This window comes from Macrobrachium rosenbergii, chromosome 11 (assembly GCF_040412425.1).
Source record: "Macrobrachium rosenbergii isolate ZJJX-2024 chromosome 11, ASM4041242v1, whole genome shotgun sequence".
NCBI classification, from domain to species: domain Eukaryota; kingdom Metazoa; phylum Arthropoda; class Malacostraca; order Decapoda; family Palaemonidae; genus Macrobrachium; species Macrobrachium rosenbergii.
In genome coordinates this window covers 31,997,883-32,069,971 of record NC_089751.1, presented here as the reverse complement: position 1 = coordinate 32,069,971, position 72,089 = coordinate 31,997,883, and the positions used below count along the sequence as shown (strand labels likewise).

The following is a 72,089-nucleotide window of genomic DNA, read 5'->3' as shown; positions in this document are numbered from 1 at the left end:
TAATGAGTTCCACTGGCCTCCAAAACGAAAAGTTTTCTAATCTTCGTCGCCGCTGCAGTTTTGTCCCGACCTTTGCAATGTATGGCTGATACATATTAATGAAGTCTTGGAATTTCCCTTTCCGTCGGGAACTCTTTCTTGGAACTGCTCTAATTAGAGTTACCCCAACCAACTTCAATACCAAGGCCTTCACAGAGTGGTCCATAAGAGATTGACTTGCTTTTTAACTCATCGTTCAGGCCTCTTTGGAAATGCCTGTCGTGGACTTCAATGGAGCAGTGTGTCCGCTTTATACATACATATTGTAAACGCATACATACATGCATACATACATACATACATACATACATACATACATACATACATACATACATACATACATACATACATACATACATACATACTTTTCCGCACAGTATCCTTCAGGTATATTTTTCAGATAGGAAGAAGTAACCGACCTTCACGTGCTAGACTTCTTCACTGAAGGTGTGTTATATTTACAATCGTTTGTATGCCGTCTTCGAACTCCAAAACAAGATACAAATTCTTCCGATTTCATTTCATAAAACATATTCCCGACATTATGCTTATTGATATTATTTAAACCTGTGGAAATACTCAAACAGGTCAAAGTCTGGGGGAAGATAAACTGAAAATTAAAACAAGATGAAAAATCAACCTGTGTGAAACAAAAAAATACACAACTGCCATAACGAAATATTCTAATAATTTTAGAAGTAAATATTTTCGGAATATTATTATATTATTAGTCCGAATGCTAAGAAATGCAAAACCCATTTAAGAAAATATTTTAAAAGTTCACTGTATTGTATTGTAAATGTGACAACATGTCTCCCAACAAAATACACTATTTTGATTAACTATTACTGTTGATCGACTTAATGGTTAATCCCGCTTTGTCCTTCGAATGTTATCCCCTTTTGGATAATGTTTTCACAAATGAACATCCGAGAAAAAACAGTTACAGCACTGGGCAGTATATCTGAGAGACCACCCAACAGGAGGAAGGTCTCGTTCCTGCTCGAAGTATATTGCCCGAAAAAAACGCGTGTAAAAATGGTTCTTTTCTGGACAGGAACTTCAGTTTTTTCTCAGTTTATGAGATTCTTTTGTCATTTACTCGTTTTTTTCTTCGTTTTCTTCCTTTTTCTTTGGTCATTTTATTTTATAATGGTTTATGTCTCAAAGCTTTCTCAGCAAATGTTCTTTTCGTTTTACTGAAGTTTTAATCAACATACATTTGTTTTTTATCCATTGCAGCCGTTTCATATGGAATAAGCTTTATTTCCTTTTTGATGGTGTGTCTACACTTTTTATTTTCTTTTAAACTATTATTTCATACAGATAATTCCTTTCATATATTGTGGTTATATATCTGAACATTAATAAATATGTACATAAGAAGCCATATGAAAAAAAAAAGAATTTTTAAACGTGGTCATTTCCATTGTGCATGAATTGACCAATTATAAATCTGATTCTTCATTCTCTCATTTGTTTGCCGTCAGCAATATCTCTCTCTCTCTCTCTCTCTCTCTCTCTCTCTCTCTCTCTCTCTCTCTCTCTCCCCCCATATCATGATAAAAAGATCTATGCCTTCTTCGGACCCATTACGAACAGCTGTTATTTTTGAGCATCCATCGACCATTCTAAAGAAGATTAATCTTTGTCAAAGATTATCCTTCATACGGCCATAGGGAAGTTCTTTCATTCACTTTCTTCTCCTTCTCCTCCTCCTCCTCCTCCTTCTTCTTCTTCTTCTTCTTCTTCTTCTTCTTCTTCTTCTGTTGAGACAAACAGGATTCCTATTCTTTATTTTCCAGAACCCTTCGGATTTTAGGCACTTAACCTTGTCAGACACCCCCCGAAGGAAATTGGTTCCATAAGGGAAAAAGAGAATTTCGGAAACGACTCAATCTTCCCTTTGAAGGAAGAAAATATTTTCGTAAAAACTTTACTCCTGAAATTTTTGCTCCTGCCAAAGAACTCTTTGAGAAATGAGTGTGCTATATAGAAGGTGATTCACCTGAACGGCAAATATGTTTTCATTAGATGAAGGGAACCGATGATAAAGTCCTTCTAAATAATATTAATCAGGTGGCTAGTAGGGTACTCTCATTAGTCCTTGTTACTTTGTTAATGAAGTGTGCAATGCCCGTGTTGTTATTGTGGATTTTAACATAAAATTACAAATCTAAATTTAGTGGTTCTGAACAGTAACGTTGATACGAAAACAATAGTTTCTTTTTTATTATATATATGTATTTATGTATGTATGTGAATATGTATGTAGGCATGTATGTGTGCATGCTTGCATATTCATCATCGGGCGAGAATATTTATGAATGCTTTAGCTGTCAGGTATTACGCTTGCTGTGATGCTAGGTTTTGTTATGCTCGCTCTAACTGCAGTTTTTTGTTATCAAATTAGTTACTCGGTCATTCTTAGGCAAAAGCATGACGGAGGCAGACATTGGTTTGTCTCTGTCATATGAGAACTAATTTACTGATAACTTGCAGTTTTAAAAAAAAAAAATTGCGTTAGGAAGAAGTGTGTTATCTTCTAGTAAAGTTTACTCTGTCATGAATTCTTCAGGCAAGAAGCACTGTTCTCGGTCGCCGGCCTCTTGGATGATAGTTAGATGCGTCTGTGTAGTAACTTACCTACTGTCATCGTAGATCTACTTTACTGCAATTATTGGTAACGAGAAGAGGGAGTAGAGAAGAACGTGACTGGAAAAGAAAGAGGCTGAGCTCTTCTCGGGTTCCTAGGGAAGAGAAGGCCAATTCTCTACGCTATACGCTCGCCGGACAGATAAAGAAGACTTTTTTTTTTTATTAGTGTGTGGTCATGAAACCATTCGAAATACTTTGTTTCTTTTTTAAATATGGGCTGAAAATTCACAACAACTGTGTCCATCATTTTCAAAATAAAGATAAATTTGGTGGAAGTTTCAAAAAATATAAAAAGAAAATACTTGAGTACCGTAAAGAAAATTACTTAACCTTAATGACTCATTAACTTTTATAGGGCATACGACTTCGCTTGTTCTTCTCTTAGTACTAATTAGGCTAAAGATCCGCTGAGGTCAAGGAGAAAATCCCTCGGCCTTTAATGTAACCTAGTAACACCAACAGGCCACCCTTTCCCACTCTAATACTGTTGACTCTGACAATTCTCGCATTGCCCCCTGCGGCCTTGTTTTCATTCCGTTTGGCGCCAAGCAATGGAATCGGCTCCCTCCCGCCTCTGTTATTTATGGCTTCATCGCTTTCCACGCGATTTGCCTTCTCTATTTGATTTTACTTTTATCTTCTACTTTTTTTGTGCTGCATATGGGCACTAAAATGTCAGCAAGTAGGATATATATATATATATATATATATATATATATATATATATATATATATATATATATATATATATATATATATATATATATATATGTATATATATACACACACACACATATATATATGTATGTACACACACACATATATACACACACACATATATATATATATATATATATATATATATATATATATATATATATATATATATATATATATATATATATATATATGTATGTATGTATGTATGTATGTATGTATGTATGTATTTATGTATACACGCACACACACATATATACATATATTTATATGCGCTTACATACATGCATTATATATATATATATATATATATATATATATATATATATATATATATATATATATATATATATGTATATATATATACTTGCTTACATTTTAATGCCCTTAGTTGCACAAAAAGTAAAAGATAAAAGTATATACATGCAGTATATACAGTATATACAGTATCAATATATATACATATATATATATATATATATATATATATATATATATATATATATATATATATGTGTGTGTGTGTGTGTGTATGTATATATGTGTATGTATGTATATATATACATAAATATTTATATATACTTTACATTATTGTCTGATAACAGTGCTGTTCAAGAGTTCAAGATGTCCACTGAGCTAATATTTCTAAGACAGCTATCTATTAAAAGTACTCATTCCTTTATTTCTATCCAGATAGCGTCTTTCACATCAGTCTACTGACCTGAAATGAATAAGCCATTTCAAACTTTTCAGTGTAATTCCCTTTATTCTCATTCTAAGCACAAAGGACATAATCATCAAATAAGTCCCAAATTCGAGGAAGGAACGACGTTGCCATGAAACAGTTTCAGAGCTTCAGAACACTCTATTTCCCTCTTTGTCCCTTTTTTTCTGCTAATTTTATTACGGAATTGAATTAATCTCTTGATAGTTTCCGCTGCCCTTGAGCCTCCCCTTTCCACGCCATCATTTAAATTCTCCCGCCAAGTCCAGTTGTTTTCTCTATGGTAGGAGCAAGGGATATCCCGGAGCCATTAGGTAACCTGTTGTTTCCAGATGGGGAATGTTTTAAAGAGTCTTTTCTCTTTTTGTTTTACCGTTGATGAACTACTTCCATTTTTCTCCAGGTTTGCAGTTCGATGATCATTGCGTTAAATATTGCAAACTGAAAAGTTATTCAACTTATCACCAATTTTAAAGTCGTCCCTCAGTCAAATCACCAAAATGAAAAACTGAATCCTGTTAACGTTAATGACTGATGGTAACTCATCTTACGTCATAATTGAAATGGCCATTGACTCTGAGTGCTGCCAGCTAATCCCGTTTTAGGTGCGAGGTATAATAACTATACCAACTTTCACTTTCCCTTTCTCTAATAAATTTCTCTTTCATCATATTCTCGGAGTTTTTACGTCTTCAGCGTTCCACTTAAGGTGAGGCTGCATAATTCATTTTGAAATCTTAATTAATGATACACCGTAACTTTAGAAATTTTTTATTCTACTCCCAGAATGGGTCCGTTTTCAATTAACTACTTCATTTTTTTCCTGTTTCCATCTCAAAAGTTTTCAAAATTTGAAACTCACCCAGTTTGAAAGAAAAAGCTAGAGATGTTAGGCGTCCAGTATTTGTCAGCTGTTATACATATGTGTATATGTGCATATTTATTATACAATAAATAAATAAGCATATATATATATATATATATATATATATATATATATATATATATATATATATAGTCTGTTTTTATCATTAAAATGTTTCATTTTATATATATATATATATATATATATATATATTTATATATATATATATATATATATATATATGTGTGTGTGTGTGTGTGTGTGTGTGTGTGTGTGTGTGTGTGTACCTAGTAAAAGGAGCCCATAAAAATGCCAAGATGTGGAAAGTTAATGCTATATTTCAGAGAGCAACTGTCTCTCTCTTCAGGCAGGTAATGAATGAGATGAGAGTTACAGAAAATCGGTATTTATACCAAGAGATCCAGACAATATTGCATAGTTATATATATATATATATATATATATATATATATATATATATATATATATATATATATATATATATATATATATATATATATATATATATATATATATATATATATATATATATATAAGTGCATGATCCTCAAGACACCTTCGAAAAAATCCATACATGCCGACGACAGAAACTCCGTCAGTAGGCAATTCAAATGACAAGCAGCAGTAATACCAAATAACCTTCGGCGCAGACAAGAGCATCAAGACTTCCATAAACCAGCGAGCGACCTGTTGCATTGCTTTTCAATTCCGTAATGGAAAGACGTAATCGTCTTTTAAGCACATGCCATCGTTGCTGAAAGAGGAAGTACACAAAAGGGGAGAGAGAGAGAGAGAGAGAGAGAGAGAGGGAGAGAGCTGTTGTAGAGATCCTTTCTCTGTCGCTATTGACGTTCCTGCCAGTGACTCTTCGTTCATTTGATTACTCTTTGCTTTTTGCCGGGCTTTTATTCGAGGACAATAACGGTGATGTCTGTGGAGTTCCTCCTTGCCGTCAATGCTGTTTCCCTAATGCCTTGCATAAGGGAATGTAACTGAAAAAGAATTTCCCACTTGCAACTGATCAAATGAAAGCGTGCATGTAAATAGCATAAAGCTGTCAATTCCGCATCTTTATGACAAACACAAATACGTGTATGATGGTCTGGTGAAAACTTTCCTTAATATTTGTAGAGACTTATGTGATAAAATCATTTCATACAGTTCCTATTTGTTTTCTTTCTCATTCTTCTTTTTTAACCCTTGTTATTACATTTATGGTTTAAACTGATTACCTATTTTATCGTATGTGGTACAAGGTTTGCTGCTCATAGTCGTATGTAGTAGATAAATTGGTTATGTTTTTCCTATGAGTGTTATAATTGCTATAACTAGCAAATCTTCATAACTGGCGAATGTCAGATTGTATTCAAGATGCCTCAAAAAAATTTCTAATAGGATATTTCATCTTTTCTAAGCTTGCTGTAAAAAAAATTTTTGGAAAATGTAATGTATTTTTCCTTATTCACTGACTATTTCATAACAATCCAGAATAAACTTATTTAGATGTACCAAACTTTCAGATGGCGTTTATGTATATTTACAATCAACCAACAACAATTTCAACCGTCGAGCTTTGCGTTTTTAAGTTATCGGTAGAAATGGCTATCTGTTGCAATAAATAGCCAGTAAGCTTGAATTCCAAAAGTCCAGGTTTCCTGGGATTATAAGATTTTCCAGTTAATTCGTATACAGAGAAGTAAGAACACTATTGACAGTTGATTACCATTTATCATACTAAACGTCAAACACTGAATTTCCATCACACATAAAACAGCGATCAATGAGTAGCATTTTAAATGGACCTCCCAGCCATTCTCGGTGAAACAAACTTCAAACAAAAACAGTAAAGGGAAATGTATTCATTAATGGTTTTCAAGATTACTAAGAAAAATATTTCGTATTCATCCTGTATTTTTATTAAACAAAAATTCAATCTAAAGTTTCTTACCTAAATTTTATACTTATATTTTGTTTGTTAATGTCAAATGCAAAAATCCTTGCCTTACTTTCTTTACGAGAGAATGATAAATTCATTCTGACCTGATGCAGACCAACTAAATTAGCTCATTTAAATGCAGGTACTGACTGGTTCAGTGGATGGCTACATAATTCATTAAACAATACGCGTGGAGCCCTTCCTGTTCAACAGACTAATCAATAGACACTACATGGTTATCTAAGGTCTAATTAGAGGGAGGTCATTTGCCTCTAAAAATGAGAATCCACGGAAGGATATTACACGAATTTCGCCCACATCAACAGTGCAGAGTAAAGATGAAGAGACTGGAATCATTAGAAGGAGGTAACTTGACTTCAAAGATATACGGCCAAAGGATAGTCAATGGAGTTTGCTCATTTGGGCAACGTTTTCTTAGTAAAGTACAACACTGCCTATATCTGAATCTGTAATTAAGGATGAGATGTCGCCCCTTGCCACGTAGGGAATCAAAGCTGGATCAATATCGAATTCTACAGGAGCATATTGTGCCAATATTAAATTAGGCTCCTGGTCCGTCAGCGTTTCGTATGGTATAATACAGAGGGCTGGTTCATTTCATTATCTCCCGTAAGTGAATTATCACAGATTAAGGGAAAAATTGGCTCCGAAGTAAATGCAACTATTCCGACGAAAGTTAACTCGTTCAGTGGTATTCCGTACACTTATACAGACGCATGATTAGAAATAGATAGCATCCCTTAAATGTAATAATATAAGAAAAATAAGTTAGTCAGAAACACAAGTGATAATATCAAAATTACTATATGAGCAGTTGCCCAACAGCGCTTCCATGGGAGAAAGGTCAGTTGTTCTAAAGTGAAGTATATACACAAGCAAAGGAATGAGAGGTACAGATCTTAAATTATGAAAACAAATGAAAGTATAGACTCATACACAGACTGAGTACTTTAATAAGAAGGATAAAGATTAGGCGGTAATTTTTGTAACATGTATTAACTTTCGGAAAAGTCGTGACATAATTCACTTTCATTCATCTGGCAAAAGGCTATTCAAAATGAACAAGTAAAAAATGCCTGTATTATTGCCGGACGCACGATTATGGCTAACTTTAACCTTAAATGGAATAAAAACTACAGAGGCTAGAGGGCTGCAATTTGGTATGTTTGATGATTGGAGGGTGGATGATCAACTGACCAGTTTACAGCCCTCTAGCATCAGTGGTTTTTAAGATCTGAGGGCGGACAGAAAAAGTAGGGACAGAAAAAAGTGCGGACGGACAGACAAAGCCGGAACGAAAGTTTTATTTTCAGAAAACTAATAAAAATGAAAACACGAACTGCCTAGAAAACTCTTTCACACATGGACGTCTTAGTTAATTTGTAATTAGATAGTATGTGTACTGAAGCAAACTAAATGATTCACAATCTTCTAAACCTATGTCACAAAGGCTATTATCCTTATTATTTATTCCTAGTTGATGGACTGCATCGGTGAGCGAGAAATCTGGAATACACAGCTTCTCAGTTTCCAGCATTCCCATAAACCGCTGGGATCTTTCCTAGATAATGGCCCCCACGGGTTTTAACCCAGTACGTACCCACCTTTGCGGCGTGTTTAGTACAAGGCCGTTGGGGATTACCGTAAAAACATAAACAAAAGACTGTGAATATCATAAAGATAATGACCCCCAAGAAATATTAGTCTTATATAACGACCACCGAGGTCCCTTGGGGGATCACTATCTGGGAAAGATCCATCGCTGGTAAAGTTAATATATTTTCAAAACCCATGGTAGGACTTGAAACAGGTTTTGAAGCATTTTAAATTAGATCAGAAATGAGGCACACTCTGCCTCAGTGTATCTATACTAGAATTTAATTACTAAAAGAGGTCTCTTTGAGAAACATTCTTTTCATAACTGTTCGTCGTTCCTTTCCGTCATGTATTTCAGATATTTAATCATTCAGTAGTTATAAATATCAAACATATATTTAACTCAGGTGCTTATCATGTAAACTGTACGTATGTTTACGTTCCCCTTGGCATCAGAAGAGTTGGAGGGCTCAGACCTACTAGGGTGAGAACTATGAGATCGAAGGTTGAAAATCAGAGGAGATTCGTAGAAGTGAAAGCGAAGGAAAGACATGATTCGCGGAATTTCACAAGCGCAATTTGCGTCGCACGGCGTTGGCATGGTGATATATATATATATATATATATATATATATATATATATATATATATATATATGTGTGTGTGTGTGTGTGTGTGTGTGTGTGTGTGTGTGTGTATGTATATATATGAGCGTATAATAGAGAAATATTATGATTCTTAGCTGGCATAGGCATAGAGGCCTAGTAATTAGTTTATATATATACACTATATATATATATATATATATATATATGTGTGTGTGTGTGTGTGTGTGTGTAATATATATGTGTGTGTGGTTGCTTGTTTGAGTATGTTTATTACATTAAGTTAAAATATATGACCTAGTTTCATTTGTTTTTAGAATTGTGCCCTGTTGAATGCTGAATTATTTGTATTCAATAACAACATATAGATAAACTTTGTGATATATAAGCGGAAAATTATTCCTTTTCATATTCAGAAAAGAAATATTCTAAATCGTATGCATGTCGTCCTCAGTTAACAAATATGTTTTACCATGTAGTTAAATTGTCCCGGGTAAGGGTCTCCCATTCTGTTCTACAAAATGGATCTCTTCTCCTTTAAGCCGGGGGAAGGGACCCATTCTGTAGAACAGTAAGTGGCCTCCGAGCTTCTAAGGGAAGCACCAGGAGAAGACCCCTTTGTCAAACCGGAATCCCGGAGGATTGTCTCTATTACAAAATTTGCGTGACTTTAATAGTGAAAGAAGGTACGTAACCCAGATCCTACTTCCTGCAATGCCTGTATCCATTAAACGCTCCGTCCTGAAGCCGGGGAATTTGGAATTGGTTCTAGTTTCAGACCCCGTTTCTAGGAGCTGGTGGAGCAGATCTAAAGTCTTCAAGGGATATAAGGAAATAGGAGCAGAGTTGGGTGTTTTTTCCCAATATCAAACAACATCAAAATGATCAAGAGATGCACTTCTCTGGGGATTCTTGGAGGAATCTAGGATCCCCAGTTCGGAAGGAGGTGCCTCTGGTGTCTCTCAATACAATCTGGAATGGTTAGGCTGGCTTGTATAAATGTTATTAGTGAATATAGTGCAAACTTCTTTAAGCATCCTACTATTTTAAAGTTTTTATATATCTTCTCCTGCTATGAATGTCATCAGCTTGTTGATTTGATTTATGAAAATTTAGCTTTAAAGCCGAGCACTGGGACTCTTCCAGCCATTCACCGTTTAAGATAGTGAAAAGAGTGAATTGGAGTGGTCGGACAGCAAGATGGAAGAAGTGTGGGAACGGAGGTAAAGAAAAACGTTAATAAGTGGGCGCAGCTAGGGCCCGAAGGGACATTGCAAACAGCCTTTAGTAATGCCTACAGTTAAGTTATCTTAGTTTAACCAGACCACTGAGCTGATTAACAGCTCTCCTAGGGCTGGCCCGAAGGATTAGATTTATTTTTACGTGGCTAAGAACCAATTGGTTACCTAGCAACGGGACCTACAGCTTATTGTGGAATCCGAACCACACTATAGCGAGAAATGAATTTCTATCACCAGAAACAAATTCCTCTTGTTCTTCACTGGCCGGTCGGAGATTCGAACTCGCGACCAACAGAGTGGTAGCTGAGAACGGAACCCGCTCACCCAGCGAGGAACTAATGCCTACAGTGCGCCACGTGAGGTGCACTGACGGCACTACTCCCTTACGGGGGTTCATCAACCTGTTAATCTATCTTTCGCAACGAGGTATCGACATTTAAGTTTCTAGAAGAATAAGCAGAAAAACATCATAATTATTCGATAAAGGTTCCCCAAGACCTCCCTGAAAGTTTGCCAAAAAAATCTCGGTTAAAAGTCAGTCGGAGTCATCAACACTTGAAGCTCCACTCAGGTTGTCAACAGGTCTGCTGAATCTCTAAGGTGTGAATTTTATCTTATTTTCAGTGACTGAGACAGTTAACTTGTTAGGCTAATAACAGCTCCCCTTGAATTACAAGGTAAACAGTTCTGTGAAAGCAAAAGGCTAAGAAAATATCAATATAATCCTGTTCGTTCTTCCACATTTACTTGTTTACAATTAAACATCACAGATACACATACACAATGTATATATATGTGTGTGTGTATATATGTGCAATATATGTATATATATGCATATATATATATATATATATATATATATATATATATATATATATATATATATATATATATATATATATATATATATATATATATATATATATATATATATATGTGTGCATTTATGTATATAAACACACACATATATATATATATATGTGTGTGTGTTTTATATACATAAATATATATATATATATATATATATATATATATATATATATATGTGTGTGTGTGTGTGTGTGTGTGTGTGTGTGTGTGTGTGTGTGTGTGTGTGTATAACAGTAGGATTAAAGCTTTCTCAGACAATGCTATAATTTTTGTGTTTATTCACTGCAGTTATGTCACGTAAAATAACAAATGCACTGAATACTTTTAACGTGAAAATTTCAGAAAAATTATCTCTCAACCATGAACCTTTTTAAATGACTAAGTTTTATAAGCTTCTTCACATAACATTTTTACAGCACTATAAATTATCAATTTAATTGATGCTGAGGTTTTCCTATGATATATGAATTTACGTTTCTACGAGGATGAGAGATATCGAATTCTCACCTGTACTTGGGCCGTAGATAGAGAAGGTAATAAACCGAGTCTAAAGCATCAGTAATAACCACTTGAACGTCACATTAATTATAGTTCTTGATAGCTCGAGGCTACTGTCGGTGATTTGCACTTTATGGGTCCATAGTTCAAGCCACGCTCAGGCCGTGGATGATTTCCACTGGCACCAGCCGTTCAACACTTGCGAGTTCAATATGAATTATTGTGTGGGAAAGAGTTTGGAACATAATGATGAGGAAAACGCTTTGTATTTCAGAAACGATCATATTTCAGTGTATTTACTCGTTGATCTTCTTTAAAATGAGAGAGAGAGAGAGAGAGAGAGAGAGAGAGAGAGAGAGAGAGAGAGAGAGAGAGAGAGAGAGAGAGAGAGAGAACTGAATAAACTATTGTTCAGCACAGACCCGGAAATGTGTGGTGCGTCTGTGCATCTCTGCAAGGAAACTCTTGCTTAGAAAAAAAAAAAAGTAATCAGCACCTTTCACATAATGTGAATAGAATATTATTACTGAATTATTGTTGGATATCGTACCGATAATCGTGGCTGCTTGTCGGACCATATTGTCACTTGTCGCTTTCTTCAAATTAAGAATAATAAACAATTCTCCTCTTTAAGCCAGACTTGCAAGAAAAAGTGAAACTGAAGTTCAGGACGATGAAAGATGTGTGCAGATCAATTGGCCATTACTAATAGCAGTTGAGGGGATATTTTGTTCTTTTTAATTGGGAGTAAACGAGGGAACGGGGAAGGATGAACCGAACGGAAGACAGTGGCAATAATAGAGGCGTTGTTGCAGACGCCTGTTGGGAAGAAAGGAATGGTTGTATTTATTAAAATTGATCGCCTTTTTAGCTGCATTAAATAGAGTATTCATATTTTCTATCATCTAATGTTTTTCTCTAGGTGTGGCGCGTCATTTTTATATTCCTGAAATTCATTGAGGGAGAAATATATTGAGTTAAAAATCACTCCTACCCCTTCCACCGACATGTAGTATCACCTAACGCGCCACCCAGTCATATGTACACCAAGGAAACCAGTTTAGAGAAGTGACGGACTGACCAATCAGAGGAGAGATTTAACTGGCTTCATTTTTCTTGGTATGTAGGTGTGTGCTGGGAGGGAAATATTTTTCTCTTTACTAGCTTTTGGCCACGACTTTTCCGTTAGCACATGTCATATATGTAATATATATATATATATATATATATATATATATATATATATATATATATATATATATATACGGCATTAGTAAGCCAACGTCCACATTTGTTTTAAAAAACTAGTTAAACCCGGCATATTCATTCTTTGAAATTAGGAAATATAACCTGCAACAACTAGAGATGAAAAAATATATCATAAAGATCTAGTGCAGTTGCAACGGCAATCTCTACTAACGTTACAACACTAAGAAGGGGTCTCTCTCTCATTATTATTATTATTATTATTATTATTATTATTATTATTATTATTATTATTATTATTATTATTATTAATGTCGAAATTATCCCCGTTAAGAATTGGTGCGATTACATTTCAGTTTTTCAGCATTCTACGTTTATGATAATCATTATCAAAGCAAGCGGCTTGGTTCACATTTTAAATGCACAAATTAACATTGCCAAATCCGATGTGTGCACCTTTATCATTGTGTTGAGTACAAAACATTAAATATGCAGAATCTACTAAAGAAAACGATAGCTAGAGATCTTTACAGAAAATGAGGACTACATGGTAGACTTCTCCACGGAGGGATATCGACCGCAACCCGGATGGAACTGTTGAGAATGCTGACAATTTTTGAAAGAAGGTTACAATTAATTATTGTTCCCTAGCAGAGCTCTTAGCGCCGCTATAAATATTAGTCTATGACCTATAGATATCAGTCTGTCTCTAGTTAACCTGACTTATCAAACATGCCACTCATCAAACAAAGTCCAATTGGAAGCATTTCACTTTCTTTGGTATCTAAAAGACTGGAATGTAGAGTAGCCATTATATCCAACACTGCTGCCGAATGTTCTGCGCTGTGTGGAAACGATACCCCAGAAAGTAGCCCTTTACTGTCTTGATTCTCACGCAATTGATTTATGCATAAGAAGCATTGATCCACAGATCGACTTCTTCCTCGTCTGAACACACACTCTTCCTCCTCCTTCTCTCTATTCGTTATCCAGCTTACTTGGTCGGTCGAAATAGTTTCATACAGTAAAAGAGGCAGTGCATACTTTTTCTCTCTGATCCACTTCGATTTTATTGATACATACATACATACATATATATATATATATATATATATATATATATATATATATATATATATATACATACATATATATATATATGTGTATGTATATATATATATATATATATATATATATATATATATATATATATATATATATATATATATATATAATTATATAATTATATATACTGTATATATATATATATATATGTGTGTGTGTGTGTATATTTGTGTGTGCTTGTGTGTTTTGTTTTTATACAGATAGAAAGGCAGATAATTTAACCTTGAGTCACATACTCAAAATGTGAAGAGTTGACATTTTACATAACGTCTTGGAGGTCACGTAACCGAGCCTTACTCGCTGATGTTGTGCAAGTTGCAACTTGGGAGATCAAGAGCCCGTGCAGACATCAGGTCAGCGCAGGCTGATGACAAAAAAAAAAAATATGACTATAAACTCCCAGTGACAAACAAAGCACAAATATACACATCACTCACCTGAAAATCTGTGACTTTGTGACACCTTTTTAAGAGCACTTTAGCTTTGAGATCGTCGAAAACGCGTCTCGGAAAAGGTCATAGATTTTGGGACTGATGTGAAAAGTAGCCAACTTATCCTACGTTTTAGTACCAAATACGAGAGCTTTCGGCGCATCAGGTGTTCTCATATTTGTTATCAATTTCTTATTATTCACTTCTGCTGTCCATCACGATCGCTGAAAGATTCTAAAGCCTGAAGCCTAAGGCTGCAACGCCATATGCTTCGATGAAAATCCACAAGTGTTTCGTTCCTTTCTTTATTTCTGGGAATAGATTGGATCGATATTCCTTATACAACAGGAGAGTTCACCTGTTTTTAATGTCTTTTGTAGTATAGATATTACTTAGAAAAACTCTAGTCTGTATGGATCGGTTGAAAATTCCTTTGCCACGCAGCATAGCATTGATAACAGGAAAGACTGAAAAATGCCTTTTTCACTGTTATTCCTTCTCCATAAAATATTTAATCATAATTTATATATACCGCCCTCTCTAACACAAACAAATGAGTGAGAGAGAGAGAGAGAGAGAGAGAGAGAGAGAGAGAGAGAGAGAGAGAGAGAGAGAGAGAGCTACAATAACACTACGGTTAGAAGCACCAAATGAGGTTATGATCGAGTTATAAGGGACTAGGTAATTCCTTCCGTCGCGGCCCTCCAAAATTCATTCCTTGTCGTCGCTCAGTTGCATTCGGAGTTCAAAAAGGATTCATTTGTGGAACATTGTGTTTTTTTAATTTCGTAAGTCAAACCATATGTATTCATTACTAATTAAGGCTATTAGATACGAATTTAAAACTAGTGGAATACGTTGCTTCAGTAACCATACGAGCAATTGCTAGCAACATCAATTCACCCGTGTCTATTTTTTTTATTTACAGATGTCTTATAAAAACATTTTATAAAAATGTGCACACGTGCAAACAGTTATTTGATTAGACGCCAGTTTGAGTAACCATAAATCAATCAGTCATCAATCAGATTAGATTAACAAACCAGTGGTTAAGGGACAAAATAGATGTAAATTTCTTTTCAGTACTTTCCATTCATTATGAATGCTCTGCTAAGCATTAAACTTATTTCATCTATGATATCATGACACGCTTCTTAGTAATTCCAGTTATCAGCAATAACAATTCAGATAAAGGAGATGAAATAAAAACAACCAAATGACATTCCTTCATCTCTCTCTCTCTCTCTCTCTCTCTCTCTCTCTCTCTCTCTCTCTCTCTCTCTCTCTCTTTTCGCTGAGAACCTGGAAGGCGGAAGACTTGGCAGTTGAATGGAATTCATCAAAATCCAATCAACTCTGGTAGGGGGTGACAAACAAGGGTCTCTCACCCCCTACATCACCTCAATGTTTGAAGAATGATTATCAAGTGAAAATATTTATATTAATTTCTTTGAAATCAATTTCAATCTTTTATTCCATTCTTGATCATTTACATACTAGCGACTAAATTTACATGAAATAAGGCTGAACGAAATAATGCTAGAGATATAGACAAACGTAAAGTACGAAGCTAAGAGAAACATAAAACTTGAAAGCAAAATTGATTATTGCACATCTCGAAAGACAAGACTTCACTTGATACTTTAGAAAAATTGTTTAAAGAATTAAGATTATCAAATAGATGCAATGCACAAAACTGCAAAAATCCGTAGTTTAATCAAATTAACAAATATCTAAGACTACTATTAATGTCAGCATTACGCACATCACTGAACTAGGCTTACTTACATAAAAAGGTTTCAGTTCTTAAAATACTTGTACAGTGAGTCTCTTTGTGGAAATTGAGCAGAGTCCCCGTCAAGTATAATGAGCATTGTTTAATATCACAAGAACGAGTGGATTGTTTAGAATGAATTGGAAGATCAGCAGATGTTGGCGGTATTATCCATGGCCTGTAAAGTTTTCCTTATTCAAAAGAAGTGAAGGAAGAATCCGTGTTCTGTCTGCCTGAACACAACCAGAGCTGCAGATTATGCTTTTCAGAGCGTACTCTTATTCTAAAAGAGGGGCTTTTTAGCAAGGTGAAATTAGAAGTTCTTAGGCTAGAGTTTATGGAAGATGGCCAATCAGGAAATCCTCTGACAATGCTTCGAAGCAACTTGCTAAAACTGGGGTGCCCATCCTGCAGCGATTCACAGAAAGGACACAGGCGGTACTCGAAACTCTAGAAACACCAATTTAAATTAGAAACGAGGGTGGTGATAGGGTATTCACTTCCCTCAAATTATAGCTGAGATGCAATCGTTGAATTAAAACAAGTGGTAACCTCGCGGTAAAATTGGGAATAGTATCTCAAACGTTCATTATCAAACCGTCAGAAAGGTCCAGCATTTACAAACTGCACCAAAAGAGTGTCGAAGTGAGAAAAACAATTCCCAATACGTAAACATCCTTTAGCGTGCGCAGTCATGAGTGTACATTTAAAGCTGCAAGGTTCATCTCTAGACTCTATGATGCTTCACAGGAGAGCGTTGATGAGCGCGTATCCCTCGATTCATTTTGGATCAGAGTGAAAACAAAATTTGTATATCGTAAATGTCTTACGAGGATATTCGCCACTTTCATCGCGGCCGTTCATTAGGCCTTTCTTCACTGGCCCATCTCACCGAATAGCCTCTTCGAGGAGTGAATTGTAAGCCCCATGGGCTGATCGCCTTGAATTTCTGCCCACCGAGCGGAAAAAGATAAAATGACATGCGGTCCTACAGCCAGTCTATAGGTCTTCCTTTCTTTAGCAAAGAGAACTGTATTACAAAAAAAAAAAAAAAAAAAAAAAAAAAAAAAAAAAAAAAAAAAAGACATTCATCATGACGTCTCACATTTGCTCTATGGAAGGACAACAACAGCGATGGCATTGCATTCGACGCGTATTTATCACAGAAACAGTTTTAAAATTTGAAGTATTTCTTATAAGTGTAACGTTTGTTTTTCATGCTTGTACGCAAATAGAGAATGAAAAGGTGTTAAAGAATAATCAAAACATTACAAAAAGCATGCAGATATAAACAAAATTAATTGCAGAATTTCGAACAAATAATAGATCGAAATTGTAATAAACTTTTTCCATAATACACAAATTAATCATAATGCATCGTGAACTGATTCCCTTACAACACAACCTACCACTGCGGCCTGTCGAGGCAAGGGCGTAACCAGAAATTTTCTTTGGGCGTTTGTGGGGACTGGCCCAAATAGTCAGGACTATGTACAAGGGGCTTAATGCAAGGGTCTAAAAAAATGCTAAATAAATAATATACATAGTGTAACTGATACAGTAATTTAAAAAACACTAGACAATGTAAATAATCAAAGGGAATAATAAATGTAAAGTATTGCGGAGGCTCCACAGAATTCATGAGTTTTTTGCCGGAGTTTTCTAGTGTAATACAGATATATATACATATATATCTACTGTATATACATACATATATATATTGTATATATAATTTGTATTCATTATATTATATATACTTTTTTATGTTTTATTTAGAACTCCTTCAAGCCGTTGCATTAAGCCCCTTGAACACTATATATATATATATATATATATATATATATATATATATATATATATATGTGTGTGTGTGTGTGTGTGTGTATATATATATATATATATATATATATATAGAAAGAGAGAGAGTGCTTGTGTGTGTAAGTGTTATAAATCATGTCCCAAAGCACAGATGCTTAACACTGTTGCAAAAACTCCCCTCCAGATTCAGCTCAACAATTAAGGTATCTGAATAAACCAGCCTGGAGTCTCCGCATAATTTCCTCACACGTCATTTTTGGATTGCATGCAAACTCGAGTAGATCTTGTTCTAGGTAGATAAATTCGAAAGTTTATTGGTACCTTCCATGAAGATATATAACAATAAATCAACACATGAAGCATATTTGAACACCAACGAGTCAGTCTCATAAAGTTAACATTTGCACGCGTCACCGTACAAAAGAGACGAAACAAGCTTAAGCTTCAGACTGGGTGATTAAGATCTTGCGCCGGAGCCCTGAAGATATGGAACGTAGCTTGTAAAATTCAAGATCACTGAAGGCATAAAAGGTTCAATAGCCTCTCGTGGAATAAGTTTTGGTGTTTCTTTCTAAAACTTTTTTCTACAGTTGCGTCAGAGTTTAATTATTAGTTTTGATAAATATAACTGATCACTTTTGTCTTTAATGATAATAGAATAACATAGTCTGATGTTTCTTTGTTTCCTTATCAATTGCGGCGCTTTTTAATATAATTCACTTTCTTACTTTTTTTTTTTTTGCTATTTTTCACGTGTTATCCTGACATATGGAAATTCTTTCATGAAGAAAAAGAAATGTAATGGAGGATTCGTAACGGAATCAGCATCGACTAAAAAAAACACGTAAAAAATGCGCGGAAGTTTGTTCGGAGCAATCGAGTTTTCTGTATAGCCGTTACAGCGTATAATCAAGGCCACCGAAAATAGATCTATCTTTCGATGGTCTCGGTATAATGCTGTATGAGCCGCGGCCCATGAAACTTTAGCCACGGCCCGGTGGTGGCATGTCCTATATCGTTGGCAGAAGCACGATTATGACTAACTTTAACCTTACATATAATAAAAACTACTGAGGCTAGAGCCCTCCAATTCGGTATGTTTGATGCTTGGAAGGTGAATGATCAACATACCAATTTGCAGCCCTCTGGCCTCAGCAGTTTTTAAGATCTGAGGGCAGACAGGAAAAGTACGGACAGAAAAAAGTGCGGACGGACAGACAAAGCCGGCACAATAGTTTTCTTTTACAGAAAACTAAAAAAACTGGAGAAATATGGGTACTCCCTAAGTTCTGAACACGTAACGCATAAATAAACTGTGAAAGTATATAGGATTTTTTTTTTAAAGCGTGGCAGAAATAACTACAGGTTGGTCAAGTTTACCGCACTATATGATTTTTATTTTTTGATGTTATGTGGGTCTATCTATGTGAAATAAATGTCAATTCACTTGTAATTTATTATTTGTTTAATACTAGAGCATATTTTGTCACCAATATTTTTAACTATATAGTATTACTTAATCTACTGACCTTTATAGTCGCCTTTTATTTATCTGTATTGTGTTCATAGAAATAAGGCCGCAGAAAAAAAGATTGTTTTAATCTAGAGAGAGTAATTTAATAAAAAAAAAACAACAACAACAACAACAATAATAATAATAATAATAATAATAATAATAATAATAATAATAATAATAATAATAATAATACATCGAACCGTAATTTAATAATAAACGTCATCAGATGTTTTTGAGCCTTTGTCGACTAAAAAAGAATCTATAAGTTCATCAGTAGCAATATCATCAGTTACATCCTTCAGTGATGTTATTTTCTGCGTGAAGGATAGGCATTTGCCCAGTTTTCAGAAGTAACAGAATTAAAAGCTTTGTTGACTAGAGTTTTGAAGTAGCCTCATATTCTTTTACTCACCTTCATGTCAGATCGATAGGATTACAGTGGCAACGATATGGCGGAAGCCAAGGGGAAGCCTTGTGACTCTTTGACCTTTCTTTGCCGCTATCTTATCGGCTTTCGTTCTCTGGGGTATACAGTTAGATCAACTGTAGTGGTTCTGGCTTCTGTCAGTCTACTTTATTATTTGCATCTTTTCTCCCCACAAGCCATAAGCCATAAGCCATTCTCTAACATGAGCCTTTCTATGTACCTTTGTCTGTGGCTTATCGATCCTATTGGAGGGATAAGAAGCATTGATTTTTTTCTTGTATATTCGGGAGAATCTGCGATTTGAACTATTCCTCAGATACAACATGGTTCATTTGGTGGTGATAATCCTCGTCGTTCTTCGCATAAAATATCAGTTTTGTATTTGAGACGAACCCCTCCTCTTTTCCTGAATCGAAATAGTAAGCTTGCCACCTTGACTAGTCTGTGGATTTACTGTTGTTGCCTTGCTGACTCCTTATCTGTCCACTATGTATTTAAAGTATCATTTTGATTTACTCATATTTCATCAAGGTTAGCAGTTAAGCAGGCTCACGTATCCCCAACTCCTTCCATCTCCAGTAAGGATTTAGCTCTTGCTTTTATCACATTGTTTCTCCCTATTATTAACTTCCTTCCATTCACCGCTGCAAATCTGAATTTTATTTTATGAATCACTTAATTTGGTCTACTCTACTTTCCTGTTTTTTTTTCGGTCCCTGTGTACCCTATTTCTGCCTTCTTGTGATTCCTTGCAAATTCGGCCAAGTGGAGAGACCCATTGAAAAGGAAGACCCATGACGCCCAAGAAGCGCAAGGTTACCTGCAATATAGAGGTAAATGGTGTAGAGTGTGTAAAGGGTTAGAAATGCTATTGATGAGCTTTCTGAGTAGGTTTATGAAGTGGTTAATGCTCTGGATGATTTGCTAGTCAGGGGGTCCGTTCACGATTCAGCAGCAGCTGAAGTATAAATGTGGTAGTTGCTGCGTGTTGTCCTGTTTTCAGAATTGGTCTTGTTAGGAGACACGGCTTAATTAATGTTGGAGACAGTGCTGGTAGCATTTCTAACCCCTTACATACACTACGCCATTACCTCTATATTACTGGTAACCTTGCGCTTCTTGGGCGTCATGGGCCTTCCTTTTCAATGTCACATGTATCCAATCATATCCTCTCCACCCTACACAAAACGTCCCTGAATTACACACTGTTTTCATTAGCTTATCCACTTGACCGAATTTGCAAGGAATCACAAGACAGAAATGGGATAAATAGGGACCCAGATTAAAAAAAAAAAAAAAAAAAAAAACAGGAAAGAAGAATAGACCAAATCAAGTTGTTGCCTAACAACGACTTCAATAAGAGTTTTACGTCAAACTTTTCAGTGTCTATGAAATGTAGGAGATTCCATATATATACGATTACATATATATATATATATATAATATATATGTGTGTGTGCGTTATTATTATAAATGTGTGATTAATTGAGAGCCTAGTACGAGTGCTGGGGCCAGCAACTCTTTAAAAAAGGTTTGTTGTAAGTGGTGGGTTATCACCATCTACATATAGATCCACCGCATCATTTATTGATTAAAAGACATGGCTACTTTACCATCAATCATCGTATAAATAAAGTTTTATCAATGCTATCCGTTAAATACATGTATCATGCTCGTTAATATCTCACAATGAATATGGTTCCATTTCTATCCACCTCCCTTTTTGACAAATAGGCAATGATTAATGGTCATTCTCTGTTCAAAGGCGTTAAAATCAATCAAATAGTTTCTGAGAAAAGTCAGAGAGAACGGAACTCTGTACAATGTTAGATAACATAATGGGGTTCCAATCTATGAAAACTCTGTAGCATCAAGGGCGTTCATGACAATATAATTATGCCAGCATGACTAATAATAGTATTAACGCGTAAAGGACGATAAGAAAGGAAAAAAACAGTAGTTATTGTCACATATTAGCAAAAAAGGAGTGGAACGTAGCATTCAAGGCATTTCTGTTCTATAGACGTGAGTCATTGTTACGGCGTATGTATAATGAGTATAAGGTGTCCGTTACATAACCAACCAGCTAAACAACTTAGGGAAGTACGATGTCTATGGTTAAAACGCCAGCATACGGGGGAGGGATACCATCTTGACATTGTACTTTTAAGTTAAATATTTTGCTATGCATCATTCACTTTTCATAGTTATTTACTGTAATACCTAAAATTTTCACAAATAAATTAATAAAATTACTAATAAACTTGGGTCTTATGCACCACATAAGCAAAATGTACTATTACATGGGAAGAAATAACATACATTTTTTCCTAATAAAACGACAATATTAGCGTGTATTTGCCTCCCTCAACAAAAACCCATAAATGCAACCTCCCAAAATCTTACGCCGCCTTTAGCTTATGATGATGTTCCGGATGCGAAGCACTTCTGTCACTGCAGATACAGCATTTCCTGGAGAATATCACATTCTCCACAAAATTATTTCAAAAAGAGAAGTAATTAACGATGTAGGCACGATATATTGGACATAAGACCTTTCTTTCGAAATGGGGAGTCCCGTCGCCTATCGCAAGCGCATGGATGCAAATAAACAGAGAAATTTGCAGGTATTAGCGTATTTGAGTATGACCAGCTTAATATTTTTTCTGAACAGCTTTTCATGAGCTAGACATTGTTTGTCGAAAATGCACCAGTTAAATTGTCGTCCTACGCACGAGAATCTGATAAGAACCATTACAGGAATTGCGTAGACACCTTGTCATAGGTTGTATACCATGTTTGTCTTCATAATAATGTGTTAGAATTTGTTGGTCAAAACTATAATTTTGATTCTATTACTGAAGGTAAATGCATTTGATACTGTTTAGTGTGGATGGTTGGAGTAGATGCCTGGTATGATGGAGAAACAATTCATCACGTCTTATGTGTATTTTGACGACTATTGAAGGATTAAATGGAGGTGGTTGGCTAGACCGGCGTGATCGTGGTCATAGACCCTGGGAGTGTCACAGGGTTTGTTTGCATTGTTAATATCCCGCAAGTTGGTTGTGTCGCGGGGCCGTTTTTATTTCTTTTTGCGGACGTAATAAGTGTCAGTGCTTGTGTGTGCTAAATTACCGGAACAAGGTTAGTGTGCTTTGTTATCGCATGGCAACTCGTGCGATGCCTCCTAGGCTACGTGAGCCATTGAGAGAGGGAAGCTGTCTGTAGCTGCGTAGAGTCAAGTCACTTTACACCGCCTAATCCAGGAATGAGTGTTCCCTCTTTATGGTGTATAGTTTTTGAATGATTGAAACAGTCCCTGCGACGAAAACTGTTTTTTTTTTTGTAAGCAAGAGTCGCCTAACCGTTCTAACCTACGGTACATTAGCCAGGCCAAGTGTAGCCCTAGGCCTGTCGTTTGCCCAGTGGATAGGCTAGGCTGTGTTACGATTGTAGACATCTGTCGCCAATTGTTGTGTAGAAAAAAACCAATAGTCATTTCCCTCTAATATGCTATCCAGAAAATTGTATGTTATGATATTCACCCAGAAATCTGTATATCGCCTATAGCCTAACCTAATGTAGTTTTTGTGGGTAGTTGAGAATGAAAACACATACCTGAAAACAAACTAAACCTTTTTCTAGATTGCTGTGTAATGATCTCACCAGACTTTACTGTCTTAATGTGACTAGCCTAAGGACGCTGTCCCCTGACTTTGGCTGTTGGGGCTTTGCCAACCTTCCCAAATAGCAGTAGGTTAAACATCAGAAACATAGACTAAGCAATTCCTCAGATGTGCTGTTAGAGCCTGCTCCCATCATTCTGCAAACTACCCTAGGTTTCTTTGTGTTGCAAGTTTTAAATTACATCAAAAATAGAACAGACAACTTATGGACCTTGGGTCCTGTCCCAATGTGCTGCACACATGATGGCAGTGTAAATAGCCTTGGCTATGTATGTGTTTGGGTATTAAGTATCCTTTCAAGCAAAATACCACCGCAGCTTTGCAGTACAGGTCCAACCATACTTTAGAAACTTGTGTTTTGGAAAATTTATGACTATCCAAGTATTTTACACACTTGACGGTAGGCTTTCTGATTTTTGTAGGTCATTTGGTGTAAGTTTCTTTTTGAGCAAGTGACCTGGCATTTGGTACATCTTACAGAATGTTTAAAATCATATAAAAAACACTTTTCAGCTGGCATGCATCCTAAACAAACCATTTATTACCTAAAATCTCAACTTAGAGCATTGTGCCCAGATCCAGAAAGTGTAAGGATGCCTGAATTTGAATGGAAGCTTGGGGTATAGCCTATGCAGTCATATGAGTCATAGTTCTGATTGCTTGGATTTAAACAACATAATATGTATGGGTATGACCTAGGTCGATTGCACGTACTTCAGCAGGGTTTAAAATTACCTTGGTTGGTCAGTCAGGCATTCAGGGCCTCACAGCGACAATCGTTGTTGTCTGACCAGGTTCACACTGAATGGGGACTTTGAAAAATTTTGGCAAGCAGTAAAATAATTTGAGAAGCCATGTATTTACTATGGTGCCCAAAACAAAAAATATAATAAAAATGTATAGTAGTGAAAAGCCCTGGTTTTAGCCAGATGATGTAGGCTAGCTTCATTATCCCACAGAAATAAAGAAAAATATCCCACTTTTATGCTGCCACTACTAAATCAGCCATTTTTGCACTAATTCAGAAACAGTAATATGCTGAATTTGCTGGCTTCAGCTGTTCTGTGTAAGCATGCTTTGTTGCCCCTCTGAAATACACACTTTCTTTGACTGTGGTATTTCTAAATCAGTGTTTTAAATGAAATGTGACGATATATGATTTTTATGTTGTTTCTTCTTGGTACAACATTCTGTCTGCACATTCCTCCCCTAACATACCTACTAACACAAGGCAAAAAAAACTTGTCTTAACTTTATTCAGTTGCTGTAGGGTATTCATATTCTTTCTGGCTCAAAAAACCACTATGTTCAAGGAATACATGCTACACTATGTGTATTGTAACTACCTCCAAAGTTGCCTAGCATGCTGTTTTGGGATAAAAACTTGAACAGTTCATTATCAGTATTATTACAGTATATAATAGAAAAGGATATCCTGAAATAGGGTTTTGATGTGGTTAGATAGTTCACAGGAGATAACTCATTCATTGAACTTTTCAGGTTGCAGAACTGCTCACCATAACAAAAAATTCAAAATGAATAGGTGTATGCCCCTATCACATGCATATATCAAAAATTGAACTCTTTATAGCTAAAAAGGTCAATATGGCCTGGGGCATGATCTACGTTGATTAGATTTTAAAAAACCCCGTTCTGCAAGCTAGAATGCATTGACTCATCATTGTGCTAGCAGACTCCAAACTTGAACAGAATTTCTTCCTCAGTCATGAAATCATGCTAACCACGCATTCCCAACCCATTCAAACCGTAGTGCTTCAAGCTTCCTAACATTTTCAACCAGAAGGGAGTTGCCAGCCCCAAACCTTTGTAATTGACCCACTTATTTAACACGAATAGCATAGTATAGGCTCTTGGCCTTCTTTTCATTCTGATATTTTTGGATTGATGCAGTTGATTTCAACCGGTGAGCTAATGGGAGGATAGGGCAAGCTATTGCATGGAATCTCTGCTAATGAATGCCTTGAGCTACTACTGAGCAGGCACACTCACTTGATTAAATCCAAGACTGCTCAAAGTTTACATTGATCCCTACCACTACACAGAAAAGTAATTGTCTTACAACATTTTCTGGTTACTTTGTCTCAAGGTGACCTGTAGCAAGCTTCATTTGTGATTGCACCATTGTGCTTTCATGTAGGTAGTGTGTACCCATATATCATCTGGACTTTCAAAGCTATTACACAACTCACAGCTATCAGCTATGTACTGTCATGTATTCTGGGTTCAATATTGTCATGCAGTACCAGTGACTTGGAACAACTGGAAGAAATTCTCATGTCTCGGTTGATGCGTCTGAACACCCAGCATCCGTCATTTCAACAAACCCCAGTTGTAAAGAACTTCCTTTTACTGAATTAGCTCTTGTTCACTTGGTCTGGTTTGTGATATGAATTTTTGAGTGTAGTAGGTCAGAAATTGTATCATTCATCTTGGGTATGCAATGTGAAATTAGAGAATTTTCATTACATCATTTCATGGAGCATGTTACGTGCAACGAAGATAATTATAGATATATCACAAGGTAATTTGGGTCATTTGAATGAGACATTACCAACCACATTTTTCAAGAGGGGCTGAGTCTTATATGACAAAACTGAAATTGTGGATCCCTGGTTAAATAATAAGCAAATTTTTAAAATTTTGTGTTGGCTGTTGAAGTATCATCTAAAAATACACATGCTCTCCATTGTGAGTCGCACCACCAATGTAAAGGTAAATGTAGGGTAAAAGTAACACATTCTGTAACTGAATTTTCTTTGTAATAGAGTAATAGTTTCAGTTGTTTAAATATATACTGTACTTAGATGTTTAAGTAAATGTAAATTCACTTGCTTTTCATGGTGTGGTCTGTAGTTTGTGATGGTTTTCAAAGTGAGGTTATGGTGAAATTGAAGGTTTTAGCCAGTTGATGCACAGGCATACAACATATTGGCATATCTCAGCTCCCCTTTATATGATTTAAAAAAGAAATGTTTTTTTTTTTCCATTCAATTAGAATCCTATTTCAAAATTAATAGCTATTGGTTAGTATGTAAGTTATTTGAAAATATGCATATACAGTCAAACTGCAAAATATATTTATCAAAATTTGTTTTTTCAGGGTTGTCATCTTAATAAAAGTGATTCTGCAAGTTTTCAAGGTGTTAGATTAGGCCTGTCATACATCCAAGATGGACTGGTCAGATGGGTCATCAAGAGGTGGTTACAGAGGTGGAAGAAGCTCAAGACGCTCCAGAAGCAGTGGTGTTCGGACTTCATACAGGGGAAGTAGGGGTGGGGGTGGTTATGAAAGCTCAAGCAGCTTCAGGGGAGGATACAAAGGTGGATCAAGGGGAGGTGGATATGGAGGATCAGTGGATGATTACAGTTCCAGTAGAAGTAGGGGAGGAATGAGGCGAGGGAGAGGATATGGAGGTGGTGGAGGAAGTTATGGAGGTGGTGGGGGATATGACTATAATGGGGGAATGGGAGGTTACTCAAGTAACAGTGGATATGATAGCAGCCGAGGGATGTCAAGAGGCCGAAGTAGGGGAAGAGGGAGTTATGATAGTGGCCGTAGCAGTTTTTCAAGTCGTGATGGATATATAGGAGGTGGTGGTCGTGGTGGTTACAAAGGTGGCAGAGGTAGTTATGATGGAGGATATGATATGGGACGTGGTGGTTATCTAGGAGGTAGAGGAAGTTCAATGCAGAGCAGGGGAGGGGGATACAGAGGAGGAAGGGGTGGCATACAAAAATACACAAATGATTTTTCAAGAGGTAGAGGTTCTGTTAGAGGAGGACGCGGATACTCTTCAGGTTACCCATCTTCCAGAGGTTTTAGGGGTGTGACATCTGTCAGAAGAATAAGGGGTGGGATGAGGAGGGGCAGAGGACTCATAAGAGGTGGACCACGGTCAGATTACAAGACCAAACGCAAACTTCCATCAAGCAAGCCTCCAAGAAAGGTAAGATTTCATTTTAAATGAGTCTCTCTCTCTCTCTCTCTCTCTCTCTCTCTCTCTCTCTCTCTCTCTCTCTCTCTCTCTCTCTCTCTCTCATAAGCTAAGCTAATTATTGCTAATTATTCAAGGCTTTACATGGTAGTAAAGCACTTGTTACCCCATTGAGAGGTGAAACATTAATTGTCTCAGGTTTTTATACAATAAATGGCATTACTAATTACATTGAATTGTTTATACATGTGACCTGCCCTGATATTTACATAACACTGTTATTGCTATGCTAAAAGTATAAACATATGGAACAAACCGAAAAGATACATACTAAGCATATTTATGCAGGATGTTATGTCTGTATGAGGGACAAGAGAAGAACATTACTTATGAAAACATAACAAATGAATTGAGAAACGGGTAAGTATGGTTTATCTCTGTACGTCATCGTACATTTATGACCTTCCTCACCATTAACACTGCTAGGAGGATATACCACAACTCTGAATAAAAGGAAGATTTAGTGATGAGCAGTGTGAAGTACTGGCACTTCGAGTGAAAAATGTATGCAGATTTGATGTACAGAAGTGAAAAGTCTTGCTTGTGGTCCCAGGTACTTCATTTGTTCTTACTAGAATACAAACCTTCATCTTATAAGATGTATGTACTGTACTTAGGGCTAAAATGATAACAAGGTATTGAACTAGTAGAACTAGTGGCACGTGAATAAGGGAACAGGAAGTACTGTGTGTTAAACCATTTCGTTCTTTATTTTAACTGGCTTGCTGATCAGACATCTTGTGGTATGGTCATCGTGGTTAAAACTTCCCCGAGAGTCTCATATTTGAATAAATGATGATTTTTCTTGTTTGTTTTTGTTTTTGACTCTAGTATGAATGATGGTATCTTTTGATTCTCCTATTTTAAGGAATGTTCAGTTTTGATACTCAGTGAGTGAGTGGATGTATGTTAGGGTAGAGTCCTCTGTATCTGTTGACTGGAAGGCATCACGAGAGGATGTTTGCAGCATCCCATCAGCCATTAGCAGTTCTTCATTGGAGGGGTGGTAGAGCTTTCAGCTGGCACGCTGTTGGCCCAGCGTTACTACTCTCCGAGCAGCCAGTGAAGAATTAGAAGAATTTATTTCTGGTGATAGAAATTCATTTCTCGTCATAATGTGGTTCGGATTCCACAATAAGCTTTAGGTCCCGTTGCTAGGTAACCAGTTGGTTCTTAGCCACGTAAAAATAATATCTAATCCTTCGGGCCAGCCCTAGGAGAGCTGTTAATCAGCTCAGTGGTCTGGTTAAACTAAGGTATACTTTTACTTATCAGCCATTAGCTGCACCCAGTTTCTAGCCATTTACGTTACCACCATTCCCACATCTTTTCTTCCATCATATTCTTTAGCCTTTCGTTACTTATTGCAGTTTTGGCAGTACTTTACCCAATTTTCACCTTTGGGTCCTTTTACTTATCTTGTTTATTGTGAGGATTGGTTATCTTGTTGTCAGTGACTCCAACTTCCTTGTTTCACTGTCATAAGCATTGAATGGTTGAAAAGTACCCCAGTGTTTGGTTGTGAAGTTTAAATTTCTTGATTCATTCATTCCTATGTTCTTCCAGAGGTCAGGGATACATGCTTTCAGTAAACTGTACGGAGTATCTCGTTGTCTGCACAATGGAAGAGATATGGGTTGAGGGTGAAATCAAAGAGGTAGCCTACCACTGGTGTGTCTGAATGGTAATGCACTGCTGTTAACCTCGTAGGGGAGTAGTGCCATCAGTGCACTTGGGTTTGTTTGCAGCATCCCTTCAGCCCCTAGCTGCAACCCCTTTCATTCCTTTTACTGTAGCTCTGTTCATATTGACTTTCTTCGATCCTACTTTCCACCTGCTGCTAATAATTGTTTCATAGTAAATGCAAGGTTTTCCTCCTGTTCCATCTTGAAAACGTTCATTATTCTCAGTTCCCCTTTCAACACTAAATAATTTCATAGGTCCCAGTGCTTGGCCTTTGGCCTGAATTTTATATTCCAGTTCCACTTCCACATTGCCATTTATTGTCTACTCTTCCCCATTCCCTTCTCACTTTTTTTTTATATATATATATATATGCAGTATATATATATATGCTGGAATGGTGTCTGCCCATTCATCTCCACATCTACCACTTCGGTACTGTCAACTCCAAGGCGTCCCTATGAGGCATTGTGGTTTTGTTGGGTTTTTCATTATTTTTGGAACCTGTAGAATCAAGGCCAAGTTGGAGGAGCAGTTTCCTGAGGTCATTAGGCATATGTGAGTTGAATGACCTCAGGAAAGCGACCAGGACTCCAGTATCCTATATAGAGCTCCTCCTGAAGTCTTTTTTTATTACGGCTAACTTTTACTCATCGATACTTGTTTTTTGACACAAGCCCATGAAAAGGTTCTCAACTCTTTAGCTTTAAAATGACACCCAATTCATTAAAGTAGCATGAAGCACAAAGTTACATGGAGCAGTCAAAGAAAGTTATTGTTATACATATTTGCTCAGTCAGTAAAGGGTGAATATTCTGGCACAGACAGACTTTGACCTTCCACCTCAAGTACTTAAAGGGTTAAAAGTATACTACTCAGCTTTTTCATGGCTTGAGCAGCTTAGCTGTCCCAAAACTGCCCTATCTTAAGTTGACATGAAAACAGGTACCGTTCATTAAAGCATTTCCCATATTTGTAGAGTTATGACATTCATGTTATTCAGAATACTGGATGATGATCCAAATGGCAACAGCATGTTGATTTAAAACAACAACCTGAGTCTCTTGCTAAATTTGTCAGTTTATAGAGCTGGATCCCTTTCCTGTTTGAAGCCACCTTCCAACATCCTTGAGACAGTGTTGATATGGTTCCAATGCCAGGGCATCAAACCAAGCTTTCATTAATCAAATCAAACTCGGTATGTACACATTTCGTCTTTCAGCCTGACCCAACAAATGATCAACCAAGTGCTGCTTACTGCCAGACTTTTGAGGACTTAGTGGCCCCTCGTTGGCGAGAAGTCAAGTTGTATCCTGATATGCTGGGCCTTGTTGAGGTACCACAAGAGCCAACCCTGTAACCCATATTGCTTCATTTGATATCTGTTGAGGTACGATAAACCCATGGAGTTGCTTGCACTAAGGATTTTCCACACAGGGTTGCACAGGCCATGTCAAATACCGTTAGGAAGTCCACAGCAATGTCTACTAGGCAAAGTGGGCCATCTTCTGTGGGGTATGCCTGGTCAGAGCAACTCTTCAAAACATCGTGAGTTCGCCATATACTTCCACTGAGACAATTTCTCACTTTTCCCAGGTCTTCTGATGTAGAGTCCTGGATCTTTGTGGCTTGGCTAAGGTTTCCATGTACTGGTGGTCTTGAACAGTGTCCCAACTTGTAAACTCAGGTAAACAGAGTTGGATGTAAATCTTGTTCTTTGTAGCCTCACCTAGGATAATGTGTGAACCCCCTGCAGACATCATTGGATATAGAGGCACACCCAAGAGAGCCTTCTTGCTAGCTTTAGCATCACCAAAAGAGTAGGTGAGCTGGGCGGTCCTCCTCACTTTTAGGTGATGATCACGACAAGATTCTCATGTCCAGTGCGAGTTTTGTGGTACTACCTGCATAGGATTAAATATTTAATGCTTGACTTCCAGTGACTTCAGTAGTACAAGCAGGAGCAAGAAGGCAGTATTCAAAAATACTGTCTCATTTTGTCTTTTGGAGGTCATCAAGTGGGTGGGCAAGTAGTCTGGCAGGGTTGACGATTCTGTACCCTTGGCAAGGGCTCATGAAATTAGGGGCAATGCTGCATCCTCGGCATTCCAGGAACTTCTCTGTCACAGGTACTTAAGGCCATTGTCTGGCATCACCAAAGCATCTTTACCTTGTTCTGCCAGAAGAAAGTCAAATTCAAACCCTTGGATACTTTCTCCTCAGGACTTGGAATGGCTGTTTAACATGCAGCTGGCGAAGCTCTACTAGGCCAGAATAACATCTTTCTCCAGGCTTACAATGTTGAAAAGTTGTTGAAGGAAAGGTGACTGGTGTTCTTTTCCTTTATCATCTTCCACCCAACATCCAGGGATTGTATTGTCATGGCTAGGTCAGATGCAGGTGGGATGCACAATACAGCTTCCAAGCATGGGCTTAAATTTATTAGGTAGATGTTACTCCCTCTTTCCCTGTTTTAACAAGAGACCCTGGTGGTAGAAAATATTATCGGGCTTTCTCAGTAAAATGCTACCTTCCCAGCTTGTCTTTCTGTCCCACATAGGAAACAAAAGTTCACATTTTCCTTGAGTAAGTTTGCAAACAAGCCCTACTCATGTGTGGCATCACATACATCAGTCTGGTTGTTGGAAAGCTGCTATGTTCAGGTGGAGGAACACCACCCGTCTTGTTCCTTGGACAGTACCTCCCACATAATAAGTAATTCTCCATTTAAAACTATCAAATTTATCCCTATTGCTAAAGAAAGAGTGGATACTGTATACCAGGTGAGTTGGTAGTTCCCCCTTCCCCACATTCACCTGTCACAAATTAACTGTCTTGTTACCTAGCTAAATGACTGGACCTGCTTTTGTGGAAGGTACATCCTTTTAAAAGACCAAAGGTTTGTATATTTAGAAAAAATGAAAATTATTTTCAATTTGTGATTTTTCTGTTATGTGACCATATTCTTCCAGGAACATGGGTACAGTTATAAATTCACTGAGTGGGATTCCATTCCTGCATCAGGATGAGCTTACACTAAAGTTATACCTGGCACTGCAGAGGACTCATCAAAAGTAACAAAGAAATCAATAGTTTCCCGAAAACAAAGTACCTTACATATTGACAGGTCTGTGCTTAACCACCAAGTAGTGGTTGAATCGGACCATTTCTGTATTTCCATGGGTTGTCTGAAGCATTCGTTGAGCTTCAATAAGTAACAGCAAGAGTATTAACCAGACCACTCAGCTGATTTATTTAGTTTTTACAGGCTATCCAGAAGGATTTATCAATAAGTGATAAAGTTAGATTTTATTCTATTACATTACATCCTACAAATTTAATAATTGGGTAAATAGTAAATTATAGAAAATCTGGTAAAATTGTTTCCAAAACTACATTTGTTGTTGATTATCAGACATTCACACAAAAAGGTGTGTTAATTGTATCCCCCTACAGTCTGCAGTACAGTATAGTGATTGGATCCTGCAGGCTATACATCAAATACCCTTGGGTCAAACACGAGTGACCATTTCTAAGACAAAGTCAAAATTTTTTTGTGTGTGTCTTTCTGAAATGATGACTTCCCTCTACAAACATTGGGCTTGATTCATTTTAGTTTGTTATCATGTTCGTTGTTCCTTGTATTTTGCCATTTATTGATTTTAATGGATTTTTGACCAATAGAAATATCTGCTTTTGATCTTGTTGTAGTAGAGTTGCAGCTTTGGGTACTATATTTTTACTATGTTCATGGCCTGGTCGTATATGATATTTCAGATTTGTGACCTTTAAATTACTGATCTCCTCTAGCTTATAATAAACTCCCTCACTGTACAGTGGATTGAACTTTCTTAGATATACAGTGATATTTATTAAATAAGTTTTCACCTGTGTTATCATTGGTTGTAGTGAATGTGTCTAGATTCAAGGTACAGTAATTTCAAAAATTTTTATTTAGGCTATCCTACAGAATTTCTTAGGTAAGAGGTGAACATATGAGCAGTAAAAAATTTAGGAAGTTGGACAGCAAATTGGTCTGAGGTCAAAGGGAATGGATGAAAAGCAAAATGCAGGAAGCACTGCTGCTGAAAGCCAGACATCATTGAGGAAAAGACTTGCTTTCTCAGTATCTCCATCCATCTGCTGAGGTTGAAGCAGTTTAAAAGTGCAGCAGTTTTAATACTCAAAGTTAAAAGTAGAGTTCAAATATGTATATCACCTATGAAAACTGGTAGATTCAACATCAAACAGTTTAAACTTCATATAAGTAAAATTTATTCAGCCCTCTCATTTGTTGCATGCAGATAATTATTTCATCTGCTACAAACTGATTGCCACTGCCTGTTTTTCAGTAAAAAAAAAAAAAGAAAGACAAATGGCCTCAAAATGCTGTAATGTCTGTAAGCATAATGTGAAGTGGCCAGCAGGCTGAAGTTCCAGTTTTCTATTGACCTTCATAAGATCAAAATAAGGGGATAACAGAACAAAATTCTTTTGTGAAGAGCATGACCTTTAAACCCCCTTTATCTAGAGCCTTGGCCTCTTACTCAAAAGCTTAATGAGATGGCTGTCATTAGAAAACTGTAATATCATACAAAGTAGGAGGTACGCTGGTGTTAAACCAAATTGTGAGGGTACAGTAATTATAGTAATGTTTCCCCTGTAATACAGGTTACTCCTTTAACAGTTGCTATACTTTATTAGCTAGTGTTAGTCTTCCAGAATTAAAACACCCTCAGAGCTGTATTTAAGCATTGAAGAAAATTTTGTGTGATCGTGAATAAGTAATAGGGAATTTGTTTGGTACAGTTTTGCCAAATGTGGCACACTTATCAGACAGTTTTCATTTAAAAATTTAGCTCAGCTCCTTTTTATTATTATTATTATTATTATTTTTCTTGTTTGGGGGTCTCACTGCAGTCATTCTATTTACAGACACCAGAAAGGGATCCTTGTGCTCTGTTCGTATCCTTTGGAGAGACTATCAACCAAGATGTTGCCAAAGAAATTATGGAGTTTGCTACAACTGCAGAAGATATAAGTTTTGGACTGTAAGACTTGGCTTTTGTTTTATTTAGCTGTATAATTCTTTTACTTCACAATTTTGGATGATCTGAAACTGTTATTTCTTTTCTGTTATTGCATTGAAAGACAACTGGTCATTTAAGACTAGTCATTGGATTTTAAGAAGTTTCATAATTTCAGCTAATTTCAGAGATGATTACTTTACCTTGTATACCCTTTAGGTTTTAAACCCTTTCGCTATTCAAAAGATCTTTTCACTAACTTATGTCTCCCTAGATTTTATCATAAATATTAAACAGGATGAAATGGCTTAACAGTACTGATTCGGTCTTGTTTTGTATTAACTGCTTTAGTAATTGCATAAAGACACTTTTTTTTAATATGTACAGTACTGAAACTTGGCAGTTGACATTTGGAAGGTGTTCCTAATGATATTGTTTGTTCCATAACTACTTTCTCTCACATTTAATAGTATTTTAATATATTTAATACTTTCTTTCAGAAAATGCCACTTGAAGTTTGATAGTGAGGAAAAGGCTCTGGAGATGGAATCTACAGCAGCTGAAGTGGAATTCACAGATAATAAAGCTGCCGTCAATAATGCTTTTAGAGAATACCTTAAGTAAGTAAATTCCTTTTGTTGGTTTTAACAGTAAATCATATTTATGGTGTAGAGTCTAATTTTTTCTGAGATTTGATGGTTTTTTTTGATGTTTTGAGTAATAAATAATTTTTTGGTCTTGATGTTAGCATGTAAATAAGCAAGGAATTTTAAGGGCAGTTTTCTTATTTGAAAGATTGACTAATAAAAGGCTATTCATTTAATGTCTTTTTTTTTTTTTTTTTTTTTTTTTTTAAATAAAACTATTGATATTAACCCTTAAATGCCTGTTGGACGTAGCAAACGTCGACTAAAATTGTCTGTTGAATGCCGAGTGGACGTAGCAAACGTCGACTTCAAAAAATTTCAACCTTCGGTCAACTTTGACTCGACCGAAATGGTCGAAAAACGCAATCGTAAGCTAAAACTCTTACATTCTAGTAATATTCAATCATGTACCTTCATTTTGCAACAAATTGGAAGTCTCTAGCACAATATTTCGATTTATGGTGAATTTTGAAAAAAACTTTTTTTTCTTACGCCCGCTGTAACTCGGCTGAAAACTTCAGAAATTCTTTCGTCATTTTGTCGTAATTTTTGCACTGTTCTATATTAGCCGTTACATAAAGTTTTATATATGAAAATGTGTGCAATTTCATGTACAATACAACAGAAAATAACCCATGGTTATAGCTTTTATCAGTTTTGAAATATTTTCATATAAATCACGATAACTGCCAAAATTTCAACCTTCGGTCAACTTTGACTCGACCGAAATGGTAAAAAAACGCAATTGTAAGCTAAAACTCTTACATTCTAGTAATATTCAATCATTTACCTTCATTTTGCAACCAATTGGAAGTCTCTAGCACAATATTTCGATTTATGGTGAATTTTTGAAAAAAACTTTTTCCTTACATCCGCGCCAGAAATTCTTTCATCATGTTGTCGTAATGTTTGCACTGTTTTATATTAGTCGTTACATAAAGTTTTATATATGGTAATGTGCACAATTTCATGTAGAATACAACAGAAAATAACTCATGGTTGTAGCTTTTATCAGTTTTGAAATATTTTCATATAAATCACGATAACTGCCAAATTTTAAAGCTTCGGTCAACTTTAACTCGACTGAAATGGTAAAAAAACGCAATTATAAGCTAAAACTCTTACATTCTAGTAATATTCAATCATGTACTTTCATTTTGCAACAAACTGGAAGTCTCTAGCACAATATTTCGATTTATGGTGAATTTCTGAAAAAAAAAAAAAAATTTTTTCCTTGCGTCTGCTGTACGTAACTCGGCCGAACATCTCAGAAATTCTTTCGTCATGTTGTCGTAATGTTTGCATCGTTTTACATTAGTCGTTACATAAACTTTTATATATGAAAATGTGTGCAATTTCATGTAGAATACAACAGAAATTAGCTCATGGTTGTAGCTTTTATCAGTTTTGAAATATTTTCACATAAATCACGATAACTGCCAAAATTTCAACCTTCAGTCAACTTTAACTCGACCGAAATGGTAAAAAACGCAATTGTAAGCTAAAACGCTTACATTCTAGTAATATTCAATCGTTTACCTTCATTTTGCAATAAATTGGAAGTCTCTAGCACAATATTTCGATTTATGGTGAATTTTTTAAAAAACATTTTCCTTACGTCTGCGTGGTAACTCGGCCGAACATCTCAGAAATTCTTTCGCCTCGTTGTCATAATATTTGCACCGTTTTATATTAGTCGTTACATAAAGTTTTATATATGAAAATGTGCGCAATTTCATTTATAATACAACAAAAAATAACTCATGGTTGTAGCTTTTATCAGTTTTGAAATATTTTCATATAAATCACGATAAATAGAAAAAATTCGACTTTCGGTCAACTTTAACGCGACCGAAATGGTCGAAAACTGCAATTGTAAGCTAAAACACTTACAGTCTAGTAATATTCAATCAATTAGCTTCATTTTTCAACAAACAGGAAGTCTCTAGCACAATATTTCGATTTATGGTGAATTTAAAAAAAAAAAAAATTTTTACGTCCGCGTGTTACGAATTTATGCATCATTTTGTGATAATATTTTCTCTGTGTTGCTTTGATCGTTTTAAAATTTGTTATATACCAAAATCATCGCAATTTAGTGTACAATACAACTAAAAAAAAAAGTAAGTCATTAGCTTTAACCGTTTTGCTTACAGCGCGATTTGTGTACAATTATATGCGAGTTTTTTTTTTTTTTTCGATGTCATATATTCTAATATTTATATATGATAATGATATTTTTTTTCGTTTCTGATGGTTGCATACTAAACTTCAGGCAATGACAAAAAAAATTAGCCAAAAATGAACTTTTAATCTTAAAAACTAAGCGTGCTGTGATTTTTGAAAAAACTTTTTTCCGCAGCGCTAACTCACTGAACGTCGCGGCATACGGGAGACATTTTTGTAAATAGGGCTTCGGCGTTAAAGGGTTAATAACTTGTGTACATCGTTAATTGTATAGTAAGGTATAACCACATTAAGGATACCTTAGTAAGCTGTGGTCTTTGTAAACAACTTAATAATTGGATCAGTAATTAGAGCTCCTGTTAGTAGGTAATTTCCTCTTATGGTGGCAAAGCTTGAAGTAACCTTTAAATTCAATTTTCAACAAATTGGAAGGCATTTATTCCTGAAGTAATAAAGTTCATAATTTTATTTATATTGTACAGTTGTTTTATGCATTGTATGGTTATGAAATCTTCCATAGGCCATGTGGTACTCATGGTTCAAAGTTATGTCATTAATAAGAAAATTCAATTTCAGGAAAGCGGAAAAGCGGTCACTAAATAGCGATGATGAAAGCCCTTCTTCCAAAAAGAAAAGGGTAAGTAATGTCTATTGTGTTTTACAAGACTCTTTTTGGTTGTAAATTCCAGTCATTGAGTTAACAATTTTCATCTTGGTTGCCTTTGCATTTTTTTTATTCCTATTAAAAAAACTTGGAATTTTTTACCAAAGCCAGACTTCTTGGTCATAATACAGTATCCTGTATGTGTGTTTTTGGTAAATCGCAGGCATTTTTCCACCCATAGTGAAAATTATGCCAGTTTTGTTTTTATGCAGTTCCTTAGTTATTCTGCAATTTTTTAAATTTTTAATTTAACCATTCACTTTAGAATACATTATAATTTAGTTTGAGGTTATATTATAATACCAAATACAGGTAAACTTTCACTATTCCAACAACTTATGGACCAGAGGTGTCCCTGGTTGTAACTGAAAATTCCACGTTATAGAAGGATTACATCTGAACAATTATATCTAACCATTGCATAATTTCTTTAAACAATCATGTACATTATATAAATGCGTAATTAGTTCCAGCGGGAATACCAACCTACACTCATAGATGGAGTACTTAGCACAAAGCATTAGGCAGCTGTCTACTGACTTTAAAATAAAGTTTTAATCATGCCCACTTTGAAAGACTTTCAAAGTTTTAGAATTTCCTAATATGGTAGTAAAATATTTTTATGCTCTGAAAGTTGTATATTTATTTTGTAGATTGACAGTGTTATGTTACACATTCTTTTTTGTATGAGCCATAGTTAATGCTCAGTTGTTGAATGATTGGAAGTTGAAAACTTACTGAAGAGCAAGACTGTTGGTTGTAGTGAACAGTTACTTTACCTATTCACCTCTTTGTGGAGTTTTTCCAGATGTTTCCCTCTGTGTTTTATGGTCTGATGAGTTCTGTCACTTGTTCAGTTGGTTATGGTTTTTTTCTGTTCTGAAGTTTATTTGTTGCCGGGTTCAGTTTCTGTGGAGGGGTGTATAGGTTTCCTTACAATAAGTAAGCTGGGTGGAAATTATGATTAGCCTCAATATTTGTTCTTTCTCTAATGAAACTTCAGTTATTATTGATCTTAGTGTGCCTAATAATATTGTAGAACCTCTGAAGGGGAAAATTCAGAGTTACAATATATTGCAGTCACTCAAATTAGCAATGCCGGGTTGTTAACCCAGTCTTGTAATTGCATGACTGAGTCTGTTTCTTTTTTATCTTCAATTTCAAAGACATTGATTGTTAAAATAATTTGTCGTGGAGTATGATTGTTTCCACAGAAAATATGGAACGTTTGTTCTTGTGATAAGAACTTTGGGCATGCAGTGAAGCTCTCATTAGTGAATTTGCAAAATCGTTTCAAGATCCCAGTATAAGACCAGAGGAATTTGTAATTGCTTGTTGTCATGCTCAAAGTTCTTGAAATTTTGTGTGCTATCCAAACTAACCTTTGATTTTCATGCCTCTGCAAACATAATTTTTATTTGGCTATCCTTACACATTTTTATTTGCAAAAGACTATTTTTTCACTTTTCTTTCTCCTCACAAATCTTCAATCTTTTCCTTCCATTGGCCACAAATGATGGCTTCTCCATTCATAATTCATTTTATTTTATCTGATGTGGCATTCTGGTGATGTATTTCTTCCATTTATTTGTGTGAAATACAGCTGTAAATATTTTGCTGTAGGCAATTTCTGCTTTGCATTAAAGAATGATTCTTGTAATGTTCCTCTGCACTTTCTAATGAGTATTATGTTCCTTGCCCCCATGGGTTTTGAGCTTTTATTTTCTATGGAGAAGTTTTGTTCAGTATTTTTATAAGCAAAGCTTGGAAAAGGCTTGTTTAAATGAGATTTTCATTTAGATATACCTCAGTTTAATGACCTAGTTGACACAGTAGCTATAGATTCATCTGGCATTATGCTAGCACTGGTTCTAGCATCTAGAGCATCCTTCTGACATATTCTGTAGGTTACATTCATGACAGCCTTTAGTAGGAATCATTTTTAGGTTATGAATTTTAGTTGTGGAAAATATCTCATTCATAATGAGAGATGAGAATTTCAGCTGTTTAAATGCTTTAATGGTTGCTGTGTATTTTTGTTATCCTCCTGGCAATTACTTTATTCCCTCCTGAGAGGTTATATTAGAGGTGTGCTCTTAGCAGATACTACTACTGTAGTTACATGAGCAAATAAGAAAAACTCATCAAAACTCATTTTTTTTTAATTTGGAACTTATTTACTTGTGTTGGAGTTTTATGACCCCAGGTTTGTTGTTTATTGCTGTCTCTGTTTTGAAGTGTTATGGCCCCAGGTTTGCTGTTTATTGCTGTCTTTATGTATATAATACTTGCTTTATGTCGAGTAAACTGTATATAAGGTACTTCATATGTTCATATATGGAACAAACTTTGGTCTTAACGTAAGGATAAATTCTCTGGCACAAACTGGAGTATGGTTAAAAATAACACAAGGAATTGGTGGCAACAGGCATCAGCCAAAAGTGGAGTAAGAGGAAGCTACGCGACCTGCTTTACCCCCACTATGCGTCATCAAATCATTTTCTCTCTAACCATCTTCGTAGCAAGACAGTTCGGTGCCCATCTTTTGCAAGAAGCCGGTTGTTTTGTACTTCCTGCCCACTTATGCCTATGGCGTACTGATTTTTCTTTCTTTATTTGTTGTGTGTATTTTGTGCGATTTTGAGCCTGTTTTACTTGCATTTCCCAAAATGCAAGCCCGTGTTTCAGTTAAGCCTCCCAGGCGTCAGAAACAATGTCCTGGAGATAGTAGCAAACCTTGTTCCCGTTACTTTTCTTCTTTGTCTGCAGACCCACATCCCACTTGCTTCTTCTCACAAGTGTTGGACATTGCAAGGCCTATCGGGGTACCAACTCTTTCTGGCCTTTTGTCTCACTGCATGTCGTCTCGTATCCCAGAGACTTACAGCATGACAGTTTCCAGCTCTACTGTTTTGGTGACGTCATCTCAACTGACGACGACTCTGCCCGGGGCTGTTCCCAGTGCTACAGTCTCCATGATGTCACCCCAAGTGTCAACGACTCTCCCAACACCTATCTCCGTGCCGTCTCCTTCCAGGCAGGGTCTGTCATTGTCCTCCCTCAAGTCTCCTATGTCTGCTCCCTCCATTTCTCGTCCAGGCTCTTTTTGACAGAGTTGAAAGTGTGTTTCTCAAGAAGGACGACCATGTTGAGCTTCCAATATCCAAGAAGAGACATTGCAGATGGCCTTCCTTGTCCTCTTCTTTTCTTCTCCTGCTTCTTGGTCATCCATTTCGCCCATCCCTGTGAGACATTGTAGGAAGAAGGATTTCATTGTCTCTCCTAGGAAGAAGTTTCACAGGACTATTGCTCTTCTCCTTCACCTGATACTCAGCTGTCCAAGCACATCCGTGTTGTTCCTGTTCCTTCTTCTTCGCATGGCCATACTGTCAGAGTAGCACACATCTGTGCCTCTCTTGCCTTAGAACCAGATCCTTAACCTATTCGGTACGCAGAACATGAATTGATTGTCCAACGAGTCCGTGGGAAGGATGTTAATGCTCCAGTTAAGAAGTCCATTGTGAAGCAACTCTCCTTCAAGTTTACGATCTAGGGATAGAGAGCGGTGCTTTCAATCACACAACCCTGGCTGTCCTTCACGTTACAACGGTCCAACGCACGACCATGATTGTCCATGCTCTCAATCTCTCAGCCATAACCATTCTACATGGAACCGCAGCTCAGCACATGGCCATGACCATTCCTCAAGGAATGACAGCCCACCCAACAGCCATGACCATGCCTCAAGGAACAACAGCCCAACAAACTGCCGTGACCGTAATCCGCGTTCCTGATCTCACAGCCGTGGCTGTTTTACTAGAGACAACAGCCCTACACGGCCGCACAACCTATCAAGACATTTATATACTCATCATAGTTCTCGCTCTCGTTCTCGCGGGAGTGATCAAATTCAAGACAAGGCTACTCCTCGTTCTGTAGATCTATAGGGCCTCAAGAAGTTCGTGGAACCTAAACAAGCCTATACAGTACTCCACTGGTAAATAATGATGTTCTGTCTCCCCCTGACTCTGCCGACAGACCTTGGCCCAGAGGTTGAAGATACAGATCATAAGGAATTTATGACTGCTTATACCGAGGTCGTTAAGTGAATTCCCTCGTCTCTGGGATAGATAATTCACTCTATTCCAGTAGATCCTTTAAGCTACTTCCTTCGACATTACCTTGACACAGACGCTTTCATGCAACCTCCAAGGTTTCTTTACAGCCTGAACTAGTTAATCCAGATGTGTTTCATTTAGACACTTTAATGCAACCTCCAAGGTTTCTTTACAGCCTAAACAAGTTAATCCAGACCTGGTTCATTTAGGCGCAGGCATTACCTTAGACCGAATTAAAGTAGACGGTCCGTCCTTCACTCATCAAGAGGCGTTTGCCTTGGAATCAACTGTTAAGTCAGCTTTCCGGGCCACTTCATGGCTTAATTTATGGGCAACAACAATGTCTCAGATCTCTTCCACTTCAGTGGGCAACACTGAAGAGAGTGCTGCCTTCTTTAGGTTGTTAAAATCTGGTGATAAGACTATTTCTTCCATGGCTTACTTAACAGCTAATGTGTGGGCTGATTTACTACTAAAAAGAAGAGCTGCCGCTCTTTCCCAGGTTTTGAAATTCATCAGTACGGATTCCATTCTAGCTTTTCTAGCTTTACGGAATGGGGATATCTTCACCTCTGCATCTCTCTTCCCCAAGGATCAGCTTGACAGGCATAGAGCAGACAATAATGATCATCATGTACATCAAGCTGTTACAAAATCATCTGGCCTTTTTCGTGTTGGTACTTCCAAACCAAGACCTCACTCTAGTTCTTACGCGTCACCTAAGAGACCTCAAAGTGCGGCAGTACCACGCAGAGGTCGTCAACCCTTTCAGCCCTGCCCTTCCAGGCCCAGAAGAGGAGGCAGAGGCAGAGCTAGAGGAAGTAGACGAAAGAGTGGGCAGCTTGGCAGCATTATGGAGCAGAGACCTGGGTAGTAGAAGTTTATTGGTGGGATATCTACTACCCTTCGAGTTTACTCTTCCCCTTCACCAATCAACGTACGCCCCAGGGTCACCAAAGCTTCTAGCTCTCCAAGAGGAAGTGAAGAAAATGATGGTAAAGGGGCTGTGGAGGTAGTTCAAGAACCTTTTCCAGGTTTCTACAGTCGCATCTTTCTGGTTCCAAAAACAATGGGCGATTGGAGACTGGTAATAGACCTGTTGACTCTTGACCCTTTCCTCAGGAAGAAGCGATTCAAGATGGAAACCCAACACTGTTCTTACAGCCATCTGGAAGGACAATTTCATGCTGACAGTAGACCTGAAGGATGCATACTTCAAGATTCCAATTCACCAATCACCCAGGAGGTTTCTTCACTTCAACCTTAGAGAGCACTTCAACCTTAGGGAGATAGTCTACCAATTCAGGGTTCTTTGCTTCGGCCTGTCAACAGCCCTACAGGTGTTTGCAAGAGTGTTCACCCAAGTCTGAATTGGTGCTCATTCTCATGGGATACATATCTTCAGACACTTCGACGACTGGCTAGTCCTCGCAAGTTCTTGGGTAAAGCTAATCCAAGACAGGGATTGTCTACTCCAATCTTGTCGCAGCTTAGGCATTGTGATAAATCTGGAGAAGTTGAATCTTTCACCCAGTCAGGGGATTCTTTACCTGGGCATGATCGTAGACATGACAGCTGCAAAGGTGTTTCCATTAGATCAAAGAGTGGACAAGCATAGGAGCATAGTGCAGTCCTTCTTGTCCAAACAGAAGCATCCAGCTCATCAGTGACAAGTCATCCTAGGGTACTAGTCATCCTTAGAAAAGGGGTTCCTCACGGTTGTCTGCACCTTTGCTCTCTTCAATGGAGGCTGAAGGAATTTTGGTCCCCTTCGAGGGATACCCCCATGCTTCTGGTTCCTCTTTCGAAAGAGATAAGGCAAGACTTAGCAAGGGGGCTAGATGGCAAGAACCTGACCATATGAGTATCCCTTCACTCTCCACCTCCCGAAATCCTAGTGTTCTCGGATTCTTCGTATGAAGATTGGGGAGCACACTTGGAAGATCTCTTAACATCAGGACTGTGGGGTCTCCAGGAGAAACAGCTTCTTGTCAACGTCCTGGAGCTGAAGGCAGCCTTCCTAGCATTTCAGGAATTTCAAGAAAGGGCGACAAGGCATTCTGTGGACCTCACGTCCAACAACGCTACAGCAGTAGCTTATATAGTCAACAAACGAGTGGCTAGTGTGCCGCCAACTTCATGAATTGACTAGACAATTACACCAGTGGGCAGTCTCCCATTCAGTAGATCTCTCAGCCAGATACATGCTAGGCAAGAGGAACGTTTTGGCAAACGAGCTGAGCCGTTGGGGTCAGGTACTGGGGAAGGAATGGTCACTTCATCAGTAGGTAGCGGAAAGGCTATTCCATCTGTGGGAAAGGCCTACGGTAGACCTTTTTGCAACAGGGTAACAGAAAACTAGAGGTTTTTTGTTGGTCTTTCCAGACCCCTGAGCCATGGCAGAGGATGCCCTTCAACATCCCTGGGACAACCTGGAAGCATACGCCTTTTCACCCCTTTTGCCTAGTCCATCAAGTGATCAACAGAGTGATGATCTCCCAGAACCTCAGGATGACCTTAGTGGCTCCCTTTGTACACATGCAGAATGGTTTCCCGATCTTCTAACCTGGTTGACTGAAGCTCTGAGAGAGATTTTGCCATGGCACAACCTTTTTTGCCAACCACACAGAGAGGTTTTGCTGATCGGTAAGGTCCCTATCTCTTCACGACTGGAGACTATCAAGTATCTTGCGAGCAAAAGGCTTTTCTTGTAGAGCAGCAACGGAGATGTCAGGTTACCTCAGAAGATCGTCTGCAGCTGTGTATCAAGGAAAATGGGCAGTCTACTATGGTTGGTACCTCCAAATAGGGACTTGACCATGGTGACCTTATGAACCCTTGCAAGGCTCAACAGACAGGAATTTAACCCTCAAGATAGTTTTGTTACTGGCCTTGGCTGCTTCAGAGAGGGTTTGTGAATTACATGGACTTTTACTGTTAAACATGAGGGATTGGAGTTCCATAGGCTTTGAATTTGCCCTGGAATTCGTAGCTAAGACTCAAAATCCCTCTATTCATGATGACAGATTTGAGTCTGTCTCAATCCCCTCTCTCCAGGATTTTGTTGGTGATGACCCAGACAAATTGCTGTTATGCCCCATCAGGGCACTGCGTAGCTATCTAAAAAGGACGCAGCATCTCAGACCTGATAACCGAAGACTTTTTTGTTAGCACAGTCCGGAACAAGAAAGAAGTGCCCAAGAATACTATCTCCTTTTGGTTACTTGAAGTGATTAGGCAAGCTTACACCTTTGCTTCACATTCAGATACCAGTACAAGAGCACATGATGTTTTGGGTCTAGGCCCTACCATTGCTTTCAAGAACTTGTCGGTTCACAGGATTTTGAAGGCAGGTACCTGCTTCACCTAACTACCTTCACATCCTTCTATCTGTGGAACGTTGCCCACAGGTCCATGGACACTTTTACTTTGGGTCTGGTGGTGGTTGCTCAACAAGTTGTGTAGCTCATCCAGTGCCCCTGGCAGGACAGTTTAGTATCTTACCTATGATGTTAGATATGGAAATGAGAGTGAATGAGATTAGTGGTCTTCTTCCTCTCTCCTTTTTCTTATCTACCAGCAGGCAGTAGAGATAATAATACCATCATATGCTGGAACTGGTTAGGTGCAGGTGAGCAAGCTTCCCTTTTATAAAGTTTTATATGTTTTTTCCTACACAATACAAATTCTTTATAGAAGCAAGGCCCCTTCCTCTCTCTTACAAGGGGAGAGGGGAAATGGCAACAAACAAAATTGGTAGCTAACGGAGTTTTGTTGTCTCCGACAGATCTTTACCATCATCAAGACACAATGTAGGTATGTATTTCATAATCAAGTAGCCCAGATGTCTGGCTGTTCAGCAACCTTTGCTCAACAGATCAGAGGCTTTTGACTCCCTTCTATGTCCTTCGTATGGTCAGGAAGTTAACCCAGGTGATCCTAACCTTAAATCGGTTCTAAGACTTTCTTATCCTCCCTCCAAGAGTAAGTCATCCTTACATTAAGACCAAGGTTTGTTCTGTATATGAACAAATAACAAATTTTAAATCAGTTTTTGTTCTTCATAACTAACAAACCTTCGGTTTTAACGTATACTGCCCACCTCAAGCCACCCCTCATTTTTTCCTGGGCTAGAAGGAAACTGATTTGATGATGCGTAGCGGCAGTAAAGGAGGTCGCATAGCTTCCTAGTACTCCCCTATTGGCTGATGCCTGTTGCCACCAATTCCTTGTGTTGTTTTTAACCAGACTTCAGCTAGCGCCAGAGAATTTATCCTTACGTTAAGACTGAAGGGTTGTTAGTTATGAATAATACAAATTGATTTAAAATTTGTCCTACGTAGCACTAAAAAGCTGATGTGTGGTGAGTTCAGAGTCCAGTAGAAATTTACCAGTGTTGGGGGGATTGTTTCACAAATGCGTCTTGTTTATGTTTATCTTTGATCATTATAAGTAGAGAACACAACTATTACAGCAATTATGCAACATGTACATGAAATTTAATTTCAATACTGAGGACTCACTACGTATTTCATAGCCGCACATCTTTTTCATGCATTGTGAGACAATAGAGAATTTCAAACCCTTTATTGGAACTTTCAGCCATATGCATTGAAGAGTTTGTATGTTACAACATTTAACCAAACTTGTTATGAGACGTTTGCAATAGATTTAGCCTAATATAAATTGAAAGCATAGAACTTTTTTAGTTGGAATGTTTTTCGTAATATAGGAATTTGTATTGGTTTGAGGTGATAATTTTAGCAATACTGAAGTGTTGTTTAACGGTCTTGTAAGTTGGTTTCATTATTGCAGGACTCAGATGAAAATGGAGGTGATACAGAGGAAATGGAGGAAAATGCCATGGGAGATCTTGAGGAAGAAAATGAAGAGCCTCAAGAATGTAATGAAAATGATGATGATGACGGTGATGACGATGTTTGAGTCATGCACATCAAAATAAACTTATAAGTGTCAGGACTAGACAGATCTGGTCTTAGATGCAATCCGTGTTTAAATTGTGGCCAGAATATTATGCACCAATTTGTAATGAATGTCTCTCAGTGTTCTTTATTAGATTGTGGGATCCACACTTTGTTCAATTACATTCTGTAACTTTTTAAAATAGGCCTTTTATTCTTAAACCTCCTTTTTTGTGTTGCAAATTTCTGGCCCCTTTTTAAGAATATTTTGAGCTGTTGAATTAGGGTAGTTATTTAAGCTATTACTTTTGGTAAGCCTTCATTATTGATATAAACATTATAGACAGCTTGGTAACAGAAATGTTTATCATAAAATCTTTGTTTGAAAAGTGCCAAGTTTGTCTTACAGTATTAAATCTAGATCAACTATATTAAGTAATGAATGATATATTCATACCATTAAGACCTGTTTTATAACATTACAGTTATGTACTACCGCTGTATTATGTTCAGTAGAAGCCCATGCTTCCTTGTAATACAAGTTCTACATCTCTTCACAAGAGACTTGGAAAAGAGAAAGACGAAATTGTAACTCCAGTGTATATATATATATCTTAGTGCATTATATGATGATGAATTCACAAACTAGTTTGCTAACCTCTTATAGTCATAGAGGAATGAGTGAAAAATTATCTTAATGGAAGCAATTTCTTATGCATTTATTTCATATGAATTTAAATGCATTTGTTGTTTTCTTGAACTACTGTTGACTGGAAGATTTGAAATGTCAATTAATAGTGAAGTTTGCATGACTAATGTCAAAATTAATAGTACTCTCAATTTAGAAGAGTACAACCAAATCCTAATAAACAGCAGTAGTAGAAAAAGCAGCAAAAATTTCTGCAATGTTTGAGAAATGGAAGAAATAGGAGGCCAGTTTGTAAAACAAGTGTGTAGAAGAAAACAGAATTTGACACATCGGTTGTGGCCAGCCAGTGAAAAATTGGTGGTACATTTACTAAGAGCATGGATAGCATGTTACCACAGTGCATCATTCAGCTACAGAACTTGACATGGAACCTGAACCATCATCTCTTCCACATAATCCACTTGAGTAAGACATGGTTCAAATTCCTTGTTAGAAAATAGGTCCCATAGCTTGAATGACTCGCTGTAATGCCTATTTTTAAAAAGCTGTGCAGTACAGTAAAGGTGTCCAAGTAAGTTTTTGTCACCCTTGGCCTTACTGTACTTGTTACACCTAATCATGACAGTTTAGGTGAAATTTTTGTATCTTTGTACATTATGCAATGAAAAGATGGTCTATTAGGAGTGATGTTTCAGCATGTTATAGTGGTCTTTGGTTGAAAGTTAAATGTCTGATCTGGAAGCATAGTGTTAATTAAAATCTGCCAAGTTTGGAGATGGAAAGGTGTCATATTTTACATTTTTCTATTATCTAATGAAGAACACCTGTCATGTTTAAGACCACATAATTTAAATTGATTTTGACGTTAATAGAATCTAGATTAGCAGTTTTTGATGTATGAAATCAAACCTTAATAACAAACATTAAAGTGCACCAACACAAAACTAGTTTGAAACCTTGAAAAAACCCCCAGTATGTTACTTTCTAATGCCAGGTCATCAGACCAGACATTAATATATCGAATTCCATTATATTACCAACAGGCTAATATTTCTGTTGACATGAGCATTAGTCTGCATCATTGTCTGTACAGCATTTCGATATTTGTCTTTCAGATCTGGTTAGGGTTGGAGCAATTTGGACCAAATTCTCTTGACCCTGTGCAATATGTGCTTTAATTCTTAAGCAAGCAAAGTATTACTCAGAGAAGCACAATATTTTCCATACACTAACTGTACAAAGGACAGCCAATATCCCAATAATTAAATGTAAATTGCAAAAATTTTAGGTTTATGCCAAATTTCACCATAGTACGAGAGTGGTTTTTTCTACTGTTAAGTAATAGAATTAAAAATAAGGAAATATAAGATTCCAAAGTAAATAATAGTCTTAGGAAAAGCAAAGTAGATGAGCAGAGAAACACAAGTTTAAACGGTTAATTTAACAAACATCCAACTTCAGATAGACAATTTGTGATGAACATCTCTTGACCAGGACCAAGTACCAGGTGCCGGCTCTAATCCTTTGTCAAGCTCACCATTACCAACCCACACTGTCACAGCAGATATTCACCACACATTCAGGAAAGGCGAAAAGTGAGAGTAAAGACACTTAATTTTTTATTTGTTTATGAAAACAAATGCATGCTTTTATGAGTAGAGTTCCAATTCTCTGAATAAGGTTTTTTACAGATAGAGAAAACCAAACTGCGTAAGTAAATTCGGTGTAAGAGAAAACTTGTTACTTGCTCGCTAAGTTGAAATTTTTTTGCTTTAATGTTTCACTTCTAGCTAAACTTGAACATAGAGAATCTTTATGTAGAAAAAGAATTAAAACAGCGCAAGAATAAACTTAAAAGTGAATATTCAATGCATATGAAGACCAATTGATATTATTAAATTGGGTTCACTGGAAAGAGCTTTGATCTGCCTGCTATTTTGTTACTAGCATCAGAGGTTAATATGAATAGCATATTGCCCCTGGGACTGAAAACTTTAAACAGTATTGGTTGATGCTGCTCAGTTTTGTGCAGCTTCAAATACATTGTTTGCTTGACATATTTGCATTTTAGACTCGCTGCTTCAAATGAAACGGTACCTGACAGTGTCATTAATTAAGGCTTCAGTATAAAACAAAAACCTCGTGCTCAGAATATTAAATAAGCTTTGAAATAAGTTATATGATGTGGATATAATGTTGAACTGCTGGATACCTTCTTACACAGGTGTTTAGGGAAATAAATTCTTATGTAATATGTAGACATACAGTAATTGTAACAGTTATTATAACAAAGAATCACAGAAATTCATGTAAAGAGTTGAATAGCAGACTTATGGAATGATAACCGATAGTAATAAACGGCCGGATTAAATCCAGAGTAAGATGGTAGGAATCATCAAAACAAAAGGAGAAGCACAGTAATGATAGCATTGCGTGTAAAAGTAGGACACACCCATTTGAAATAGTCATTCATGATACACCACCTGTAGGTGAAGGATGAGCCGTAGCAATCTATACCTCATTTTATGTTGTCCTAATTTCAAACAGGTCTTGGATATAGGTCCCTTGAGGAAATATTTCTATCATCCTAAACTGTGAAATCTGCCCCATAGTGGGGTAGTGCCGTCAGTGCACCTTGCTCGGTGCACTGTAGGCATTACCTAAGGCCCTTTGTAATGTCCCTTTGGCCCCTAACTGCAACCTCTTTCATTCCCTTTACTGTACCTCCTTTCATGTCCTTTCTTCCATCTTACTTTCCACCTTAACAACTGTTTCACAGTGCAAATGCGATGTTTGCCTCCTGTTGCACCTTTGTAACCTTTTATTCTCAATTTTCCTTTCAGCGCTGAATGACCTCATAGGTTCCAGCCCTCGGCCTTCGACCTAAATTGTATTTTCTATTCTCTGTGTGAAATCTGAAGCTGTGATTTGCTATGTCCAGCCCTGTGGTGGCTGAGAAGTTTCACTCTGGTTGGGTTAAACTGAATCGGGAAATCAAGAAGTAATGAGCTTTTAACTACTGCATATAACTGAAAATATATAAAGGAAATTGTCTTATACAGCCTAGGATATAGATGAGGTCTGATTCTCCCGTCTCAAGTGCAGGAAGCCAATGTGAAACTATGCATGAAGGAAATAAGAAAGGGTAGAGGAAAAGAAGAGTGGGGACAACCACAACTGACTTTTTGAAACAAAGATCGTTCGTTCCAGTTCTGATGACCTTGGATGCACCTTGAGCTTTTAAATCTGATCGTAAATAAACCAGCGAAAGCAGAAAGCACTGAGGCACCCCTATTCCTCCAACGTGGCTTGTGTTTATATAGTCCGATACAGATTAGTCTGCTACTTCAGCAAACGAATGTTTGTTCAGAGATATATATACATAAACATATAAAGTATCACCAATCCCCAGTTTTGGATTATGTGGAAAGTATGCGCCTGTTCACATTTGTACTCTGTTATGTATATGCCCTTATTCATCATAATCAACACAAAACAGGACCTATAAAGGTAAAATTCATACCAACGGATCCAAACCTTCATCTGGTGTAAGGATTTTCTGTCATATCATCTAACGAAACAAGCCAAGTCTCTTTGCCCAATAATGCTGAATAATTTCCTATCTGTAGGAAATTATATTTTTTGAGTTTTTTCCGTAATTTTAATATTCAATTCTAAAAATAGTTTGCTAAGTTTCAATGTAAGCAATCACAGAGGGAAACTTTAGTTTGTTCACCAGTCAATAGATGGTGCTGCTGGTTTTTGTTTTATTTTTTTTTTAGTTTCACTCCTTGATCTCCTTGGCTTTCCTCAAGAACAAGGTGACAAAGGAAGTCAATCAGGATCAGGAGCCATCCGAGCCAGACCTGGTTGTATACAATATACTATTGAATTTTCCCTGGTAAACCAGTAACCTTCTTCCATTTCTTCCCTCAAAACTTAATTTCACATGGTAAACTTACATCATCAAGCGAGTAAACTCTACATCACAAGCACCGCTCATTGCTAGCTACCCTCCAGGACCACTGACATTGGCCTGTAAAGTGAACACTACCTACTCGCCTCCTTGGCCACCAGTACTCAGTTTGATTCCTACAGCTGTCCCATGGTAGCATTCATACAAGAACTGCAGACCATTCTTATAAAGCAAGAATCCAAGGACATAAACTCTATCTCTGTAAGTTCCCAGTGATTGTTACACTACTTGAAACTTGAGCAGGGAGGTTCCTTTATTTTCGTGTAATATTGTTCAACTCCAAAAATCCCTTATTCTCCTTCAGAATTTGTTGGCTAGGTTATCTATGTTTGGTTTATTGGTTGAAGATTGATTGGAGTGGAGATTTTCGGGAATATGCTGGAAGTGAACTTCATGTTTTGGCTGGTGAATAAACTTCTAGGTTTTATTTGTCTTTGTCTTATTCCCAGTTATTTGTCTAGCAATGTTTTTGAAAAATATTGCGTCGGCTTTCACAGCAGAACTGTTGGCAATATGGTTAGCAGTTAAGATAATTGAAAAAGGCTTAATCATCACAAGAATTTGTAATTTTAAGCGGCTACAAGTACTTCAGGAGCCCTTCAAAATTCTCTAAGCCCCCTTTGTTCAGACAATTATTTAAATTACATGGATTCCGTGAAAACTTTGATAGTGTTTGGGCCCTGCACATGCAGTCATTAAGGGGAAAAGATAGTGAATGAGCAAATGGTGTGATCACTAACTTAAGTGTACCTGTTCCACTCGGTGATTCATAATCTGTAAAACCCATCATTTTTAGATGGCTTTGTGGAACAATGAATTTGATAACTAATTAAAACTTCTTGAACATAATGTTTGATTGTGGTGATAATATTTCACAAAGAACGCCAGACTTAAACTTTTTCCTATACTTTGGTCACACTAGTTTGACCCATGAGCATTTCATAAATAACCCACATAACTCAGTCCCACAATGTATAACAGTATTAACTGTATTAGACGTATTTTCTGTAACTGCCTAATTTTTAACCAACAAATATCGGGGGTTGGAAACAAATCCTTAAATTTCTTCTTTAATTTTCAACATTTTCAGCTTCTCGATTCACCGACATCTTGAGGAATTGTAATTAATCATTTATCTTACATAAGAACAAACCCTTTAGGCCAGTGCTATGAGAGTTAGGAATGTAAAATTAACGGTCTGCAAAAACAATCAAACTTAACTCATTTGAAATGGTTATTATTTTAACTGGCTAAACTTACGCAAACGGAATTAAAATCTTCCTTTCGCAATGAATACAAAGTTCTCAAAGTATTGGCATGTCAATGAAAATAACCACTTAGCAATAGCAATACAATACAATGGATCACTTGGACTACCTAATGAGACAATTTAGAAGGTGGTAGCGGTTACAAATATGACTAGCGAGTTATGCTACCATATATAAACATAGTCATAATTCAATTGACTGACTATGAATAAGACTGTTTAAAAAAGGCCACATGCAGGGTTGGTAAGGAAATGCTTCAGCAATATTATATTAAGATTCAAACGCTGAAAATACGCTGCTTCGTAAATCATTTGAATCTGGTATGAGGATCGAAATGTGAAGGATTACTGTTGATTTAAATGTTGAATTGTTAAGTTTTTCGTAAAGAAGAAAACTCTCAACTATATATTACGGCCGGTTCAAGCACAGGCGTGGTTATGAGATCATTCAGGTCACTTGCTGAAACACATCGCGTTCAAATGATAAATGACAGATAATAGAATGAGGACTCCTCTCGTGTGAGAGATCGGTGACTGATTCACCTAATCAAGGCTGTAAGAGTTGTGAGTGCCGTGGTATGTTTTATGCAACATTTATATGCTGGCACATAACGATAGAGTCTTAGGCATAAATTTAAAAAAATAGAAAGTCGATGTTCAACATATTTGATTAACCCTGTTTGTGCTATGCGCGCGCGTACACTCACATATTACATCTCCATCCATTCGTTATAGTTGTAGTGTTTCGCAAATGTTATTTGTATTGGATGTTTAGAAGTTCAAACGTCCAGGGTCCTTACGCTCCGCCCATCCGAGTGACGTTAGACATGAAACTCCAAGCCTCTCGAGTCTCAACTCCTGGCTTGACCTGAGGTTGTAAGTGTCTGAATCTCCTACCTGGGTGTTTCCTGTTTTACATTATAAGTATGGTTTATTTATCACGTGTTCAATTTCGGTAGCTGGAGAAGGTCAATGCTGTGTGCTAATGTATATAAATGATTTTCTTTTTCTGGGTTGATTTAGGTTATTTTTGGAACTGGTGTTTTTTCTTTAATTGGTTAATGCTAATATACACTGAACATTGCTCTTCGCTTTGCCTTTCCTTGTGGTGTTATGAATTCCAATGAATCCATGGGGTGACCTGTCTAGGTAGCTGAGGGCAATTTTTTTTTTTTGTTGGTGGGGGGGGCGGCCTGTCCAGGATCTACTATTCCAGAAGTACTCAATTTTGCCGTATGTTTTTTGTAATTTGCCATTCTCCATGCTTATTTAAACAGTAAACATCCGAGTACCCTGTTGAATAGCATTTGAAAATGTCAGTTTAGGGCGTTCAACCTGTGCAAATCGTTAACAAGGCTGTCAAACTTAGTGGTACAGTAGTTGTTTTCTACCCCTGGAGAGACTCCCAGAGCTGTTTACGCTCTTGCTTCCATGTTTTGAAACGTTAATTTTATTGTTACAACTGCAAATTCAAGTTAACTATTTATCAGTCTGCATAGTTCCAACTATATTGGGGGTATCGTGTGAACCGTGTTTTACTCCAACGTACGATTTGTGTAAGTTGTCATCTTCGTTGTTTATAATAAGTAGTGATTAGCATGGTCCAGGCGTCGTTACTGTTTTAAACATAAATTGGCGGCAAGCTTGCTTCCCTTTTCTTCTTTACCTAAATAATATTATGAATAATAATTTGAAGGATACTGTAAAGTTATATTTCCGATGTTAGTGCATATTTAGGTAAATTGTAAAACAGGCAGTCATTGTTCACTGGGAGTTTTCTGAATTCAAAAATGGCTAAGTTTGACGTTGACAAGTTTGCCTCTAATCCTTCTGCCGAACTTTCATCAGTTAGGAATGTAAAAAAAAAAATTGTTACAACCGGCTGCTCGCTTAAGATCTTTATGCGCTTAAGTATCTCCAGTAGATCAAATAGGCACAAGTTTGAGATTTGTAATTCAATCCTTACACGTTACAGTATGTGCAATTAGGTCAGGTAGGTAGTGAGGCTACTTAGTGCATTGTTTCGGGCATAAATTTGTTAATGGCTGAGCAAAAATTAGGATGGTAGCGTATTTCTCTGGAACAGGAGAAACTGCAGGTCGAAATGGAAAAAACAACTGTCTGAGGCTTGAAGCTGAGTTTGCACATATAATGGAGAAAGAAAAATAGTCTGATTTTTTTAAAGCTAAGAAATTGTATGAGGCTGAGACTGAGAAGTTAAAAGCAAGGCCCATAGATATGTCGATGAATATTAAGTAACTACTTTTTCTGATTTTTACCCTGAAGGTTTATTTTTAATTATTTAAGGAAACTGCTGATCATTTGCAATGGCCGAAGTAGCAATGGGTTTGGTTATGAAGACCAAAGCTTACTGGTCAAGCTGCACATTTTTGTAGGCATTTGGAAAATGCTTGACTGTGTGTTTTAAAAAGTTATTCTAGATTCTTTTTCTATTATCGTGGAAGGCTGCAGGCAAGCTTTCCGTAACAAAACTAAAGAGTAATGGGCAAACCTATCTAGTATTTGAATCTGAAAAAACTGATATTTCCTTAAGTGGTTAATAACTGCTATAGTTGAATTTAGTAGTGCTTGGAGAGTTCGAAAAGAAACTTCCGTTCAGTGGCAAGTTGCATATTGAAGACAGGGATGAATTTTGTTTGTTGAAGGTATTTACCTTAGCAGAAACTTGTAACCTCCTACGTGAGGTGGGTAAGAAACCAGAGCCAAATGTAAAACCATTTCCAGGCCATCAAAAATGTTAGAGAACAACGTGTAAGTTTCGTGTTTTTATTAATTTCGCACGTTCTATAAAACCTAATGAACAGGTTGTTCATAAGCCCGTTTCCCATTTTTTTTCTGGAAAGTCTAAAGATTTATTTGAGGATTTTAAATTTGAGGGAACCATTGACTGTTCACATGAAGGTGAACGGCATCCGGTAAATATTCTAAGGGGGACACGTGCAGCGCACATTGAAACGCAGGGCAGTGCAGAGAAGGCAGACTCAGGGCAGGGCAGGGCAGGGCAGGGCAGGGCAGGGCAGGTCAGCTAGGCTTGGTGCGCACATTGAGAGAAGTAGTCTGTCGTCCTATGCAGGTCCTGTGATCATGGCTGCCGCTCATGATTACCTGAGAAACCTCAGCTCAGAATCTGACTCGGAAAATGAATTCGAGAATAGTTTGTTATTATATGACATTTGTAGGGGAAAGAGATGACAATTCCGTAGTTTCAGCCATGCAGCCTTTGCCTCAGCCCCTGCAACAAAATAGAACACGCAATGTACAGTAGAGAGAGAGAGAGAGAGAGAGAGAGAGAGAGAGAGAGAGAGAGAGAGAGAGAGAGAGAGAGAGAGAGGTTAATATCTTTGTAAAAATACAGTCGAACCTATATTCCTTTTAGATATCTGGCTACTGGAGATTACTATAAAAGCATCGGTTATAATTGAGCTACCGGATGGGGGATGGAACAGTGTCAAAAATCGTCAACCGATTAGCATTTACTGTGTGGACCAACATGCAACCCCTTTATTTACCAGAACCAACAATGGAAACATGGATGAAAGTGCCATGTGATTTTGAAAGCAAGTGGCAGTTTCCACATTGTGTGGGAGCGATTGACGGAAAACATAATATGCATCCAAAAACCATCAAAGAGTGGGTCATCCTTCTTTAATTATAAGCATTCATGCTCAGTTGTTTTGATGGCCACTGTTGACAGTGAAAGCAAATTCACGACAATCGACGTGGGGTCGATGAGTCGCTTTAGTGATGGATATGTTTTTAGCAACTGCGCTTGGAAAGAAAATTGCAAGAAATCTTTGGACATCCCTAAACCAAAACCCATAGACGGTGTGGATGGAGAAATACCATGCGTATTTGTTGGTGACGCTGCCTTTCCACTGCTAGAGAGAGGGCAGGTTTGATAATAAAGTATTTAATTACAGATTGTCATTAGCAAGACAAGTCGAGTGTGCCTTTGGTATATTGGCTTCTCGATTTAGGGTATATATGCGCCCATTTACTACAAAGGTTGATACTGTTGATAATGTGGTAAAGGCGGCTTGTGTTCATAATTACTTGGGAACACATATGTCAACAGGTACACAAGAGGAACTAGAGGCACAGCCCGAGAACCAGCTGGCAGCATTAAACGCAACTGCATCTAGAGGTACTGTGCTGTCTCTGCATTTCAAGTGAGAGAGCAGTTCAAACTGTACTTCAGTTCAGAAAGAGGAACTAGAGGCACAACCCGAGAACCAGCTGGCAGCATTAAACGCAACTGTATCTAGAGGTATTGTACTGTCTCTGCATTGCAAGTGAGAGAGCAGTTCAAACTGTGCTTCAGTTCAGAAAGAGGAAGAGTCCCATGGCAAAGAGAGAGTGTTCTTAGAGGAAAATATTAGAAAATTTGAGGAAGGCATAAGTGGAAAATGGTAGTAATAATGATGGAAAAATGAGAATATAGGCAGTAGGGATTTTCATATTTTTATAAAATTAGTTTTGTACATCTATCATATAAAGGTTTGCATAGAATTGTCTGTTACTGACTACAATAAATGCATTATCCTAAAAAGATGTTTCAGTTTTTTACAATTCAGTTGTACCATCTCTCTCTCTCTCTCTCACACACATCAACGGGAAGCCTATTATCTCAGTCGTATATTTATGCTACTTTAACGTATGTTACCATACAACAATATACTGGCCATCACTGAACTGTAGAGTGGATGCAATCTTAGCCCGTATCTCGTCTTTATATGATCCTTTCACGTAATCAGAGTGGGCGGTATCATAAAGGACTTGGCGTTGGCGGACAGCCTAAATAAGTTTATCAGTGGATGACATCATGTGGATTACTGGGCGAGTTAGTTCTGTGCCGCATGTCTGCAGAAAACTGCGTTTCAAACACTGCGTGACAAAATTTCAGTGTTGCCACACGTACGATAATTATCGTATATGTACGATAAAAACGGCCTTGGTACGATGTACGATAGCATTTTCCATTATCGTACGGTTTGTACGATAATTCTAAGGCGTTGATAAGTATATAATTACAAATACAAGTGGTCGGTGAACTCCTCCATGAAACAAGCTAATTTCTAAAAAAAAAAAAAAAAAAAAAAAAAAAACGGAGCTCTGAAGCCCGGGTCTATAGCGTACTGAACGGTGCACCCTCCCTCTGTCACTGTGTTGTTGTTGTTATTGTTGTCTACCATGGCTGAGGCAAACAGTGATGATAGTGAAGAATTAGCAGCAACCCCAGTTACCTAGGAGTTAAAGTTATGCAGGGATTAAAAAATTCCGCCATACAGGAAGGAAAAGAAAGCTCAACAGCAGGGTTTTTTTCAGAGGTGTAGAAGTTTCCTTGTAGTGGCATGCACAGAAATAAAGAGGTATAATTTCAATGATGGTGTCCTGTCAAAGTTAAACTGTCTCTGTCCAAAAAATGCTCTCTCATCAGAATTCAGAGAAAGAATCTGAGCTTCCTCTGACTGTACCCCCAGATGACCACTCACTACTTCAAAAGCTGGATGATCAATGGAGAATGTTTCTCATATTGCAACATGAACTTAAACATCTCGTTAATGAGTCACCTGATAAGTTCTGGGGAGAAGTGTCCCAAAAAGAGTCTAGTTTTTCAGACCTAGCCAATTTTACTCTAACTGCTCTTTGCTTGCCGCACTCTAATGCTGAATGCGAACGAGCGTTCAGTAAAGTTAACCTCTTTAAAACTAAACAAAGAAACAGACTGAAAACAAGGACAGTTAATGGGGCTCTTCTCTCTGCTAGTTGCATCAAAGGTTCAGGAGGGTCATGTGTTCATTTTACTCCTGCAAATGATATATTTTCCAGAATAAATAATCATGCACAGTTATTACAGAACATCAGAGAACATGAATTTGATTTGGAAGAAGATTCTTAAAGACATACTTTACAATTATTATTGTTATTAATTTCTTTATCATGGGATAAGTATCAGTACCAGTCAGTCATATATATTATATTATATATATATATATATATATATATATATATATATATATATATATATATATATATATATATATATATATATATATATATATATATATATATATATTAAATTACTACTCAGTGATGCTATTTTGATTTTCGATGTTTTGGTGTGTTTAAAGGTATGTATGATGGGCCTATCAACTCCCATATCTTCGTGTTAATTCGTTATCAGTTTAGTTTACGGAAAGAAGTGACGTTCTGAGTTGTATATTTTTTTTACCACAGTGTTAATACAATATAGTAATAATTTGTTCATAACAATTGTTCATAACATTAACTAAATATTCATAATTTAATTTTTTTCGTGTTTGTAGAGAGAAATGTTTCATTTGTATTTTTTTCTTAATTATGTAAATTGCAAGATATTAATGGCTACAAAGAAATCGTACATATATTCATTATTTTGTCAAATTATAAAAATGTATTAAATATCAGAAACAGTGTAAGATAATAATTACGATAAAATCTACAATTTTGTACGATATTTTTACTGAAAAACCCATAATTTTGAGGAACCAGTACGATAATTCCAATCCAAGAGTGTGGCATCACGCAGCGTGATGCAGGGTGAAGCAGGTCTGCCCATTCGCTGTGCTGTCCTGCGTGACAATGTGCGCGCTCACATTTAAAATAGTGAAATGCAGTTTTCTGCCCTACTCTGTGCTGCGTTGCCGGTGTCGCCTCCGTCTCAATGTGTGCCCGGCCTTAGGGACGTTTCATCTTAACTGATCTTTGAAAACACAGATAGTGACCCGCAAGGGTTTTCGGGGATCGTTATCTGGGACTAATATTTCTTAGGGGTCATTATCTTTGATATTTAGAGTCTTTTTGTGTTTTTATTGGCTTATACCAAACACGCTGCAAAGGTGGATACATACCGGGTTAAAACCCTTGGGGGTCACTTTCTAGGAAAGATCTTGATAGCTGCTATAGTCTTTCCAATATTCTAAGATCGCTAGGGTGGGACGAGTAAGGAATTCGTGCGTTGTCAAACGTCTCATTTTCATGATTAAAATCTTTGCTTTGTTAGAGCATGCTTAAGTGAAATTTTAAAAATTATACTTTTAAAGATATCGAAAGCATATTTGACTTGACATATTTTTAGTACAAGCCTAATTTATTTTCGTCAAAACAAAGAGATATGGCATAATTTTTGGCCGCCGCTGCCAAACCTCAGTTTTGCTGGCAAGTGGTCAGCAAGGGCATTTAAAAGGCCAGGTGGATCAAAAACAACAACGGTGGGTCCCCACCGCCAGCATCTTCACTCTCAGGCCAAGGAAATTGCTTGTAACTTATAAAATACTTCATTTTAAAGAATCAACTAGGGGACCCTGTTATTAGTGGTAAATCATTTTTTTCTCCCAAATGATGAATAGTGTGTTTAACCGACAGAGGCGCTGAAAATTCTAATCACGTAACCAATGAATAAGTGCAAAATGGAATATGAATAATAATCAAATGGTTTGAAAAGCTTTTCCTGCCAAACTATCCACAAATTTTAAGTGTTAATTCAGTAAACACATTATGGTATTATTGTAAGAACTATGTTTATTATTCCATAAAGCACACAAAGAAAGAAAATTCATTAAGAATAACCAAAATTTACAACGCTGTTTCTTTAGAAAACGAAGTACAGTAAATGACATGTCGGATAAAGCTATAAACAAGGGATTAACCTCGAGGGGGAGGTTAAAAGGGACAAATACATATGGCAGCGCTGTATTCTTTTCCTGTCCCCACCCCAGCGAGAGTAAAGAAAATCGTTATGCTTCTTACCCCTGATCTTGGTATAAGCTTCAGGCGCCGTTGCTCCATTAGCTCATTGGGTATTTTGTATAACGTGTTTCACACTTCTGTTCCCTCCAGGTCCTGTTTTCTTGCGACGATTTCTTCGGTCAGTCGAGACTGCTGGCGCTGTTATTGAGGAAGCTGAGCTCTTTGGGGCAAATCCAGACCCAGCGCAGTTATCAAGTTTCATGGTGGCCAGCAATTTCCAGTCTCTCATCAAGGTTTGGCTTCATACACAAGATGAGTATTACCTAAATATGTAATGTTTATGCTTTACTTTGACCTTCAGTACATCATCACCTTAATATTATTATTATTATTATTATTACCGAGCTACAGTTGTGGAGGATGGAGGCATTTCGTGATTCTAGTGGACAACAGAGGGGTCCCGAAGGATAGAGATTAATGATACTTTCTGTACTGTATTAAGTTTACTATATTGTTTGTTGCGCCATGGTTTTGATGAATGATTAGATTATCATCGTTACATATGATTCCTGTTTTGTAAATTGCAGTACGTTTACTGTACTACATAATTTTGTTACTGAGTATTATACTTGTCTGACTAGGTTAGCAGGGGATAATTTATTTCACGTGAAAGGTTGATCTTTCGTATTAAGTATTTCAGTAGGTTGATATATCGTATATAATTACATAACAGACGATTTATACTCGTATTTTGTTGCAGATATATATGGTGCTGTGATTTCAACAAAGCCTAGGGTTTAGGTCTTTAATTTCATAATAGTTGCAAAACATAGCTAATCTAGTTTTCTAAATCGATAAAAGTCATTGTAAACTTGCCTTCAATACTAAGCGTATTTATGTTAATCTTAATCTTATGATTGTGACACTTGCAACACGCTAAACGCTATTATATGTGCAGTAGTGGCCTACACTTGCCAATTTAAACATAACTACACGTCATCTCCTTTTGTAGGATATACAATTATATTTGATAGTAAAGCAACTTACAGATTCCATAATATTATTGCTTTTTGTTTTGTAAGAACGACCACTTGCTATGTTATTTAAAGTTTGCTACACCAACACTTAGTCATTTTTGGTGTTTCTAGTTGTATTGCAGTCCTGCAGAATTATTTGCTTAGGAATTTCTTAGTGCAAGATGTTGAGCATTAAGTTCTTGAGCAAAATGAAGTGATATGAATGTCAGAGAATTTTCAATTACTTGTTCACGCAAACACCGTTATTTTCATTTGTTGTTATGGCCAGGCCAAAGCATGCCCATTCCCGTAAATGATTATTTGATAGCATCACGGAAGAGAATTATCGAGCTTTACTGAATGACGAGTTCATTTGTTGTAATAATTTCAGTCGATTAGATACGCTATATGATTATGGCCCTCTTCAAATAAGAAGTAAGAAAATCGCCATATTACAGTAATTTTATCTTTCCCTCGAATGGACAATTGATGACAGTTTTAAATTACGCGCATTACACTCTCCAAGTGCGTTGAATGTAATACATTCTGTTAATTAAACATATTTCGTACAATTAACTTAATTCTACTCGATAGTGTATGAGAAGCCTCGGGCATAGATCACTCGATAAATGAAAATGTCCATGTGTAAGAAAATCAACTGATTTGACAACGACATAAGCAAACCATAAATTAGGGACGAATTATAGAATACATAGGTAAGAAGAAACGTGGCAAAAGGAACAGGAAATGACAGAAAGAAATATTTATGCATTTCGTAGAAGTAAAAGAAAATTCTAAAAGAGGACTCGGTATGACAGCACAGAAAAGTCATACCAAGACACACTTGGGAAGCGGATTTTAGTGAGCGTTAATAAGTATGACTCAGACGAATGACCCAGAATTCAATTAGAGCTTTTTACAAGAAGTAAACATATCCTACGTAGGTGCAAAATAAATTCATAACTTAAAGTACAGGGATTTCCATCACTTGCGCATCAAGACAGATAAATTGTGATTTTTCTCGTCAACTATGGTACTGTTTTCAGATCTAATGAATAAGAAATTTTGAATAATCAAGCAAAACACCGATTCCTCAAAACACTGCCATGCACATAAGATTCTCGCTAAGAGACAATGCGTGGTACTAATCAAACCTGATCAAGGTACGAAGGCACTAGCTACTTATTGTTATTACTATTTTCTTAGCTTGACTCGGTACCTGGTGCTCTGCAAATGTCTTTTCATTTTGAGACTTCGTAAAATTACTCTTGACTGCAAAAACAATTCCACTGTAGTTATCGCAGTCATTACTTAGACTTTTAGTCAAAGTGTGTCTCCTTGAATAAAACCATTTATGTGATTTCCGGTTCGCAAGTTTAGAATTGTCAATTTTACCATTTATAAGTGGCATATAATTTTAGAAATTGGAAAACATCTTCAAGAGACGAAGTGAGACCAAGGGTGGCGCACTTGGTGGGTAGTGGAGTCCAGAGGAGGAACGGGAAACGGAAAGAAAGATTGCAGACTTATATAAGCTGTAGTGTGATGTGAGAGAATGACGCAAGACGGATAATACGGATAAAAATCATGAAACATCCGTTTCCTTCCAAATAATTTCGACAACAATTCCTGACAGCGAATTTATATATATATATATATATATATATATATATATATATATATATATATATATATATATTATAAACTACTAATTTATATATATATAAATATATATATATATATATATATATACTACTAATTTCCCCAAAGACAAAGTGACATCTAACAGCAAACCGGCGAGAGAGCCAAGCTCTTTCTCTCTCTCTCTCTCTCTCTCTCTCTCTCTCTCTCTCTCTCTCTCTCTCTCTCTCTCTCTCACCCTGAGGATGACGTTGACATCTTAGCATAACCTGAATGCATGATTGTTGTGATTCCTCTCTCTCTTTGTCGCTGTTTAGTTAGAAACAGTTCTTTAAAGAAAAAATTATGACGAAGGCAAACCCAAAGAAAACAATGAAGGCTCACGGCACCCCACCATTGTCCGAACTCTGTTGTTCTGGTAATACGAAAACGACGCATGCATAATCGTTCGTATAATCCGATACGACTCGTCTGTATTTCCATAATCAGCAGTGAAATTAAATGTTTGTTAAGCCTTCGGTTCAGTGAACCCTCTTCATGCTGCTCCGTAATGGTTTCGTGTTCAGAATATTTTCGTGTCTCGGCCTCAATACTATTCATCGAAATTTAATAAATAGAGTGATTCGAAACTTCAGCATTAATTTAATTTTTTTTCATTTGGGCGTGATACACTTCGATAAGCTGTCATTAGGTTTTGAAACGGGCATTACACCAGTTCCAAGGAGGCTGGTATTTCAAATTGTCCCTTGTCTGATAATAAAAAAGACATTTTTTTTTAAGAGGAGTGTCAGGATTAACTCCGTCTTTGGGTATAAACGATGCAAACCCTCCTGAAGACGTTTAGGGTATTAAATTGTTAATGTGGATGAAGGCTATAAGGTGAAAATCTTCTATTGTTCTAGAGAAGAGCAAGACAATAATGCAGCCGTTACCCATTCTCTTTCTTGACTAGAGAAACCGAAAGCTATTTTGAGGTAGATCCAATTGAGTCGGGTACGAGTTGATGTGGCTTTTAGAAGCTGCGCAAATACAATTACGCACTTCCCAAAAACGTTTGTTTTTGGGAAGTGCGCTTACAGTAATTTAAACTTAAGTTTACCCAATGCTCAAGTTCTTCTCTTTGTTTAAGAGAGAAAAAAATATCTTTTGAGTTTGAAAATAAAGTAATCAGGAATTAAATCAGGATATTATTGTCTTCACCAGGACAGAATTATCGGCGGCGGCATATTTTCTTGCGCCCTGACATGACTGTTCTAATTATTTCATTTAGTCAGTTTTTTGAAGTTATTGATAGTGTTTTGGATTTTGTTTACGTTAAAACCATAAGTTCGACAACGTGTGTGTAATTCAGGATTATGTTCGAGACATCGTGTCGTATGTTCAGTGTGGTCAACACTGAGTTGACACGGAAATTGCGTAAGATCTACTGAAGAATTATACAAACTTGTCTCCGTAGGATGTTAGTGCCGTCAATGCACCTCACGCGGTGCACTGTAGGCATTACTAAAAGTTCTTTGCAGCGTCCCTTCGACCCCTAGTTGCAGCCCCTTTCATTCTTTTTATTGTACCTCCATTCATATTCTCTTTTTCCATCTTGCTAACTTGCTACCCACCTTCTCCCAACAATTATTTCATAGTGCAACTACTAAGTTTTCCTCCTGGTAGTACACTTTCAAACCTAACTACTCTCAATTTTCCTTTTAGCGCTAATTGACCATATAGGTCACAGAGCTTGGCCTTTGGCCTAAACTAAGTATTCCATTCCCATACAAACTTGTGGTTTCATTCTATTCATTTCGATTCCACATTGATCTGTCATTATAGTTGAAAGCGGATGGGCTCTCAACGAAGTCCTGGTAAAAAAAGTATGTAAACAGATTGAAATTGCTGAACTGACAGAAAAACGAATTTTCATCAAAATTTGTGGGTAAAGTAACGTTCATCGCATTTGAATTTAGTTTTTTTTCTGTTGATCTGGCTCGAAATGTAGTTCATTATTATTCAGTACTAAAGAATTCACTATTAATTGACCACATAATTTTCAAAACCACTCAAAAAAAACTCGATTTACGAAGAGAAAACAATTACCACGATGAACACCGTTAGAATTCATGATTAACTGATAAGGTCTATGCAAATCATTCTAAAAATCACTTTAAAATAAAAAATCGATTTAAAGAAAAGAATTACTGTTATCACGATAAGTACATGTTAAAATCATAATTGTCTGTTCCCCCATTACCAACTACCACCAAGGTCAAAGATAAACACGAAATCACGAGGAAGATACCGGATGGAATGTTTCTGCTTGTTGCTGTCATTGCTGTTGTTTGGTTAATGATGGCGTTTCTGTTATTGATGGTGATCATTATTTTAATTCCATTTATAATCTTATTTTGCACGGTAAGTTCGTAATCATTTTCATCGTCATTTTACCTGATGATTGTTGATATTCCCGATATCACATCCAATATAACTTTACTTTAACAATTAAGCAATTTTTTTGCTCGGCATAGTGCATTTGCACATGGAACACTGTAACCAACAGCGTTTAATATTGATCTCGTTTGTTGAACTTCGTAATGGTGCTGTGTGGACATGATCTATTGGTTGTTTCTCTCTCTCTCTCTCTCTCTCTCTCTCTCTCTCTCTCTCTCTCTCTCTCTCTCTCTCTCTCTACTGACTAATTCATATTATTTCTAGGTCAGTAATTCTGATGTAGCAATTTTATAAGGTAGGAAGGATGTCAGTAAATGGAACAGGCAGGCAGTGGTATGTGTCTCACTTTCAGTTGGTCACGGCCTTTGGTTACTTGCTTCTTTATATTCGCTGTCTATTCTGTTTTAATGTAGATTTAAGATTGTACGACAAAACTTGTCTCAGAATTTTAGAATTTACAAAAAACATTCACAACTGCAGAATTTTATTTACAATTTTATAAGACTTGTCTGGTAAATCATAGTTTGGGGTCATTGTACCCAGAGACGCGAGAAAGTTGAATAATAATGTTTTGTTTCTCTCGGAAAAATTCCTGTATAAACCTACTTATCGGAATACTGATAATATCACTATTTTTGTTGAATCTATGAACGATATTGTTGTTGACTTCCATAAAATAAATTTCCCGTTTCAAAGAATCACACTCAATACCGCAAGGGTATTGCATCAGCCATGAGTGTGTTTTCCACGAGTGACTTTTAGAACAAGTGTCGTCGTATCGCCTTCGATTTGCTGGTTCAGATAAACGATGAAGAAACAGTTACTGTTTGAGTGATGAATTATTTTCTTATCTCAGTAATTTTGATGGTTAAGAAGAGAGTATTCTCTCTCTCTCTCTCTCTCTCTCTCTCTCTCTCTCTCTCTCTCTCTCTCTCTCTCTCTCCTTGAAACTTCTCCCATTTACTTGGACATTTGTACGTGCTACGTGACTGTTCAGACATTCTCTCTCTCTCTCTCTCTCTCTCTCTCTCTCTCTCTCTCTCTCTCTCTCTCTCTCTCTCCTTGAAACTACTTCCATCTGCTTCGACATGTGTACATGCTATAATAACTGCTTGATTTATTACCAGAATATAAACATGCTTGATTCATTACCAGAATAAAAATCCCTCTTATAGAAAGAGAACTAATACCTGCAACAGCAATTATCTGTTGTAAAATACTTCCATAAAGCGGGCATTTAAGTTTTCCTACTTTGGGTTTTCTGGTTAATGGGTAAATTACGTGGTAGAAACATACGTTAATCAGGTGTTTGATATTTGGGTAGAAATTTTGTTTGGTTTTTTACCCCGCATCGCAGAACTCGGGGATCATTCTGTATATTGCTAATGAAAGACTAACGTCCATCTTCGAGTATAAGTATAATTTGCTAGTTCATTTAAGTTTCAAATCATCTGTACCCATAATTTTCGACTCGATAGTGCAGTAGGCTACTTTGACTAGAATTGTGTTATTCCTTGGCATCGTATGACAGACTGAACGAGTGAGAAAAAAATCAGGCTCAGAAAAAGAAAGCTGAATGTTCATTGATTCATTTAAAGTCTGCAGATGTGCTCATTTCGTACATCGCGGCAATGCTGTTGAATGTGAGCTGTATGTAGTATGGATTAGTAAGAAACTGAGATATTCAAACGGAGAAACAGTAGCAAGTAACAGAAGTAAATTTTGTAACGACTGTTGGCTGTCAAAAAATATTTAAAAGGATATATAAAAAATATGTAGATTATATAATTTGATAATGTACAACCACAAATGGTACATTCCCTGTTTATATATGTTTTTTTTTTTCCCACAATTCATATCTAATCAGATGTAATAGGACCCGTGTATCTTAATTTCAGTATTTTGTACAAATTTGACGATGCTTGTAAATCATTTTGAAACAAGGCAATTATAAAATAAAAGATAAAGAAAAGTCGACCTTTAACAAGCCATTCCAGAACGAAAGACTGAAAACCGAATTAGCCCTAACTGAAACCTTCTTCAAGGCTGAAAACCAACAGATCTCCTTGGAAACATCCAAAGAGCGATGTTAAGTCACCAGAACTTTTGCAGCAATTGGATCATGTCGGTAATGCACTGCCAGGGTCAGTGCACCAGAAGGGTAGTTTTTGCGCAGAAGTTCTGAGACCTTCAAGGACGAGATTGTGCGGAAACTCAGGCAATAATGAACAATTGTTCATCCAGGCTAGCAAATAAGGGATCACTGTATGTAACACCAAGCCAATATAATATTTGCAACTAATCTCAGAACACTTGGTCGTATTTCGTCAGATATACATTGATTAAAATACAATATTTTAACTTATTTCTAACAGTAATGTTTCTAAAGAGCAAGTTTCCTGTTTATCTAACGTTACATGCGGTATGCAAATTGTCATAATAAACATTTAATTCGATTGCATTAGTTTAACGGGAAATTTAAAAACCCAGAACTTGCCGGAAAAGACTGATAAACATTATCGGTCCACATGAAACTTCAGCAAATAAACATTATTTTTCATTCAATGGAATATCTTTAAATTTGACAGTGCTTTAAGGGATAGAGACATCGTGGATATAGATGCCACTCAAATAAACAAACACAATAAAATCATATCGGTCAATGAGGAAGCCCTATGAAATGACCACAGGCACCTACTAGATCCTTATAAGTGTAATCTCAGAGAAGGCAAAGCTTGGCCTGTCTTCATTTTACATTCTGGGAAACATTACAGTGAATGTAAGTGAATGTAAAACTTGGTTTTTTAAAGATAAGAAAACTTTATGAATATATCATATTACATCAGTTTTTTAACAACCTTCCTTGATTACGCGCGCGCGCTCGCGCACACACACACACACACACACACACACATATATATATATATATATATATATATATATATATATATATATGTATATATGTACATATACACATATATACATATCTATATATACATATACATATCTATATATACATATATGTGTATATATATATATATAAATATATATATATAATATATATATATACTGTATATGAATGTCTTTTCCTGTAATACTACAGTGTAATATGAAAATAAGAAGGCCCATAAAACACTATTTAAACGTTGAAACCATATATTTCGGGCACAGAAACAAGTGCCCGAAATATATGGTTTCAATGTTTAAATAGTGTTTTTATGGGCCTTCTTATTTTTCATACTGTATATATATATATATATATATATATATATATATATATATATATATATATATGTATATATATATATATATATATATATATATATATATATATATATATATATATATATATATATATATATATATATATATATATATATATATATATATATATATATATATATATATATATATATATATATATATATATATATATATATATATATATATATATATATTAACTTTATCACATACACAATTGTTCTGTGCTTAGTAGAATTACTAAAAGGACTTCATTTAAACTGGATGGTATCTAACAGAGTTTTTATTCAGAAAAAGTTACAAAGAAAGCTTGTAACTTTTTCTGAACAGATATAAAAACTCTGTTAGATACCATGGACCAGTCCAAGAAAGCTTGAACTTTTTCTGAATAAAAACTCTGTTAGATACCATCCTTTGAATAGGTCCTTTATATATATATATATATATATATATATATATATATATATATATATATATATATATATATATACATACACACAGTCAAAGTAATAGGGCAGCTACTTGGAAGTAGCTTGACAATGAATAATATTACCAAGGCCGGGTAGAACATTCTATTTGGCGAGCTTTCGAGGTATATAACCTCACCATCAGGCTGAAAATGATTGATAAAACGTAAAAATCCTTGAAAATACATTGGGTGAAACAAATATAACGCTTCAAGGCTTAGAATTCAAATAGAACCCAAGATTAAAAAGGCTAATAAAACACAGAAAGGTCAGAAATTACAAAATAAGGATGCAAAAAAATGCAAACATAAAAGGAAGAGGAAATCCCAACTAAAACTAGCAAACACAACGTACGACGGCTGTTGAACTGTCGCGTAAATTATAAAAACAAATTATTCAATTGCAAGTTGTATACCGTATAAGTTATTGTCCAGTTCCGGCTTCATCTTCTTTATTGACAATGAATCTGAAATTAAGGCCAATCTGTTTGAGCAAGAAGACAGTACTTTAAAATCCAGTCCAGTGAATTGAGGGTTTTGTGCTAAACTGCGCCCTATTATGCATGGCTGAAAAGGGTGGTTTTGAAAGAGGAAACTTTGTTCTAACAGAAAGACCTCTTGTGTTCCAAAAATCTGTGACTGGATCCCACAGATCGCAGGAATTAGGTCTACAGCAGTGGTTCCCAACCTTTTCTCGGACATGCCCCACCCAATCACCTCTAAAATCCTGATGCCCCCTGTGGCGATATATAATTCTTATAATCACGTGGAGGAAAGCTAAAAGGCCATTAACTTGGTTTAAGCAGTCTCGAATTGGCATCCTTAAAAAGAGTAGGCGTTTCCTTCAATAGTGATCTGACAGTAGAAAGGTTAAAATTCGAGGAAGACTGTAAGTATTTCTTGTAACTTTTTCGGACCATATAGTAACTATGACCAATGTAAGGCAATTTAATGTATTTTACATCTTTATTATAGCAGTAAAGTAGACTGGTCTGGGCCTAAACTTTTATTTAAGATAATTTTCACAATTTTATAAAATACAAATATGGGCTAAGATTTTTCAGTAAAATCATTCTGGAGGAAAATCGTATCCTGATGAAAAAATTTAAAATCGGAACAAACATTGCAAGCTCTATTTATCATAGTGCGTATTGAATTAAGTTTATATAACATAGAGGAAAACAGACGTAATTTAATCCTAAGCCAGTTAATGTACTTTTCCAGCAAACAGAAGTTTTAAATGTGCCTCTATTTCTGTAGACCTAAACATCCAAAAATGACAATTTATTTTCTTGTTCTGTTTCACCAGTAAAAAAAATGTTAGGGTGACGAGAACTAAAATATTCGCAAAACAAATCCACGTGTGAAAGTTCCTTGACTACAAGGAAAGTATCATCCACACACCTGCGATAAAACAGAGGTTTGAAAGCACTAAGGCAATTCAGACATCCAAATCTGTTCATAATAATCCATAAAACAGTCAACATATACGGGTCCAAGGGAACTTCCCGTTGCGACTCCATCAATGTGATCATATAATTTAGCATCAAAAGTAAAAATTCCGTTAGCAGTAGCCAATTGTAAACATTTTTGTAAGTCGGCTTTTTAAGCCCAAAGGCTGATATATGGATTTCACAAATATGTTTAGGAATAATATGTCAGTTGTTTCTTTTAATGTGATAATCGTGAAAAGAGAGGTCACATCAAAACTAGCCATTACATCATCATGGTTTTAATCGAAAGAACATAATTCTTTGACAAATTTAGAAGAATTAGATATATATATGTGTGTGTGTGTATGTATGTATGTATATATATATATATATATATATATATATATATATATATATATATATATATATATATATACATATACACATATATATTGTTATATTCTGAGGCCGGTTGGAAGAATGAAACTGGATTTCTTTGTCAACTGCCTTAGGGGCCAAACCCTAGCGCTTAGAATATAAACGATAAATGTAATGAATAAACCGACTTACCTTGATATCACATCTAAGTAAACAGAGAAGTGGAGGTTGCCTTTTCAAAAGCCAGTCAGTAACTTTAAACTGAATTTATTTACAAATGGCATAGCATAGCAGCCCAATTACGGTCCTGACTAGTCTTTCTGTCCCTAACGGCTTTCTCCCCCCACAAAAATTCATACGATGCTGGGGCTAAGAGGTCGGCATAGTCCCCCAAAATCAGTTGATATCGGGGTAGGCCTAAATAAGTTCACCCCCCTAGTGGAGTCTCCTCCAGCCGCCATTAAATTTTACTTCCTAGCTAACAGGCTGAAGGGACGAGTTTTCTAAATACATGAAAGCTCCCCCTTTTAAGGAAGCATTCACTTCCTTTCGGTCATGAAGGCCTTGGCTAAGTAAGTTATTCGTCTCAACTAGTCAGTTAGCTTCCCTAAATGAGTTCTGCTTTTGCACTGCAAGTAGCTAAAAGGACCTATCTAACTGCTAGGAGGGGATACTGGTTTGGCTAACTTACTTACTATGCAAAGGTATCTACAGACTTCTACTGGCTGTCTCTGACAACAGGGGAACTCTACTCCTAGGCAATGGGTACATGG

The 72,089-nt window shown here is 36.6% G+C and overlaps 1 protein-coding gene across 2 annotated transcripts; it reads left to right on the top strand.

The window, feature by feature from the left end:
- Nucleotides 1-22,819: 22,819 nt before the first annotated feature.
- On the top strand, nucleotides 22,820-48,634 carry LOC136843285 (loricrin-like). 2 transcript variants are annotated; one of them, XM_067111470.1, is made up of 6 exons: nucleotides 22,820-22,952; nucleotides 26,899-27,745; nucleotides 34,412-34,527; nucleotides 35,004-35,123; nucleotides 37,914-37,974; nucleotides 46,935-48,634. In XM_067111470.1, exons 2-6 carry the CDS (start codon nucleotides 26,969-26,971, stop codon nucleotides 47,061-47,063), a joined length of 1,203 nt encoding a protein of 400 aa, XP_066967571.1. In that variant the 5' UTR covers nucleotides 22,820-22,952; nucleotides 26,899-26,968; the 3' UTR covers nucleotides 47,064-48,634. The 2 variants fall into 2 exon arrangements, with proteins under 2 accessions (XP_066967571.1, XP_066967572.1); XM_067111471.1 differs by lacking the exon at nucleotides 22,820-22,952 and adding an exon at nucleotides 23,041-23,235.
- The last annotated feature ends 23,455 nt before the right edge of the window (nucleotides 48,635-72,089 follow it).

Bases quoted from the DNA above. Each gene is read 5' to 3' on its own strand.
- LOC136843285 (XM_067111470.1), top strand. From the start codon at position 26,969: ATGGACTGGTCAGATGGGTCATCAAGAGGTGGTTACAGAGGTGGAAGA. The intron at 27,746-34,411 runs GTAAGATTTCAT...TTCTATTTACAG, and splicing joins CAAGCAAGCCTCCAAGAAAG to ACACCAGAAAGGGATCCTTG. The intron at 35,124-37,913 runs GTAAGTAAATTC...ATTCAATTTCAG, and splicing joins GCTTTTAGAGAATACCTTAA to GAAAGCGGAAAAGCGGTCAC.